General features: G+C 39.1%; 2 protein-coding genes and 1 long non-coding RNA gene across 3 annotated transcripts; 1 reads left to right on the top strand and 2 right to left on the bottom strand.

The window, feature by feature from the left end:
- Positions 1 to 23,959: 23,959 nt before the first annotated feature.
- Positions 23,960 to 40,985, bottom strand: CA2 (carbonic anhydrase 2). The gene is made up of 7 exons (XM_031014041.3): positions 40,823 to 40,985; positions 39,483 to 39,680; positions 31,112 to 31,230; positions 30,507 to 30,599; positions 29,071 to 29,133; positions 27,658 to 27,813; positions 23,960 to 24,245 (listed from the first exon to the last, which is right to left on the bottom strand). The coding sequence occupies exons 1-7, from the start codon at positions 40,854 to 40,856 to the stop codon at positions 24,126 to 24,128; spliced, it is 783 nt and encodes a 260-aa protein (XP_030869901.1). The 5' UTR covers positions 40,857 to 40,985; the 3' UTR covers positions 23,960 to 24,125.
- Positions 40,008 to 63,085, top strand: LOC109028029 (uncharacterized). The gene is made up of 3 exons (XR_002007083.3): positions 40,008 to 40,363; positions 42,126 to 42,191; positions 62,654 to 63,085. It is a non-coding gene; the product is annotated as an uncharacterized lncRNA (long non-coding RNA).
- CA3 (carbonic anhydrase 3) lies at positions 55,870 to 66,796 on the bottom strand. Its single transcript, XM_004047219.4, has 7 exons — positions 65,948 to 66,796; positions 64,981 to 65,178; positions 62,700 to 62,818; positions 60,766 to 60,858; positions 59,674 to 59,736; positions 58,607 to 58,762; positions 55,870 to 56,875 (listed from the first exon to the last, which is right to left on the bottom strand). Exons 1-7 carry the CDS (start codon positions 65,979 to 65,981, stop codon positions 56,756 to 56,758), a joined length of 783 nt encoding a protein of 260 aa, XP_004047267.1. The 5' UTR covers positions 65,982 to 66,796; the 3' UTR covers positions 55,870 to 56,755.
- Positions 66,797 to 72,089: the final 5,293 nt, after the last annotated feature.

Here is a 72,089-nt window from a genome sequence, read left to right as displayed (position 1 = left end):
ATAATATTAGCACCCCAGTTTATGTATTTCTATTCTCACTTCTTAAATGGATTTTCATTTGGGGAGGGGCACTCAGTGTAGCACAAGTTTGTGTAAGTTTTTATTTTAAGAATATATAATTAAAATTTCCATATTATTGCATAAATTTTGTAGCAATTTTTCCTACAGTTTTGTCATAATTTTAACTATTTTTAAGGAAATAGTTAACTATTTTTAATTAAATATTGTACTTAACTATTCCCTGTTGAGGTTGCTTTTAGATTTATACTCTTATAAATAAGTGAATATCTTTTTTGTTAAGTTTATTTTCTGAAAATATAGATTTTTTTGGATATTTATGAGTCAAAGGATATGAAAATTACTAAGGCCCTTCATAACAGGTTTAAAGTCTTGCTCCACAAAGCCCAGTTGCTTTCTAAGAGGATTTACATTTCTACCAGCAATGTATGAGACTGTCTATTTCACCATACCCAATTCAGCATTAAATAGCATTTACTGCTATCTAATGGATAGCTAATTTTCTAGAAGAAAATTTACATTTTAATAATTACGATGGCTAACATTTACAGAGTACCGCTCTATAAGTACAGTTAAATACTTTACAAACATTCATAAGATATGCCTTGCTACTGTCTGGATCTTACAGAGAATTAAAGCATCCAGTCAGCCAGCCAACAACTATAAATGAAAGAAGCTCCCGCTAAGTGCCAGACACTGTTCTGCATGCTGGTAATACAAGGATCTCACATAGCACAGGTCAGAGAAACAAGATAAACAAAACATATAAATAAGTACAATAATATCAAATAACAGTAGGTGCTTTGCAGAAAATAAAATAGAATGATACACAAGAAAGTGATGGAGGTAGGGCACTGGGGGAGCTATTTTTACTAGGATAGTAAAGGAAAATCTTAATTAAATGGCATCATTTCAGCTGAGACCTCAAATGAGAGGGAATAGCCATTTGAAAATCTCAGGGAAAATCATTCCAAGGAGAAGGAATAGCAAGTGTAAAGCCCTTGAGGCTCTGGAATGCAGGGAAAGAGAGAAGGTCAAAATGTTTAAAGAGGAAGGCAGGTCAGATCATGTAAGGCCTTGGAGGCAAGGGAGAGAGTTTGGATTTCCTTATTGATTCAATGGGAAGGCACTGAAAGCTATCATGGAGGGGAGTATATGATTTGATTAATGCTTGTTTGAGCTCTCTGCCTCCTGTGTAGAAAATAAACTTCAGAGTAGCCAGAGTAGAGGGAGAGAGACACGCTGAGATGTTATTGCAGTAGTTCGCGGAAGATATAATGATAGTTTGGATAGGGTTGCATGAAGAATGTTAGACAGAGAGAGGAATCAGATGTGAGTTGCAAGTGTTTGGCTTGAGAAACTGGATGGAAGATGATGCAATTTACTGACTTGGAGAACGCTGAGAATGAAGAAGATTGCACAGACAAGCTCAGTTGGTATTTTTGGTCATATTAAAGTCTAAGATGCCTCTTAGACATCCCAGTGGCAAAGCTGAATAGACAATTGGACATGAGAGGCTGTGGTTCAGTGGGGAGGAAGGACACAAATGTGATAGTCTTCAACACGCAGGTGGCATTTGAAATGGAAATCCTGGATCACTCAGGTGGACTGTGTAGCTAGAGGAGGAACAACAAAGAGTAGGTGCATAGGGAACTCCATCGGTAGGAGGTCTGGCAGAGAAAGAAAAGCCAGCAAAGTGGGTAGCAAACCAGAAACTAGACATTGAAGCCACTGAAAAAACATTTAAACACAGAAAAAGCAGGAGTGATGAGCTGTATCAGTTGCATCATGATGTCAAGTAAGATTAGGACACAGAAGGGAGAGTTTGCTTCATTTAGATCTTTGTGATTTTTGTGTGTAGGTCTTTGTGATCTTAAATTAGTGCTATTTCAATGGTCTAGTGGAGACAAAATGCTGATTGAAGTGAACCAGGGAAAGAAGAGAATGGGGAAGTTGAGACAGCAATTATGAACAACACTTTCGAGGAGATTTGCTGTGAACAATGACATGGATTTATAGGTGAATTGGTTGACATAACTTGTCCAGGTGTGCACAGAGAGCAAGCCTTCAGATCTTTACTTGGAAACAAAAATGTTCTGACAAGCTCTTAACCAAATATACTGTTTTGATTTGTATCTAAAGAGCACTTTCTAAAAGTATTTACTTAACTGTTTCTTTAATTTTTAGAAAACGATATTACTATAGTCATTGAGACAGTTGCCTGATGTTGAGATGCTGCCAATTCCTAGATAAGAAGTCTGGAAATACTAGATAGCTGGGAGGGGCCCAAAGAATGCCAGAGTGTGGTGCAGATTGTATCACTGAAGAGATCCATGTCTGTCACAGGAAGAATTAAGTGTATATTGTACACTATTGGCTTCCAATTTCCAAAAGAAAAATAATTCCCACTTCCCAACTGCATGCAATACTTTATTGTAGAAAGAGTAGAGCTAAAAATGATTTCATCATACTTTGTCTGAAAGCTTATGTATGACCAAGAAAATGATTGCTCTTCAGTTTGTATTTAAGGTCTGCCAGTTATACGTGACACAGGAAGTGAACATCACATGAAGTGGGACTGACTCAGAATAATAAAATATATGGCATCTAGGTTTGGGGATGTGATTCTTGATGTAAAACTTAAAAGGAGACTTTCAGACTGCATGTGGTTTTATTGATAACAAGAATTGAAAGGAGGAAGGGAAGGAGGGAGGGAGCAAAGGAAATTAACCAACAGTCATTGATTAGTCATGTGCCCCAGCACTATGCTAAGTACTTAAAAATGCATTATCCTTTTCAGTCCTCACAAAAGACCTTTTAAAGTTACTATCTACATTTTTCAATACGGTAAAATTGAGGGTCAGGGAGGTGAATTCCCTAAAACCACATAGGTGAATTAAAGAGCCAGTACATGGTCTAACTAAATTCTAGTTCTAGCAATTAAATATAATACCATCATACACTAGCAAAAACTTTGTCAATCATCTGTGACATATTATGTTATTTCTTGTTCAAGTTTATTTTGAAAAAGAAAAATAATGGCTGGAATTCTTAGAATGGTACTCAACAATGTTCCATTCAACCTTAGATGTAATTGCTTGTCATGTGCTATTCGTGGGAACATGTCACATAAGGGAAGAAATCCTTGCACCCCTGGCTCAAAATGGGCTTGTAATTCATTCACAAAATCTTTCTGGAACAGAGAAATAGAGACTGAGTACAGTTTTGCTAATAGAAGAGACATATTTAAGTGGTCTCTTGTATACATTTTTAAAAAATTAATTAAAAAATTTCTTCTGTGTACTCCCGGAATACTGGAAATCTCCAGCACAGAGCCCAGCACCTAATGGGTAGTGGCGATGGGAGGAAGGATCTCGGTAAATATGCATGGAAAAATGTGGTCTCTGATTATGCACATGTAGACACTTTGGATTATTTAAAGGAAATAATAAGTCAGGCCGCCTTAAGAGATGGGAGGCTAAGAATTTACATAAACAGACCAGACGGAAACAAAGAGCTGTCAGAGAGACCCAGACAGCTCTGAGGACTAGCTTCTTCATCCTCCCCTCTGAGTTTTGGGGGTTTTGTCTTGAAGGCTCCCTGTGCTGTGTTGTTTTCCGTTCTTTGTTACACAATCCTCTCTGTAGCCTTCAGGCTGTTTGTAAAGGAAGACTACCTGATAGGCTCACCTATTCATTGTTGTCTCTTCTGGGGAGAGATCTTGATTTCAAGTCACTTCTTGGTCCAAATTTGAGTTAGGTCTCTTCCACAATCCAATAAGTGGTCAACGGTGCTCAGAGAATAGCAGACCACTGCTTTCCTGAAATTACTGAGAAACAACTTTAGCTGGAAGGGGGCCTGGCAAGGTGATTATGACCAATTGTGGAGGCTAATGCAACTCCACCTTGGATGCTAATCTGCCGTGTTGGCTTCTGATCAACCTCTGTTCCTGGAGGGCCTCTAAGATTTCCAGATTATCCATTGCTTCTTGCGTAAGCAGAGGTATTTACTGTAAATCTTACCTTTAGGTCAAACAACCTAATATACTTCAGTTATCATACTTCAGATGTCCTACACATCCTTTTGGAATTAACCTTTCCCTGTGGTATGTAAGCCCTGTGTTGGTGGGGTAATAGCATGAGTTTCCACCATCTTGTCCCACCACTTCCCGAGATACAGACCAGACACAGCTTCTGATCGTAAGTTCCTATTAACTATTTCTTTCTAAGAAACTGATCTGTCACTCCTCCTTTGGCCTCTCAGCTTCCTCGAATTTTGGGGTTGGTTTGCACAGACCTGCTCAACATGGAACACCACAGCATTAGTTTCTATGATCTCTAACCTAATGATCTGATTTAATTTGCATCAACAGCAAGGAGTTTGCCTAACTCTCTGCCCAAAGCCTTTTCGATACAAGTCTAACTCATTTTTTTCCAGTCTTTGAAGAACAATGGAAAATTATATGAAGTGTTGCTTCAGAATTCTTTAAAAAAAAAAACATAGTATTTGAACTCCAGATGTGCCAGAGTATTAGTTACTGAAGAAAAAAGCTTGAAAGTGAATTGTTTCTCCTTATAGAATCAATGAGTTGACACAAAACCCAATTCATGCTTACTTTATACAAAAAGTACTTTTGTCACCTAACAAGACTGTGACAGCTTCATTTTACTAAAGATTAAAGAAATTTGATGCACTGATAACAATGTCATGTTCTGACATGTATAGAAATAGCTTTGCAGCCAGGCACTGTGGTTCATGCCTGTAATCCCAGCACTTTGGGAGACCGAGGTGGGTGAATCACCTGAGGTCAGGAGTTTGAGGCCAGCTTGGCCAACATGGTGAAACCTCGTCTCTACTAAAAATACAAAAATTAGCTGGGTGTGGTGGCAGGCACCTGCAATCCCAGCTACTTGGGAGGCAGAGATAGGAGAGTTGCTTGAACCCGGAAGGTGGAGGTTGCAGTGAGCAAAGATGGCGCCACTGCACTCCAGCCTGGGTGACAAGAGCGAAACTCCTCTCAAAAAAAAAAAAAAAAAAAAAAAAAAGAAGTAACTTTGCTCTCATTGTAAAATAACAAGTCTTATAACTATAACTTTATATGGATAACAAACATACAGGTGAAACACAGGACATGAACGAGACGCACATTGCTTCCTGAAAAATGAGGTTTGTAACAACATACATTTGAAGACATCAGGGACATGAGTGCAGCTTGATAAAGTGTTTAATATTTCTAACTTGGGACCTCCACAAATATTCTGTAAAAATTTTCGCCAATCGTGAAAGATTTACATATAATATAAACACATGGTACATTAAAATGTGCTTTCTTTCTCCTTTTAAAATTTATATTGAATCTGTCACAGTAATTAAAACATGCCATATATATTTTATGAAGTATTTTAACAGGAAGCAACAATGAAATAAAGTGTAGGCCCAATTAAGACACGTTTAGCAATTAGTGAAGAATAAAGTTTCCCTTTGTCATGTAACATAAATTTTTTGTGCGGAAAGATATTTTGAATGGTGTTAAGGGTTGAATTGTGTCTCACCCCCTCAAAATAATATAATGTTGGAGTCCTATTCATTGCTGATGGAATTAGTTAAGATGAGCTCATCTTAAGTAATGGAGTAGAGTGGGCATTCCATGGTATAATCCAATATGACTGGTGTCTATAAAAAGAGGATATTTGGACATAGATACACAGGGAGCATGCCCTGTGGAAATTGATGGTATGCTGCCACAAATCAAGTAACTGCCAGAAACTAGGAGACAAGTCTGGGACAGAGCCTTCTCTAGTACCTTCACAGTTCTGGCCAACACCTTCATCTTGGTCCCAGGGTCCAGAGTTGCAAGACAATAAACTATTGTTTAAGCCACTCAATTTGTGGTACATTGTTACAGACACTCTAGCAAACTAATACATGGTCAACCACAGTTGGTAAGTGGATATAGGAATCCCCTCTCACTCAGTGAATCCGTAAGAAGGTTAAGCTTATATGCTGAGGAGAAGCAGCGTTAGACAATAGCCCAAGTGTCTGTTAGAATGAATTAGTATATATAAGAGCTGAAAATCTACCTGCCTTTGAAAAATATACAAGAACACTGACCTCACTGAGATTCAACTCTGTAAAAATGCATAAACTAGGGTGATATGTGATTGAAACCAGATTGCATCATGAAAGGGAAAGCACCAACAGGGAAAATGATGCCTGGACCCCAAGCTGTCCTCAGTGTGAAGGCCAAATGGGGCCCGTGCTGTGGGAGCACTCGAGAGACAATGACGTGTGTGTGCGCGTGCGTGTGTGTGTGTGTGTGAAAGAATTATGCCTGCCAGCATTTAGGAGCACAGACAGTTCTAAGCCAATACATTATAATATAGATAATATAGAGAGAGACAAGAAGGGATTCTACTCACCTCTTTTTCTTTTTTTTTTTAATTTCTTGTGTCTTTAAAATATTTTTTTTTTATTTCTGTAGGTTTTTGAGAAACAGGTGGTATTTAGTTACATGAGTAAGTTCTTTAGTGGTGATCTGTGAGATTTTTGTGCACCCATCACCAGAACAGTATACACTGAACCTGATTTGTAGTCTTTTATTCCTCACCCTCTTCCCACCCTTTCCCCCTGAGTCCCTAAAGTCTATTGTGTCATTTGTATGCCTTTGCGTTCTTATAGCTTAGCTCCCACTTACGAGTGAAAACCATATGTTTGGTTTTCTATTCCTGAGATACTTCACTTAGAATAATAATCTCCTTTCCCATCCAGGTTGCTGCAAATGCCATTAATTCATTCCTTTGTACGGATGAGTAGTATTTTATCATATATATGTATTTATCATATATATATTTATCATACACACACACACACACACACACACACCTCAATTTCTTTATCCACTCATTGATTGATGGGCATTTGGGATGGTTCCACATTTTTGCAATTGTGAATTGTGCTCACCCCTCTTTCAAGAGCATCACAACTTGTGTGAGTTGAAGGAGGTATGCACTAAGGCCATGAGACTATAAGGCTCAGCTAGAAGCCCTGGCAATGGTGACAGTGCTACCAGAGATGTGAGTGGATCCCCAGCCCCAGGACAATGGCAGATCTCCCTTTCTCTCACTGGTAGCAGGAGTGATGGGAGGAGACAGAATCAGAGACCTTTCAGGGGACCATCACCTGTGGAATTTGCCCACAAGAAATGTCTGTGACTTCCTACTTTATCAGCAGGCAATAATAGTGAATTATGCCCAATGAATGTTTCTTGAAGAGATGTATATACCTCTCAGATCTGAAGAAATCTCTGGAGAGAAAGAATCTTTCACAGATCAGACTTTCTTGTGAGTCTATCAGGTAGGATCAGAGCATCAAAAATGTAAAACTCAATGTAAATGTTTTCTGATTTGTATGCAAATTTAGATATAGCAATCTCACTAGTCTACATGTAAAGTCAATATCTTGTCTTTTATACAAATATAAAATTAATGATTTCAAGGACAATGGCATTTTTAGAAAACATATATTATGTTCTCATGGCTATAGCCACCATTTTGTAGTTACTCAGTGAATTTACCTGAGAGGTAGGTAAATGAAAACTAAGCAAGACATTGAATTGCTTGCTACTAGCACAGTAGAAAAGGCTATGAAAATGCTTGGGAGTGTCCCAAGAAAAGTGCTTTTTGAACTCTAAAGGATCAGCTGAAAAAATAAATGGTGGAGCCTATCAGCCCCTGACAGCACTGTCTACCAAGGAAGGTATCAGATACTTGTGTCTTCACAAACTCATTCTAAAGACTGTCATTCCACAGGGACCATTACCTGCTAAATGACTTCCATTCTGGGGTGGGTGTTCCTTGAGCTATACCCAGAAGAATCAGGCATTCCACTAGGCTTGCAGCATGACCAAAGTTTGTTCTGAAGTAAAAGAAAGATTCAACGTGGTTGTTGGAAGCAGCCATATATTCACTTAGTTGGTTACACATTTCCAGAAGCCTGGAAAAAAACCCCAACTGCCACATCGTGAAGTGAATTTCTGCATGGTTGATTCAATGAACTTTTAATAACCTCAGATAGCATTTACTGGTGTTAAGTTTTACCTAAATTATCTTTTTTAAATCCTCAAAACAACCCTTAAGAAATAGGTACCTTTATCATTTCCATTGAATGGATGAGGAAACTGGAGCCCAGGAAAGTGATAGCTAAGCCAGTGTTTAATTGTCAGCGATCTGGCTGACCTCACATCTTACTGTACCTGAGTCAGCCAGAAAGAGGCTGATGTGATCCTTAAGTAAGACTGTTGTTTGATTGGAAAATATATCTTATTTTGAGTATATTTATAAGAATAACCATTTATTGAGCACTTACTATGAGCCAGACTACACTGGTGCTCTTTGTGCATAATTCCATTTACTTCTCACATTGACTCTCTGAAATGTATCACTCTCCTCATTTTATACATGAAGGAGCAGGTCTGAGTCACTGATTCATTAAGTAACACATTCAAGGTCACATAGTTAAAATACAGGCCTCTCAGTCGGATTCTAAAGACTACATTTCCCACTCTAACTTCCTTCTTTTACTAAAAAAATTCTCATTTAATCAGTTTCTGATATTTTACCTATTATCCCTGATTAATAATAATGCTGCATATGAAATATTTTTCCTCAAATATGATATTTGTCTTTTCATATTACATTAGACTAAGATAAGCTGAGAAATTGCTCTCAGTTCATTTCACCACAGTGGTCAGTAAGTAAAACAAGTTAAAATGCCAATCTGAAATAGATTAATCATCTCCCTTTCAAAAAATAGAAATTAAAGCAAAAGTGAGAGAAGGGGGAGAGGGAATCCTGGCAATATGGAGTTTGTATCCAATACCACCTTGCCCAGGAGCAGTGGAATAGTTCTACAGGTTCCACTGGGGGAAATCAAGTGTGGCTTACTTGATTCATACAAATTTTTAAAATATAATCTGTAATGTATTTGGGAAGGCAATGCAATAGGAAGCAATTGGATTTTATTTTCTGATTACATAAAAGCTTTCTACACTTTGAAATAAATGGAGAACATACTAGATATTTATCCATCTACAATTCACTCATTCCTATACTCAGCAATATTTCACAGAATGATCAGGAAAGGCATGCATTCTTGGGGCATTATTCAAGAGGGCAGCATAGAGAGACTTCTATACCTAGGTAAAAGAGAGGAAAGATGACACATCAAGTCACTCATAGCTGTTTACAAGCAGGAGCCTGGTTTGAGTTAGACTGATACTGAAGGCCCTTCATTTTTAGTCACTTTTGGAGCCTTACTAATCATAGTTGGGATTTTTTGAGAGCTTTCAAAGCATGACAGTTTGTCTCTTATCTGGATTAGTTCACAAAAATCTTATGTGTTAGGTAGTATTATAATCCTCATTTACAGATGAGAAAAAAAGAGGTTTAAAGAGATTAAATAACTGGCCCCAATTCGTACAGCTAAGAGACAAAAAGCCAGGCATTACACCTAGACAATCTGATTCCAGAACTCACTGTGGTCAACCACAACATTTGTCACCATTAAATCCAGGTCATCTCGATGCTACATCTTATTTAAGGTCTTATCCATCTTTTTAAGTTAGATTTGTATATATCTGTTTGTTTTGTGCAAAATATGACTACTTTCAAATGGCAGGGAACAAATGAATAATAAAATAGTTGATAATATAAATTACTTTATATGGCTTTTTATGACTCCAGTCGCCCCGTGCACATTTGACTTTTTCAAAATTTGTGATAAAATATATTTAACAAACAATTTACCATTTTAACCATTTTTAAACTTACAGTTTGGTGGTATTAAGTACATTCACATTGTTGTACAACCATCACCAACATCCATCTCCAACTTCTCATTACACTTGAATTTAAAACAAATTTATCTATTCATTCAGCAGTGCTATTGAAGTCCAGCTGAACCTCTGCTCTGAGCCAGGTGCTGGACAAAGTCTGGCCCAATTCACTTTCTCAAATTCCCCTTACAGGGCTGGCTGGCCCTGCCTGATGAGCCTTAATCCTTATAGTTTGGCCACCAAAACCAGTAGTTAATTGAAAGGGTGGGAATGGGGGGATGGTTTGATACAGTTAAAAAACAGGTCCTGGGCCATCAAGTGTCATCCTTCACGTGGTGCTGTAGAGAGGACGTGAACACTAAAGCTTGGGCTTGCATCTCCTTTTTGCCTCATTTCTTGTGGGATTTGGGCATATTTCCTATCCTCTTTGAGCCCCCAAGTCTCCGTTTGTAAAATGGGAATAATGTCAGACCGGTGCAGGGGCTCACGCCTATAATCCCAGCACTTTGGGAGGCCGAGGCGGGCGGATCAGCTGAAGTCAGAAGTTCGAGACCAGCCTGGCCAACATGGCAAAACCCTGTCTCTACTACAAATACAAAAAAAATAGCTGGGCGTGGTGGCACGTGCCTGTAATCCCAACTACTAGGGAGGCTGAGGCAGGAGAATCGCTTGAACCCGGGAGGCTGAGGTTGCAGTGAGCCGAGATTGTGCCATTGCACTCCAGCCTGGGCAACAAGAGCGAAACTCCATCTCAAAAAAAAAAAAAAAAAAAAGGAATAATGTTTATTTTGTTGAGAATATGACGGATAATACAAAAATGATTGCTGACAAGAAAAATAAATATTTGTAATTCTCCTGCCACCTTTATGGAGAGACCTTGAAACTGGAGGAAATTACCTTTGCTAGCCTTTAGCATGCTTAAGTGTGGTAACGTAACAAGAGACAGCTATGTGTATGTGCACGTGTGTGTGTGCATTCACATGTGCTTGAGTTTCTCGGTGTATGTGTGAGAGTGTGTAAATGTGTATTGGGAGCGAGGAGGAAGAGAAGGTGTAAGTAAATTGCTCTGTGTTAGAAATAGAGAAGAAAATGAGCCCCAAGGGAGGCTCCAGGGACAGGCAACTGCAGCCAGGGGAGATTCCAAGTCCTTGAAGGGGAAGGAGAGAGGATGGTGAATGGGGATTTGGGCCATGAAACGCTGCACACTGCGTGATATAAAACCTCATTCCTTTTTCATGGCAACTGTAGTCTACATTGTTCTGCAATACTTACATTTTCTATTTTGGGGGCTATATGGTTAGAAGGTGATGTTGGAAGAGATGAATCAGTAAATCCTGCTTCAACATTGGCTCCTGAAGGAACCAGGTGGCTCATCAAGGTAGCCATGTATAAAATATCTTACATATCATAAACACACATATTGCCAGCCTTCATCTCACTCTGTCGCCAGGCTGGAGTGCAGTGGCGATATCTCGGCTCACTGCAACCTCCGATTCCCTGGTTCAAGCGATTCTTCTGCCTCAGCCTCCTGAGTAGCTGGGATTACAGGCACGCGCCATCACGTCCAGCTAGTTTTTTTGTATTTGCAGTAGAGATGGGGTTTCGCCATGTTGGCCAGGCTGGTCTCAAACTCCTGACTTCAGGTGATGCGCCTGCCTCGGCCTCCCAGAGTGCTGGGATTACAGGTTTGAGGCACCACGCCCGTCCCCCGTGCACATTTCTATAGGCTGAAAGGCATCACTGTACCTGCCAGAACTTTCCAAGCATGCAGACATGAATTCTTCAGAAAGTAGAAACACAGGTGGAGTGAAGAGAGGAAATAAATGACCGTCCAGTGACTGAGCAGTAGACGGACCCCTTCTGGGAGGGCAGGTTGACCTCTGCCAAACATGTCCGAATCATTCTTCTAAGAAAAGGTGAAAATACTTCTCTAAAAACATCAGGGACAATCTTTCTTCCAAAGACCAAAGATATCTGGGAGAAATCTTCAATGTCTGGGTCCTGGTTTGGAGTATGCAGGGTGCCCAGGACCGTGCTGGACTCACTCTCTCCACTTGCACCTGCAGGCGCCTGTTAGCTGAGGACTCCTTCTGTTCCTAAACCTCTTTCCGGGCATCTCTACTTGAAAAACAGATCCTTGGTGGTGGGGGGCCATGCTGTTCTACAGAATGTAACTCCATCAGGGGTGCTGCGTCCAGTCGCAAGCCAACAGTTGAGATTCTCCCACAAGTCCCACAGAGGGACCATCTCTGCCCCATCTCTGTTTCCTACACAAGGAAATTGTGCACTGTTCTATTTGTGGAACATGAACCTTTCAGTATCAGAGCCTTCAGAGTTCTTTTTTTTTCATTCCATAAAACAAATTGTTAAAGATACCAGATGAAAAGTAATAATGTATTTTTTGGATTAAGTTGGTGGATAGGAGGCAGGACTAGCTTGCAGCTCCTGCTCAGAAGGACAGAGCAGCGTGTGGAGACTCACACTGCAGCAGGATGAGCCGCAGACAAAACTCCTCAGACACCAGATTAAAGAAGGAAGAGGTTTTTATTCAGCCGGGAGCGTCGGCAGACTCGCGTCTTAAGAGCTCAGCTCCCCAAAAAAGAAATTCTTGGCCTTTTTAAAGGCTTACAACTTTAAGGGGTCCACGCAAAATGGTCGCGATACATCAAGCAAGCGTGGGAAACGTGACTGGGGGCTACATGCAACAGCTAACAGAAAAAAAGTTTTACAATGCTTTTTTCATACAGTGTCTGGAATTTACAGATAACACAAGTAGTTTAGGTCAGGGGTTGATGTTATTATTATTACTTTTTTTAACTCCTAGGGCCAGGTGGTGGCACCCAGGTTGTCTGGCTATTTATCTTACTTTTGTTTTTTTCCAACTTTTTGCTTTTTCTCTCCTCCTGTCTTGTGAACTAGGCAAGGTAGGGGGAGGAGGGCAGCAGGAGTAGTAGTTGTCTCCTTCCTTAACATCATGAACTTTTGCTCCAAGAGCTACCACAGGAACATGCCAGGAAACCTGAGAGAATCCACAGACCCTTTGAAGGAACTGGATCACTGCTGCAGGCTCCCTGAGATGCCGAAAAACTATGAGTCTGCTTTCTTTCTCAACAGGGAGGCCTGTGGCCTGGGGCAAGTTCTCAGCCCTGGTCACTGGCTGCCTGGAAATAGACTCGGTGCTGCTGGGGGTCACAGTGGGGGTGAGACTGGCCTTTAGGACTGTGGTCTGTGTGGGAGTGGAGTGAGGCCTTTGACTGACAGCTCTCCCCCATTTTGCCTGCTGAATTGTATGACTCAGCAGTGGCAGCCATAATCCTTCTGGGAATATAACTCCATTGGCCTGGGAACCACACCCCCATTTCCCATAGCCGCCACAGCAAGCCCCACCCAAGAAAAGTCTGTGCTCAGACATGCCTATCCCTGCCCCCACCTGGTGGTCTTTCTCTACCCACCCTGTTAACTGAAGACAAAGGTCATAATCTCTTGGGAGTGCTATGGCCCTGCCCGTTGCCTAAGAAGCCTGAATACTTAACCACATGTCCCCAGGGCGAGTTTGCATCATCCCTATAGGATTGCAGCTGATGCACTCTTGAAAGTGCCACCTTTTGGCTGAAGGCCAACCAACACAAAACCAGTACACTAAACAAAAACACAACCAGGGACCCTGGCAGAGTCCTCTGCACTCCCCTGCTACCTCCACTGGAACAGGTGCTGGTATCCATGGCTGCAAGACCTGAAGACAGATCACATCACAGGACTCTTTGCAGACACTCCTCAGTGCCAGCCCAGAACCAGGTAGCTCTGTTGGGTGGCTAGACCCAGAAGAGCAAAAACAATCACTGCAGTTCGGCTCACAAGAAGCCCCATTCCTAGGGAAACAGGGAGAACACCACATCAAGGAAGCACCCCATGAGACAAAAGAATCTGAACAGCAGCCCTTGAATCCCAGATCTTCCCTCTGATATAGTCTACCCAAATGAGAAGGAACCAGAAAAACAATTCTGGTAATAGAACAAAAGAACAAAACAAGGACTTTTAACACCCCCAAAATATCATAGCAGATCCAAATCGAGACAAAATCTCCAAATTGCCAGAAAGAGAATTCAGAAGGTTGATTACTAAGTTAATCAAGAACACCAGAGAAAGGTGAAGTCCAACTTAAAGAAATCAAAAACATGATACAGGATATGAAAAGAAAATTCTTCAGTGAAATAGATAGCATAATTAAAAAACAGTCACAACCTCTGGAAATCAAGGGCACACTTAGAGAAATGCAAAATGCACTGAAAAGTCTCAGCAATAGAATCGAACAAGCAGAAGAAAGAACGCCAGAGCTTGAAGACAAGGCTTTCCAATAAACCCAGTCCATCAAAGACAAAAATTTTTTTAATGAACAAAGCCTCCAAGAAGTTTGAGACTATGTTAAACATCCAAAACTAAGAATAATTGGTGTTCCCCAGGAAGAAGAGAAATCTAAAAGTTTGGAAAACATATTTGAGGGAAAAATTAAGGAAACCTTCCCCAGCCTTGCTAGAGATCTAGACATCCAAATACAAGAAGCTCAAAGAACACCTGGGAAATGTATCACAAAAAGATCATCACCTAGGCTCATAATCATCAGGTTACCTAAAGTCAAGACAAAGGAAGGAAACTTGAGAGCTGTGAGATAAAAGCATCAGGTAACCTATAAAGGAAAATGTCTCACGTGTCCGTGTGAAGAGACCACCAAACAGGCTTTGCGTGAGCAACATGACTGTTTATTTCACCTGGGTGCAGGCAGGCTGAGTCCAAAAAAGGAGTCAGCAAATGGTGGTGGATTATCGTTAGTTCTCATAGGTTTTGGGATAGATGGTGGTTAGGAACAATGTTTTGAAGGCCGGGGATGGATCTCACAAAGTACATTCTCAAGGGTGGGGAGAATTACAAAGAACTTTCTTAAGCGTGGGGGAGATTACAAAGTACACTGATCAGTTAGGTTGGGGCAGAAATAAATCACAGTGGTGGAATGTCATCAGTTAAGGCTATTTTCACTTCTTTTGTGGATCTTCAGTTGCTTCAGGCCATCTAGATGTATATGTGTAGGTCACTGGGGATATGATGGCCTAGCTTGGGCTTAGAGGCCTAACAGAAAACCTTTCAGATTAACAGCAGATCTCTCAGCAGAAACCCTACAAACTAGAAGGGATTGGGTGCTATCTTTAGCCTCCTTAAACAAAACAATTATCGGTCAAGAATTTTGTATCCAGCAAAACTAATCTTCATTAACGAAGGAAAGATACGGTCTTTTCCAGACAAACAAATGCTGACAGAATTTGCCACTACCAAGCCAGCACTACAAGAACTGCTAAAAGGAGCTCTAAGTCATGAAACAAATCCTTAAAAATACACAAAAATAGAATCTCCTTAAAGCATAAATCACAAAAGACCTATATATCAATAACACCGTGAAAAAAAACCAATGAGGGCAACAAATAGCATGATGACTAGAATAGGACCTCACAACTCAATGCTAACATTGAATGTAAATGTCCTAAATGCTCCACTTAAAAGATACGGAATGGTAGAATGGATGAGAAATCACCAACCAAGTTTCTCCTGTCTTCAGGAGACTTACCTAACACATAAGGAGTTACATAAACTTAAGGTAAAGGGGTGGAAAAAGATATTCCATGTAAATGAATACCAAAAGCAAGCAGGAGTAGCTATTCTTATATCAGATAAAACAAACTTTAAAGCAACAGAGATAAAAAAGACAAAGAAGGACATAATATAATGATAAAAGGACTAGTCCAACAGGAAAACATCACAATTCTAAATATATAGGCACCTAACACTGGAGCTCCGAAATTTATAAAGCAATTACTACTAGACCTAAGGAATGAGTTAGATGGCAATACAATAATAGTGGGGGACTCCACTGACAGCACTAGATAGGTCATCAAGATAGAAAGTCAACAAAGAAATGGTGGACTTAAATTATATCCTATACAAAATGGACTTATCAGATATTTAAAGAACATTCTACCCAGCAACTGCAGAATATACATTCTATCCATCAGCACATGGAATATTCTGCAAGATAGACCATATGATAGGCCACAAAACAAGTCTCAGTAAATTTAAGAAAATTGAAATTCTATCAAGTACTCTCTCAGACCACAGTGGAATAACAATGGAAATCAACTCCAAAAAGAACCATCAAAACCACGCAAATACACGGAAATTAAATAACCTGCTCCTGAATGATCGTTCAGTCAACAATGAAATCAAGAAACTACAAAATTCCTTGAACTCAACGATAATAGCGACACAACCTATCAAAATCTCTGGGATGCAGCCAAAGCAGTGCTAAAAGGAAAGTTCATAGCATTAAATGCCCACATCAAAAAGTCTGAAAGAGCACAAATAGACAATCTAAAGTCACACCTCATGGAACTGGAGAAAAAATCCAAACCCAAACCCAGCAGAGAAAAGAAATAACCAAGATCAGAGCAGAACAAAATGAAATTGAAACAAACAAACAAACAAAATAAAATAACACAAAACGTAGATGAAACAAAAAGCTGGTTCTTTGAAATGATAAATAAAATTGATAGACCATTAGTGAGATTAACTAAGAAAAGAAGAGAGCAAATCCAAATAAGCTCAATTACAAACAAAATGACAGATATTACAACTGATACCAAAGAAATACAAAAGATTATTATTCAAGGCTACTATGAACAACTAACTTTGCATGCATAAACTAGAAAACCTAGAGGAGATGGATAAACAACGCTCCTAGATTAAACCAGGAAGAGATGCAAACTTTGACCAGACCAATAACAAGCAGCAAGATTGTAATGGTAATAAAAAAATTGCCAACAAAAAAAATCCAGGACCAGATGGATTTACAGCTGAATTCTACCAGACATTCATAGAAGAATTGGTACCAATCCTATTGACACTATTCCAAAAGAAGAGAAAGAGGGAATCCTCCTTAAATCATTCTATGAAGCAAGTATCATCCTAATATCAAAACCAGGGAAGAACATAACAAAAAAAGAAAACTACAGACCAATATCCCAGATGAACATAGATGCAAAAATCCTCCACAGAATACTAACAAACCAAATCCAACAGCATATCAAAAAGATAATCCACCATGATCAAGTGGGTTTCATAACAGAGATGCAAGGATGGCTTAAGATACATAAGTCAATAAATGTGATACACCACATAAACAGAATTAAAAACAAAAATCACATGATCATCTCAATAGATGCAGAAAAAGCATTTGACAAAATCCAGCATTGCTTTATTATTAAAACCCTCAGCAACATCAGAATAGAAGGGACATACCTTTAGGTAATAAAAACCATCTATGATACACCCACAGCCAACATTATACTGAATGAGGAAAAGTTGAAAGCTTTCCCCCTGAGAACTGGAACAAGATAAGGATGCCCACTTTCACCACTTCTGTTAAACTTGGTACTGGAAGTCCTCGCCAGAGCAATCAGACAAGAGAAAGAAATAAAGGGCATCCTAATCGGTGAAGGGGAAGTCAAACTGTCACTGTTTGCTGATGATATGATCGTATACCTAAAAATCCCTAAAGACACCTCCAAAAAGCTGCTAGAACTGATAAAAGAATTCAGGAAAGTTTCAGGATGCAAGATTAATATACACAGATCAGTAACTCTGCTATACACCAACAGCGACCAAGCTGAGAATCAAATTGAGATATCTCAACCTCTTCACAATAGCTACAAAACAAACAAATAAAAAAAAAAACTTAGGAATATACCTAACCAAGGACATGAAAGACCTCTACAAAGAAAACTACAAAACACTGCTGAAAGAAATCATAGATAACGCAAACAAATGGAAATACAGCCCATGCTCATGGATGGGTAGAATCAATAGTGTGAAAATGACCATACTGCCAAAAGCAATCTACAAATTCAATGCAATTCCCATCAAAATACCACCATCACTCTTCACAAAACTAGAAAAAAAAAAGACCTAAAATTCATATGGAACCAAAAAAGAGCCCACATAGCCAAAGCAAGACTAAGCAAAAAGAATAAATCTGGAGGCATCACATTACCTGACTTCAAACTATGCTATAAGGCCATAGTCACCAAAATAGCTTGGTACTGATATAAAAATAGGCCCATAGACCAATGGAACTGGATAGAGAACCTAGAAATAAAGCCAAATACTTACAGCCAACTGATCTTTGACAAAGCAAACAAAAACATAAAGTAGGGAAAGGACACCCTATTCAACAAATGGTGCTGGGATAATTGGCAAGCCACATGTAAAAGAATGAAATGGGAACCTCATCTCTCACCCTATAAAAAATCAACTCATGATGGATCAAATACCTAATCTAATACCTGAAACCATAAAGATTCTAGAAGATAACATGAAAAACCCTGCTAGACATTGGCTTAGGCAAAGACTTCATGACCAAGAACCCAAAAGCAAATGCAATAAAAACAAAGATAAATAGTTAGGACTCAATTAAACTAAAAAGCTTTTGCACAGCAAAAGAAATAATCAGCAGAGTTAACAGACAACCCACAGAGTGGGAGAAAATCTTCAGAATCTATACATCTGACAAAGGACTAATATCCAGAATCTACAAAGAACTCAAACAAATCAACAAGAAAAAAGCAAATAATCCCATCAAAAAGTGGGCTAAGGACATGAATAGACAATTCTTAAAAGAGGAATTACAAATGGCCAGTAAGCATATGGAAAAATGCTCAGCATCACTAATTATCAGGGAATACAAATCAAAACCACAATGTAATACCATCTCACTCCCGCAAGAATGGCCATAATCAAAAGATCAAAAAATAATAGATGTTGGCATGGATGCAGTGTAAAGAGGACACTTTTATACTGTCGGTGGGAATGTAAAGTAGTACAATTACTATGGAAAACAGTATGGAGATTCCTTAAAGAACTAAAAGTAGATCTACCATTTGATCTTGCAATCACACTACTAATTATCTACCCAGAGAAAAGTCATTATATGAAAAAGATATTTGCACATGCATGTTTATAGCAGCACAATTTGCAATTGCAAAAATATGAAACCAGCCCAAATGCCCATCAATCAACAAGTGGATAAAGACAATGTGATATATATATATTCCATGGTATGTGTGTCACAGAGGTATGTATGGGTATGTGTGTCACAGAGGTACATATGGGTATATATATATATAAATATATATATATATGTAGTATTACATGGTATGTGTGTCACAGAGGTATGTATGGGTGTATATATATATGAGCTGTAGCAAATAAAGCTATATATATGCATACATACCTCTGTGACACACATACCATGGAATACTACTCAGCCAAAAAAATGAATGAAATAATGGCATTTGCAGCAAACTGGATGGAATTGGAGACTATCATTCTAGGTGAAGTAACTCAGAAATAGAAAACCAAACATCATATGTTCTCACTCTTATGTGGGAGCTAAGCTATGAGGACACAAAGGCATAAGAATGATACACTGGACTTCGTAGACTCAGGGAAAAGGGCAGGTCAGTGGTGAGGGATAAAATACTAAACATTGGGTACAGTGTACACTGCTCAGGTGATGGATGCACCAAAATCTCAGAAATCACCACTAAAGAACTTATTCATGTCACCACCTGTTCCCCAAAAATCTATTGAAATTAAAAATTAAAAATTAAAAAAATAAAATAAAAGTAGTGATGCTACCTTTGTTAAACATATGGAAGCACTATAGATTACTTATAGTAGAAGCAGAGGTCAGGGGCAGAGAGGAGATGGAGAAAGGAGAAACAGAAGTTGAACTTCTAGATTTTACCAAGTGAGCTAAAGAAATCTCACTGAGTCTTTGGCAGCAGCATATTGCTAAGTGTAACATGGGTCTTAATTTTGAAATATTTTCCGATGGCCCTTCTCCTATTGTAAAACCAATTTTCTTTCTGTGCATTTTGTCTGCTATTATGACTCTGGGGAAGGCGCCAGGTGAATGCTGCTTTCAGAAAGAAACAGGGTACAAGAGAATATGCCTCCACCCAGGGAAGAATTACACAAGGACAAACTAACCTTTTCTGACCCTGTGTGAAGAAGGAGAGAGAAGAATTAAGCAAAGATGTCAGGTACCAGTGTCCTTTTTGCCCTCATTCTTTAAGGGTGCAATCTGGGTGATGAGGAAAAGCAAGGAAACTGGTTCTTCTTCAGAAGATAGGTTGCCTCTGTGTGATTCTTCCTGTGTGACAGAAGCTTCCCTTTTACTGTTTCTTTCTGGAAACAAGATTCACCTGGACCCCTCCCCAGGGTCATAAATGAAGAGCACTAGACTTTGCAACTAGAGGCAATGGTGGGGATAAGCCTTCAGCTATTAGTTCCTCCAAAGATCAGATGGAACAGACCGAACACCAGCAGACACAGATGGAGCCAGGGCCAGCCTAGGCCACCCCACAACAGAGGCTAGCAAGGATCTAGGGGGCATTATACATATCCTGGGCCCTCTCCTCTGTCACCCAGACACCATCTGTGTGGGCTGGTATGAGTGGGGAATGAAAAGCTAAAAAAAAAAATGCTGAAACCTGAACAGACTGAAATGCCTTTACTGACAGGTTTTAATTGCCAGCCACCCTGCCACCACTGAGTGGGGACTGGAGACGAGGGTGGTCCCAAGGAGGATGAGATAAGCTGTAGCAAATAAAGCGCAACAATCCAGCCTGGGCAACATAGTGAGACCCTGCCTCTACTAAAAATACAAAAAAATAGCCAGGTGTAATGCTGCACACCTGTGGTCTCAGGTACCAGGGAGGCTGAGGTAGGAGGATCACTTGAGCCCTGGAGGAAGAGGTTGCAGCAAGCTGAGATCAAGCCATTGTGCTATTGTAGTCCAGCCTGGGCCACAGAGTGAGATCATACCTCAAAGAAAAAAATAAAAGCAACAATCCTGGGTGTCACTCTCTATATATACCCAGGACCAGAGAGGTTGAGAAGAGCTGGGATTCAAAACAAATAATCAAACTAAGCATAATTCTTTAGAAAAACAGGTGGGAATGTAAGTTGTTTTGGTTACTTGATCTGCAAAGATACCAAAACAATTCATTGGGGAAAGGATAGTCTTTTCTACAAATGTTGCCAGGAAAGTTGGATCCTCAGGCCAAAAATCTGAACTTAAATCCTTACCTCACACCATATACAAAAGTTAACTCAAATTGGCTCTTAGACCTATGATCTGCTAGAAAACACAGAATAAAATCTTTGTAAGCTTGGGTTAGGTAAAGATCTAAGGTGAGTTTAGGAAATTTTCTATCTGAAGCAACAAGGAGTTTTTATTCCCTGACATGTAGAACCAGAGTTATGTGTTCTATTTGGTTTTCCAAAATAACTCATCAGCCAAAGACTCCATGGTCAAGGCACAGAGCTAAATCCAGAAAAGCATAATAGTAAGAGATTTTTATTTCGTTTATTCACTCTTTCCTATCTGTAATAGTTGTATAATTCATCTTTTATTTGTTTGTTTGTTTGTTTAGAGACAGGGTCTCACTCTATCACTGAGACTGGAGTACAGTGATGCAATCATAGCTTACTACAGCCTTGAATGCCTGGGCTTATGTGATCCTTCTGCCCGAGACATCCAAGTAGCTACAACTACAGGTATGCAACACCACACTCAAATAATTTTTACATTTTTTGTAGAGATGAAGCCTCACTATGTTGCCTAGGCTGGTCTCAAACTCCCAGCCTAAGGCAATCATCCTGCCTCAGCCTCCCAAAGTACTGGGAATACAGGAGTGAGCCACCATGCTCAGCTTAATTTCTCTCTTTAAAATTCAAATTATTCTGGGTATCACTAGAATTCCCTTTTTGAATAAAATGAACTTTTATTTATTTTTTCCCCAAGGGGCTTATATTGATTCAGTGTGCACACTCTTCCCCTTTCTCTACCTTGCTACTTTTAATGTAATCATTTCTCTTGCAGGATTAATCTTCATAGGATTGTCAGGAAGATCACATGAATGCTCAGACAGCACTTAAAACAGTACTTGGCATAATAAGTAAATGACTTCCAGAGTTTTTCCTTTTCTGGAGACTTTTTCAATTATCAGTAAGCCAATTAAGATGGCTCATTATTAATAAGGAATTATTGTGAATTGTAAAAGTAGACATTTGTTCTTCCATTACTGTATTACCCACCACTCAGTACAAAATAAAATAACCCAGAACATTTTGACAAACCCGACAAAAACAAGAAATGGGGAAAGGATTCCCTATTTCATAAATGGTGCTGGGAAAACTGACTAGCCACATGTAGAGAGCTGAAACTGGATCCCTTCCTTACATCTTTTACAAAAATTAATTCAAGATGGATTAAAGACTTAAATGTTAGGCCTAAAACCATAAAAACCATAGAAGAAAACCTAGGCAATACCATTCAAGACATAGGCATGGGCAAGGACTTCATGTCTAAAACACCAAAAGCAATGGCAACAAAAGCCAAAATGGACAAATGGGATCTAATTAAACTAAAGAGCTTCTGCACAGCAAAAGAAACTACCATCAGAGTGAACAGGCAACCTACAAAATGGGAGAAAATTTTCGCAACCTACAAATTGGGAGAAAATTTTTGCAACCTACTCTTCTGACAAAGGGCTAATATCCGGAATCTGCAATGAACTCAGACAAATTTCAAGAAAAAAACAAACAACCCTATCAAAAAGTGGGCAAAGGATATGAACAGACACTTCTCAAAAGAAGATATATATGCAGCCAAAAGACACATGAAAAAATGCTTATCATCACTGGCCATCAGAGAAATGCAAATCAAAACCACAATGAGATATCATCTCACACCAGTTAGAATGGCAATCATTAAAAAGTCAGGAAACAACAGGTGCTGGAGAGGATGTGAAGAAATAGGAACACTTTTACACTGTTGGTCAGACTGTAAACTAGTTCAATCATTGTGGAAGTCAGTGTGGCGATTCCTCAGGGATCTAGAACTAGAAATACCATTTGACCCAGCCATCCCATTACTGGGTATATACCCAAAGGATTATAAATCATGCTGCTATAAAGACACATGCACACGTATGTTTACTGTGGCACTATTCACAATAGCAAAGACTTGGAACCAACCCAAATGTCCAACAATGATAGACTGGATAAAGAAAATGTGGCACATATACACCATGGAATACTATGCAGCCATAAAAAAGGATGAGTTCATGTCCTTTGTAGGGACACGGATGAAACTGGGAACCATTATTCTCAGCAAACTATCACAAGGACAAAAAACCAAACACCGCATGTTCTCACTCATAGGTGGGAATTGAACAATGAGAACACATGGACACAGGAAGGGGAATATCACACACTGGGGCCTGTCGTGGGGTCGGGGGAGTGGGGAGGGATAGCATTAGGAGATACACCTAATGCTAAATGACAAGTTAATGGGTGCAGCACACCAGCATGGCACATGTATACATATGTGACAAACCTGCACGTTGTGCACATGTACCCTAAAACTTAAAGTATAATAAAAATAAATAATTAACCGAGAATAGAATTCTGAATTTTATTAGAGAATATATCTAAAATACAATATTTATTAAGTTATGATATATTGTCTGAATGGAAATATACTCTGTATCACAACTCTAATTATAACAATTTTTACAGATAATACTTCATTTATATCTCTGTAATTCAAAAGTCATTAAATTACAACAGAATTCATATTTAAGATAACTTTGCTATAAATATATAATAATTTTTAAAGTTTTTCTTTAATATAACATCTTGAAATCATGAACATTTATTTTTTCTGGTTTACATTACATAGAATCATGACTATTTTACCTGATTTGCCTTAACTAGCTCAATTTATCTTGTGCTATGGATTTGCACTCAACCATTCTACTTTCCTATGTTTTAAAAGCAGTATTTTAGTGAACAATTGTGAGTGCTCATCACCCTACATGCTGTGAACAAAGTCAAGGTACTTTATTCTTATTTCTTATCCTATATTCTGTGTTACAGAAAAACTACTACCATAAACAAAGCACCAACCAGCCACAGCAGTTGTGTCAAGCATGACAATTGGTCTAGTCTTCACATTTTATTAGTAAGTCCATCAAGTAAGAGATGAAGGGTCTAGAAAACTAGACACAAAGCAACCAGGGTCCAAATCACCAAGGTAGATCTGTGCTTAGCTAAAGGGAAACACCCGAAGATTCATTATTTGGATATAGACTATGGGACCATCTTATTTGAAGGAAGCTTTGATTTGCCTGTTCTTCAGTGGCTGAGCTGGGCGCCAGTTGTCCACCATCAGTTCTTCGGGTTCACCCTCCCCATTGAAGTTAAGTTTACGGAATTTCAACATCTAAAAGACACAATAAAACATTGATAATTAATGTTTCACAATAGTATTCAGTTATATACTTGTGTTATATCTTTAAATACATTCCCCGGCCAGGCGCAGTGGCTCATGCCTGTAATCCCAGCACTTTGTAAGGCTGAGGCATGAGGCAGGTGGATCACTTGAGGTAAGCAATTCGAGACCAGCCTGGCCAACATGGCGAAACCCTGTCTCTACCAAAAAAAAAAAAAAAAAAAAAAAAACACACACACACACACAAATTAGACAGGCGTGGTAGAGCACCTGTAATCTCAGCTACTCAGGAGGCTAAGGCACGAGAATCATTTAAACCCTGGAGGCAGAGATTGCAATGAGCTGAGATTGCGCCACTGCACTCCAGCCTAGGCGACAGAGCAAGGCTCTGCCTCAAAAAACAGAAACAAAAACAAACAAAAATTACATTCCCCAACATTCAGTGCTGTGCATCAATGGCCAAAATTCAGTTTGATTCCTAATGAATACATAATCACATATAGATTATGTATGTATGCTTTAATATAACAAACCAATTTATACAAAATACACAAATTCGTTGGGGTCATTTTTAAGGGAAATTTTCAGTGACTTTCTAATTTAAAAATCTAACATCAAAAGTCTATAAACTCATACCTTTAGATGCAAAATAATAACAATTTTAGTTCCAAATTAAAGCTTTGTTTTCTGCCCCAGGGAAGACAAACTACCACATCTATACAATTAGATCAAGTGATCAGGACCTGTAAGCTCTATGGGCTGAGTGACGAGCTGGCATCTCCAATCACACAAAAACACGGAAATGAATTTGCCTAGGCTGATTTGCCTTAAGAAGCTCAATTTATCTCATGCTATGGATTTGCACTCAACCATTCTACTTTCTTGTTTTAAAAACAGCATTTTAGTGAACAATTGTGAGTGCTCACCACCCTACATAGCCCTACTGGCATTTTGCCAATATATGCATTTAACATTAGAACCCCTTGTCACTGGTTGATTTTTATTCCCTTATAAACTTGTTTCAGTTTACTGGCCACCACTGAGATACAGGCAGCCGTTGAACAGTCTCCCACTTCTTCAAGGTTCTCAAAAAGTGCTACTTTCCCCCCTCTAACCAAGACTTGATCCAAATGAAAAAGGGTGGTTTGGACAGTAATATAGCAGCCCATGAATCAACAGCCTTTAACCTGATCTCTTTTGTCCAGTAATAGTCCTTCAACCACTCCCGTAGAGCCACCTTCCATGTACATACATTATAACATGCACAGCTATGGTTACTGAATGCAAGGGAGCATTCTAAGGATATATATGGTTGATTCATTACAACAGAATTCCAGCAATCTGAAAGAGAGTCTGTTCATAAAGTGTAAACAGGTCAAACTTTTGATCAAACCAGTATAACCGATTTCTGCTACTCACTGCACCAATTAAACTACACTGTCACATTAGTCAACTTGACTCATTGTTTTAGCATCACAGAGACAGAGCCTGGGTATAGAAAATAAAGGTAGCAGAATTAGCAGACCCATTTATACTGCTTACCTAAAATCCACGCCCCCCCCATACTTCCTCATTAACAGACATCCGCCCTCTCCCTGTAAGCCTCAGTGGGGTAAACCTGCAGGTCTTAACTGACTGTGATGATCACATTCCCGGGCTAGGGACTGAGCAAGAAACACAATTCTAGCCAGTGAGAAGTGAAAGGTTTGCTAGGGGCCTTCAGGAAAAAGCTTCTCTGCTCTTAGGAAGCCAATGGAAGAGGTATTCATTTCCTCCTCAAGAAGTGGTTGTATCTAGATGTGATGCTCAAAATGCTATTACAACCACCTTGAGGATGAAGTCACCAATTGGCAAGGCCAAGTTAAGGGACTCAGATAGAGGAGGACCTGCAGCCCTAGCTTCCTGAGCTGAGCATGATCCTCCCTCCAGATTCCATGTTATAGGACAAAAAAAAGAGCCCTATTGGTATTTTGCCAATATATGCAATTAACATCATTAGTTTAATACCACTTTCAACTTTAAAGAGCAAACTCAGGGTACAGGGATTAATGCAGTAGGTTCAACTGCCCTTATCTATATGTGTATTTCTGCCTGTGGGTGTGTATACACCATAAATCCATCTGTTATAATGGCTCTAAATGTCAGACTATCGCTTTAAAGTTGGATTGCTCTCAGTGAAAAAAGAAAATAAAAATTCATGTTTTAAATGATAATGTAAACACTGCATCTACAAAAAGAAGGGCATTATAATCTTTCCTTACGCTACACTTCAAGAAGCTTACTCAAATACGTTATTACTACAAGGTCAATCTTCAAGTGACATACCAAGCATACTATTTTTTAGGCCCACTTTGATATGCTACAAGTAATTTTCCAGTCAGATACATATTTCCTTTAAAGAAAGATATGAAGTATCTTCAGCATTCATAAGTTCATATTCTAAGGGAGGACACAGGAATAGAATCCTTGCTCCCAGACCTGATTCTGTCACAAGGTAGCTGAGTGGAAAACACTTCAATTTTCCTGCATCTCAGACTGTTGATCAATGTGATTCAAGCCAGTGAAATGAGGAAGTTGGACAACATGATCTCTATTGCACATTGCAGCTCTAAACCTCTATTATTCAGCATTTTTGTAGATTTAAATCACACTACCACTACTCACATAGTTACCGTTTTCAAGACTGTTGGCTCCTAAAGCTATCCTTAAATTATTCAGGATCCATCCTCTTGTGAATCCTGAGGAATGTTCACTTTCTGCATTTCAACTGTGTGCTAAGAGGTAAGTCTAGGAAAAACTCATTTGTATCCACTTTTGTGGCTGCTCATCAGTGACTTAGAAGCTGCACTAATCACTTGAACATCACACACTATATTGTATTGGAAATGTAAGAATACCTGCTCTAAGCCTCTAAAGCAACCTGGAGTGAGTTTTAATAGATACATGTTCTCCAAGGGATGACTCTCATCTGTCAGGATTCAGAAATGCATTCTGATATAAATAAAATGGCAGAAAGCCCTTATGTGAGTGAGTAGTAGGCTGGTAACTCACTGATACCTGCGGAACCTTGAACATGAACTCTCACTTTTCTAAGGCTTAGTTTCCTCATAACTGGCAAAAAAAAAAAAAAAAAAGACATTTATTAGGTGACAGACATCTTTCTCATTGAATCTTTACAATGACTATTCAATTTTACAGACTAAACGAACTAAGTTTACAGTTAATAACAACAAAGATTTACTGAATGCTGTTTATTTGCTAGGCACCATCAAAGGCACTATTTCCATAGCAAGAAGTAGCAGGAGAAGGATTAAATCTCAGGTCTCTCTCAGTCTGGAGGCCAAGGTCTTCTGCCTTGACTAAATGCTCCACCCGTGAACAGACCTGTCATTAGAAAACAAACCTGCTCGCTGCTGACGCTGATGGGTTCCTTGAGCACAATCCAGGTCACACATTCCAGAAGAGGAGGGGTGGTCAGTGAGCCTGGGTAGGTCCAGTAATCCAAGGATTCAGGAAGGAGGCCACGAGGATCGAAGTTAGTGAAGTCAGCACTCTTGCCCTAGAACAAGGCAAATACGCAGCTTCAAACTATCACATTGACAGAGTAGGAGGAAGGTAGGAGAGCAGCAGACATAAATAGGTATACTCCCCTCTGATGGTCAAAAACACTTTTTAAAAAAGAGGTTCTATATTCACTGGCAAACAAAATAAAAAGGAATTAACAGAAGACATTCAACTTGAAAATATGTGGCAAGTCTTAGTAAAAAAAAAAAAACTATTTTCACATGTCCATTTTTCATCTTGGCCTTTTATCTAAAATGATCCCTTACATTCTCCATTAAGTCATTAGCTGATCACACCCAGTATTTAAAGTGAGACTGCTGCCACTAAAATGAGGTGACTTCAAGTTGCAATAACAGAAATATGGTATCCTGATGAGGAGGTGATTTTCTTGCTCTAGGTCAGAATCAAATAACTACATTCTGTTTTGGACACTACACTTTTCAAGCAAACAGGAACGATTTACTGGAAGAATGACAAGGTGGTGGCAAAGAGAGAAAACTATATCATATGAGAATAGTTAAAGGAAACTAAAGATAATTAGCTTGGGGTAGGTGAAAAAACAAAGCAGAGACAGAGTAGAGTTATTTGGAAGAGAGATCAGGTTTATTCTGTGAATTCAAGGGGCTCAAGCCAGTGAGTGAGCATTTCAGAGGATAGATGCTGCTTCAATGTGAAGATCAGCTTTATAAAGCCACGGCTGCCCCTGGTGATAAGTTCCCCATCACCGGAAGTGACTGTAGTGTTTAAACAGATGCTCAACGACCTCAACACAACTATGCTGTAGAGAGGATTTAAATGCAGGATGGATGAATGCAAAGAGGTCATAGAATAGAAATCTCCATGAAACAGGGCCTTGTTTATCTTGTTCACCATTGTGTCTACTAGTTTGCAAAGCGACTGGCACATAGTACATACTTAACAAACATCTGCTGTATGAATGAGTGAATAATTTGACTAGAGGACCTTTGAACCTCCTTGCAGGCATAAGATTCTCTGACTCTTACATATGGATGTTCAAATGATGGGGGAGCAATATTAAATAAATACAAGTCTTAGAATTATGCTAGCATTAGGATCAACTTTGTTGAAAGAAACATTAATTAAATATTTAAGTAATATTCTACCTTTACTAACTGCTCATCCAAACACCACATGTCATTGAGACTGTGCAATTTGATCAAAAGAAACTTCTAAAACCAATGGAGTATTGAAAATTGGTACCCTAAGGAGGTGGCAGAAAATTCAAATTTACCTTTGTTTTAATGGAATCCAGCACATCAACAACTTTCTGAAGGCCCGGTTTAGTGCTGCCAACCTAAAGAAAAACATAAAGGGCAAGATACTATCACCCAGTTGGTACTGTACCAGTTTTTATTTTTATTCGGGTAGCTCTATTAGAAAACATCCAAATAGTGAGCCCAAATTCTCCACTTCATACATGACACCCATCAGTACTGGCTTGATGACGCTGACACCATAGACTTGCCTACTTTCACTGAATCTTCAACCCGCTTCTAATTCCACTCAGATAGTAGTCCTGAAACCACCAGCTCAATTGTCCCCAGTGACCTCTAACTGCCAAAGGATACTCCTCAAGGGCTTGCCTTGATTTCCTTGTAGGACTTTACACTATGGTCTTCCCTTCTTTTTAAAAATTATTTTCTTCTTTGGCTTTCCCCATGCCTTCCAGCACCCCAAATCTCTCTTGACTCTTGCTTTTTTTTTTTTTTTTTTTTTAAGAGTCAGGGTCTTGCTCTGTCATCCAGCTTGTAGTGCAGTGGCATGATCATAGCTCACTGCAACCTCAAACCCCTAGGCTCCAGTGATTTTCCTGCCCTGGCCTCCCAAGTAGCTGAGACTACAGGTGTACACCATCACGCCCAGCTAATTTTGTGTTTTTGTTTTTGTTTTGTTTTTTGTTTGTTAGTTTGTTTTTTATGCCCAGCTAATTTTTAAAAAAATTTTGTAGAGATGGAAATGCGCTATGTTGCCCAGGCTGGTCTTGAGCTCCTGGCCTCAAACTATCCTCCTGCCTTGGTGTCCCAAGGTGCTGGGATTACAGGCTTAAGCCACCACACCTGGCCCCTTTTAAGTCGTTTAATTTGCATCTCTCCCCTTGTAAAGGCCTTACATTTTGCAGTTTCTCAGGATTGCTCCCTGGGCAGATTTCTCATCTCCCTCTTCGTGCTGTACTTGGATGATTTCATACACACCTGTAGCTTCCACCTCAACATATGAATCAGAGCTCATAAATCTCCAGCCCAGACCTTTCTCCATTCCCCTTTACCACTGTTTAGAGGGCAGCTCAACCGGTTCTGTCCCACTGTTGCCTGAAATTCACTGTCCTTCCCCTCTTCAGTATCTGATCTTACTTTATCATAATATAGTACTGTCTAGCCTCAGGTTAAATGAAAACAAACAAACACCTAGCAGTCACCCAAGTTGATCTCTTTATGTTCTTCACATTTACATCCAAAAGGTACCAAATAAATATCTCTCCTATTGTCTTTCTGCCCTCCATCTCCACTGCAACTAGCAGATATGAAAGGAGGAGATAAACTTGAAAACATTTCAGGGACAAAGGCATTTCCTAAGCTCTTTTGTAGAATGTCCTGTATGTTACAAATATTCTGTCTGGTCATTCTTTATTAAAAATAGGGAAAAAAAAGAATTGGGTCATCAACTAACCTTCAAAAAAATACCTAGAACGGCCAGTCCGTCAGGTTGCTGCACAGCTTTCCCAAAATCCCCATATTTGGTGTTCCAGTGAACCAAGTGAAGCTAAGGCCGAAGAGACAAAGCCACAGTGAGTGATTTACATAATCAAAGCTGACAGATTTTATTCAACAGTTTTTTTCTCACAATAAAGGTTACTCAGGAAATTGAAAATATGGATAATTTTAAATCAAAATTTTCCTTTCATTTTAATTCTAATCATCCACACGGTACTTGGTATAACAGCAAGTGTCTTCATCAATAACTCTAAGACAAAGAAATGTACAGTTTTGACAGAAGGCACACATTTTATTTCTAAATTTCTGTTAAAATAGGATCCTCCAGTTTGAGTCCATTTACTTTTTGTAAATGGTGGAGTTGGAGACAGTAGAGAAAGTTTTGCAGCGTTAAGTATGATGTCACAATTAAAGGTTATAAAAAGCAAATGTGAAGGTCCTTTGTAAAAGAAGTGGTTCACTGGGCGTGAGTTGAATTTACAAATTAAGCTTTTGAAATTAATGCTAAATATCAACTTATAAACATTTTTCCCTGGAAAGAAAAAAAAAAGTATATCTTACCTCTGCAGCATATTTCTTTTTATCCACAGTATGCTCTGAACCTTGTCCATCAAGTGAACCCCAGTGAAAGTGAAACTGAATCAATCTGTAAGTGCCCTCCAGGGGTCCTCCCTTGAGCACTAAAATTAAAAACATATATATATATATGTAACATATATGTATGTATCTGCATACACATATATACATAGGTATACACACATACACTCATACATACACACGAAACACATGCCTAAATATTACAATCTTAATTCTGTTTTACAGTACTAAATGTTTGCCTTTAATCACATTTTACTCTGAAAATTCAATCCAGAGTCAAGTTTAGTCTACGGTGCTGAACAAAATCACTTCACCTGTTTTTATTCCTCACATGCGTTGTCTGGAGAATGGATGCTTTTCACATCTTTCTTTCTGAGCATACTGATTCCTTTTTCTGGGTTTGTTTTAGAATCATAGATTCAGGTCCAGAGAGAGAAAATTTTAAGTGAAACTAATAATCTGTGAAACATTTAGGAAGTGCCCATGCAGCTACTGGCCAATAAATTGGTCTGCTACACACACTTGCAAACGTGAGACCCTCTCTTCTACCAAGGCCCGATTGCTGCCATACAGCCTGCTTTGCTAACCTCTGATACCAGTTCTTACACACCCAAATTTGTGAAATCAGTATTCCATTGATCTTAACATTGCAAAATCCAATTATCCTTATATAGGCTTCCCAAATTCTTTAGAATTTGGACTCTCATTGCTGCTGGCTAGCTTCGTTCCCTTAATTTTTTTATTATTTATTTATTTATTATTATTATTATTATTATTTTGAAACAGAGCCTTGCTCTGTTGCCCAGGCTGGGGTGTGGTGGTGCGATCTCGGCTCACTGCAACCTCAGCTCACTGCAACCTCCGCCTCAAGCAGAGTTCAAGCGATTCTCGTGCCTCAGCCTCCCGAGTAGCTGGGATTACAGGTGTGCACCACCATGTCCAGTTAATTTTTGTATTTTTAGTAGAGGCAAAGTCTTGCCTTGTTTCCCAGGCTGGTCTGGAACTCCTGAGCTTGAGTAGTCCATCCACCTCGGCCTCCTGAAGTGCCGGGATTACAGGCATGAGCCACCGTGCCCGGCCAAAAATTTTTAATAAACCTCTTTGACCTTAATTTACTCATCTGTGAAGTGGACACACTAAATCATTTACTATTTCACTAATAATTTATGGATCATCTTCTATATGCAGTGTAATGTGCTCTATTATCTCCAAGAACTTAAAATTCTAACTTGATAACTATTCCACGATTCTACTATTCTGGCATTAATGTAACTTTATTAAGCAAAATCAGTACCAAAAATCACATCCTTGGGCTACAAACTATCTGTATATAATTAATAAGTTGCGTCTTGACAGAGGATTAAAATAGTGTGAAATCACTCTTTCTTCCATCCACCAAGAAACTCTGTACCTAACTTTATATGTATTAATGGGATTTAACCAATATATTCAAAAGCTTTTAAAAGTAGTTTAGTTCTACAATTTAAATTTTATTTTTCTAGTACTGGGAATTAAACATCTGTTGCTATAAGTGTATTTTATGAGCTTTACTTTATAATTCCATAAAATAATGAGCCCAAATTTACTTTGGCATTGCAGAACAAAGGGATAACTTCTGTACAACAAGATTTGTTCATGAGCTTCACCTAAATATCCTTACATGGTAGCAATATCCATTCATCTATTCAAAGTAAAAGACTGCTTTGAAGATATTTAAGCAGTGGGGTCTTTCTGTGGTTCCTGATACAACCTCTGGCTGCCAGATCTGCTTTACAATAGGCCAGGAGAAAAAAGGAAGAATGAAAACAGAAAGAATTATAAATGGTGTTATGTTAAAGATCTGCTAAGAAATATGAATGTGGATGTATTCTGACAAAGTCACATCTCTTGGAACACAAAAACAACTTATTACAACAGTTTGTTTCCTGACAATTCTATAAGGAAATATTAGCCTCTAATTCTAGACTTTTTTTAAAAGAATGAAAGAATTCCCTTTTTTCATAATAATATATAAAAATTAAATATATGTTTATGAAATAAATTAATACTGAAAAAAATCCTTTATAATAACTCTTTAAAGCTAGCAACCAACTGGCTGATAATAAGAAGCAAATGTCATTTGTCAAATCATTAATTCTACCAAGTGGTAAAACTAAGAATCTAACTAACTTAGTATGGTAAAACCATACTAAGAATCTGAGATAACCAATTTTCTAAATGTATCTTCTTTCCCCCCAGTGAAGAATCATAGCAGGATCTTACATTTTAAGGAGAATAAAGTTTATTGCTGTTTCTTATTCTTTCTCTAACAAATCTTAAAGTTTCATCTTAATTTGTTTCTAAAAACATTTAGAATTAGGCAAGAGGGTGTGCAAACCTTTAGTAAACAATACTTGCTAACAGCTAACACTGAAAAAAAAAAAAGATAAAGTGCTCTGGGCTCAATGATTAAACACATTCAGTGCTAATCTGTTATCACCAGATACCTGTTTTAGCCCCTGTTAAAATAAAACTTGTTCCTATGAAGATTAGAAACCCACTGTAACTAGAAAAAGTTATTAAATCCTTAAAGTTTACTTGCTACAGAAGGCAGCATTTCTAGCAAACTCTTAGCATGGAGTTTAGTCAATGAAGTCCTTCAAAAACATTGTTATAATAAATTGCCATAAACTCAAACTTTTTATTTGAGAAACATAAAACATAATATCTTGGTTTAAGTTAGGGACTTTATGCTATATTCTGGATCTACTTATTTATTTAAATGACTACACGCCATTTTCTAAACTGTTGCAGTTTAAAATGAAATCTATTTTCTAATGTAAAAATACTTTTTAAAAATAGCAGAAATTGCTAACTGCCTATTTTTTCTCTGTAAAATCCAGCCATGGCAGTGGTGCTTTAAAGAGTCAATGATTCATTGTGCCCCAGAAATGCGTTCTGTGAGGGATGGAGACATAAATACAGTTTTCTACTCTAATGTTTTTTTCAAGACCCCCCCCAATTTAATTTAAATTCAAATCTCAACACCAAGAGCTCCAGCCAATTTTAATTTTCACGACTGTCATCAATTATACGTACTCTGTATATAACACAAAACAAGCACTAAGTATAATGTTATAGAATAATCTTTCTTCCTATACATATTATTTGAGGAAATTATATAAATTACTTTTTGAGAAAAATAAGAGATCCAGTAATATTGAAATGAATCACATTACTTATACAAATTAAAAGCTGAACATTTAATATTTTTTAATTTTTTCTCCCTAATCACTTAAACTACACTAAGATGCACTGGAGTAACAGACTAAAGACCGTAATGAATGTCAACAGTTTCTCCTAAGTCCAAAATATAAATAAACTAGTCCCAGTAATCTTTAGTTTAAAAATAAAATTTAAATGATTTCCTACTAATAAAGCAAAAGATTAATTCTACAGAAAACATGTCATTTTTGGTACCATCTTTTCTATAAATAACCTGAAAAATTTTAAATCATGCATTCCTGTTTTGCCTGTTGGCAGCAGCCAATAATCCTAGGGCTACGTGCCAATATAGACAAATCTGGGGGGGAAAAATACACGTATTCCATTTGTTTTAAAGCAATAAGATGTTTAGCTGTCACTTTCGCTAGAGTAAACACAGTTGAAATTCAACAGAAGTCGTGGTTTAAACTATGTGGCAATTATATAGGAGTAAAAAAAGAAGCTGTTTTGATGTGAATATAGTAACTACAGTGTTTAGAATATGTTGGTTCATTTTCTAGACATTTAAGGTTCGGCTGACACCATTACTGTGTGCATGACAAGCCCTTTCATTTGTTGTTATGCTTTCTTTTAACTTAGGACTGCTGTGGAAGAAAACTTTTAGAGCTTCACAAGCAAGTCCCTGAAAGTCAAGCAGGATCCATGTATGAAGATCCATTACGTCATACAGACAATGGGTCACTTAAAAAGAGCACAGGTAAACTCATCCAGCTTCCTTTACTCTTTTCTTGAAATAACAAACAGATTTAAAAAATTCCAATTTCTGAAAAACAGAAATGATGTAAGACTTGGATAAGGGTTGGCCCAATAATTCTGGCATTGACTTTCAATATTTGTCCCTAACTTTGCAATAAAGCAGGAGAGTATTAAACTCATTAATAAAAGTTAATAAGTTAGCAGGAGTTAATAATTTGACTACTATTATTTTCTCCCAGATAAGGCCATTAATAAAACATCTCAAGCAGGGTGAGTTATTTTTTAATAAGTTTTTTAAGAACCTAAAGGGATTAGCAATTTTTCATTAACTTAAGGTGAATTTAAGGTGGCTTATTTTCAAAGGAATTTAGAAGATTGATGAAAGCTCTAACCCAAGCTTCTAGTTAAATCCTATTAACTCCATAGTTTAAAAAATTCTCTCAAGCTTAAATCAGCAATAAAGTCAAGCCGCTCAGTTCCTGATACCCAAGTTCTTAAGTTTGGATATAAGACAACATTTAAAGCATATTGGAAAACCTCAATCTATGAGAAGTTCTAGAAGGCTGAAATCTCATTGAGGCAAAGAAGACAGGTAAATGAACTGCATTTAAATGCAGGAAATAAGAGGTATAGGAAATCTAAAAATGTTACCACCACAAAAATGACTCCTAATAAAAAGAGATGTTAAACTGTCGATTTTTTAAAATTAAGTGACTAAAATAAATAACTTTTTGACTTAAGTGTACAGAAAAAAATGCCAGCTTTTAAAAAACATGGTATGTACAAACTAAATGTCAAATAAGGTTATCCTTCAAATATTTTTATTCAAATTCTATTTTTAAGTGATTGCTACTTAGTCCCTCCAGCAAACTAGCAAGGAGACGACTTAGCAAGTTATTTAAACTCTTCGGCTTCTGTTTCTTCATGTTTATTAAGGTGAGTTTAACTAGAGTATCTCTACTCTTTGTTTTGGCTTTGAGAGCCTAGGATTGTTTTATTTAAAAAAAAAAAAAAAAGAAAGAAAGAAAAGTCTAAGGGGAGTTTTTCCACATGGTTTTGTGTGTGTGTGTGTGTGGTTTTTTGTTTGTTTGTTTGTTTTGAGATGGAGTCTCGTTCTGTCACCAGGCTGGATTGCAGTGGCGCGGTCTTGGCTCACTGCGACCTCCGCCTCCCGGGATCCAGCGATTCTCCTGCCTCAGTCTCCTGAGTAGCTCGGATTACAGGCGCATGCCACAACACCTAGCTCATTTTTTGTATTTTTAGTACAGACAGGGTTTCACCCTGTTGGCCAGGCTGGTCTTGAACTTCTGACCTCAAGTGATCCACCCACCTCAGTCTTCCAAAGTGCTGGGACTACAGGCGTGAGCCACCGTGCCTGGCCCCCACATGGTATGATTTTTAAAAATTTATTCTGTAGATGTCTTTTCTCTTAATATTGACATTTTAATATATTCTGCATTCTTGTTTAACCAAAGTAACTGAAAATGTGGAAAAGAGAGGCAAAATTACAAAGGAATCTTTCATATGCAAAGGAGGGCAAGTCCTTTCTGACCTTGCTTTTAGTATACCTTCTTGCCTTTCTGGAGCACATGCTGTGCTCTCTTAAGTCTCCTGGTATTTCCTATCTCCCTTTGCCTGGACTCTCGTCCAAGACATCAAAATCCTTCAAGCCTCCACATAAGCCTTATTTACCCTGGAAAGTCTTTCCTGTCTTATCAGTTAAACTGCCAAGCCTCCTTAACGTTTCCATAGTTCCTTGGAGTATTTCCTTTCTGCACTTATCAAAGTGGCAGTCAGGGTCTACTATTTCTATGTCTTTCTACTTTAGATATTTCCAGCATGGGCTCCGGGGAACAGGAGAGGGACCAGGCCTCCACCCTGCTTTCATGATGCTTAGCTTCCCATGCATTTAAGTGGTGTTAATAATGACTTTTTTGTAGAACTAGGTGGATAATACACGTGTCTCTAAAGGCATGGGTGGGAGCTCCTACCTAAACCCTGTGGTTTTCATCTGTTTCACAATCTAAACATGGCCAACTTCTTTAAAAATGTATGCATTGCTCTCCAGAAGAAATAGCTGTGAAAAATGTAGCTAGATCTAATTAGTTACTGCTTATGGAGAAATCTGTCAAAGTTTAACAGATTCATGGTAAAATATGTAACTATATAATAACTTCATACATAAAATAAGTACATATTCAGTATGATAAACAGTATGCTTCATAAAATATAAAAATAAAAATTTAAAATACATCAAATGATGGGAACTAATCTTAAAGCTGTTAAAGAAAAAGTTTATTCAGAAATCTTATCTCAGGTGCAACATCTACAGCAATGGTCTAACAGAGGTGGTCGAAGGGTTCAAGTTGTGACAACAACAGAGGCCATTTATTGAGGAACTTCTATGCGCCAGGCACTGGGCTAGGGGCTTTACATATACTGTCCCATTTCATCCTTCCACTGTGGCAGACACTATTGTTACTCCAACTTTACAGATAAAAACAATTAAAACCTAGACCGTATTACTCCCAAAGTCTCTGAGCTAGTTGTCGGCAGCTCTAGAACTCAAATCCAGGTCTCTCTGACCCCAGTCTATGCTGATAGCCACCAGACCATGTGTTCAAATCCACTTTCCAGTAATATATATTACTGGAATAATTTATTTCACTATCCATTTTTTAAGGACTATTAGGAACCTCATCTGCTTTCATTTGTTGGAGATTTGTTTCTTCAGTGTTCCAGAAAAGACTTAAACTATCCGATTTCTATGTAGCATCCAATGAGATACATAATTTGGCAGACATTACATCCATTGAAAACAATGACATCATTGTGGCTCTTTAAAAAAGTACAGCTACAGACTAAAGTAGCTCAGTTCTTTTGGTTTGTAAATGAGTAGACATGAAATGTTATAGTATTCTTTCTGTATGTGTAATACCTTGAGACCTTTGGCCTTGTCATGTTATAAATATACAGTATTCTTTATAAGAAAAAAATTGTTTAATTTAATTATATGAGCACTGTTCCTTTGGAGTGAGAGGAATGCTTGGGAAAGCAATGTAGCAGAATCACTGAACTGTCTTCAATGTACAACCTTTACTTGATTCTAATAAATCATCATACTATGCCAGAATGTGTGAGTATGATTGTGAGTGTGTGTGTGTGTATGTATGTATGTATGTATGTGTGTACTGGGGAGGGGTGCACACAGGCAGGCACAGGTAGGTTGAAAACATTTCTCAGATGATCTCCACATTATCCCCCATCAAATTGTCTTCCAGAATCACCATTTCAGAAAGCCAGGTGTTTGCAAATTTTTTTAAAGTTGAAAGGAGGGAAGAATTCTTTTTTTAAAACCAAGTTGACTATATAGGATAGCTGCTGACAAAGAATAGTCTACCTGACTAAATGGTTATAATTACATGTTATATAATATATTAGTACCGTAGGTCACTACTCCAAAACTTTCTCATTTTGTTCCACCACTCTCCTCACTCCCACACCACCACCAAACAAAATGTGTTTGCAGCACCATTTCATTCTATGACCTTCAGAGGAAAGCACTCAGGAAAATAGGGCACTGGCAATTAAGTTAACTGCTTAGCAAAGAAGGCAGCTACTATGTGTGAATGGGATTGTTCTCTTGTTTCAAAAGAGAGAGAGATAAAAAAAAAGCAGCATTTTTTTCTTTCTCTCTTTTTTTTTTTTTTTTTTTTTACAGTGAGCATCCTGTAAACAGCTCTATTACAAATAAATACGGTAATTGGTTTTGTCAGTAATGGGCCAGGTATGTTCACCAACTCTAAAACATCTTCGTTTGTGAAATGAATTTCTGAGTAGATATCAAAACATGCTGCCATCTTTATCACACTAGCCCAATACTAAGAAATACTCATAAGTAAAACATTTTCCCAGAATTTCAGTATTTTAAATTGGCACGTTTTTGTTACTCTTCTCGCTGCTAACTTGAAGATAAGGCTCACTAAGATATACTTCTTAATGGATATGCATCAGCTCTGCAAGACAAAATATTTTACAATCTTAAAAGTTCAATTGGTGCAAATCTCATCGTGACTGATCTTTATTGCGAGGGAACTTTGCACCTTTTGTGATTTTTCACAGGCATATCGCAGTTATTCAATGGCCTTCATAGAAGCCAAGGATTTTACAGGGGAGAAACGGCCCCGGGACACTTCAAACTAATTAGCCTACTTCTCAGAATCTGAGACCTAATGAAAATGATCAGGGTGGCATCCTTGAGTCCTGAGACAAACTGTACTATTAAGAGGGTTCCTGCCACTGTTCCTGGCTCCTTCCATTAAGCTCGGAAAACAGCTACTGGCTAAAAGACACAAGTTATTTTCTAAACACTGACCTGCTTTGTCCTGAGAGTCATCAAACTCCACGTTGAAAGAATGACCATTATTGAGGATCCTCAGGGAAGCTGCTTGATCATACGAAACAGACAGGGGCTTCAGGGAAGGGTCATACTTGGCTGTATGAGTGTCGATGTCAACAGGGGACTGGCGCTCTCCCTTGGCAATGGGGAAGTCCTTATGCCAGTGCTCAGGTCCTGGGGGAAAGAAGACGTGTGAATCCCCCATTGTGGGGAAAGGTACACCCAGACCCCTAGAGAAGAGCAATCATTCCGGAGCCAATCTGCTCAGTTCCAATTTTAGAAGCACCACTTAACAATGGGCTAAATTTTGGGAAAACACGTAATCTGTGCCTCAGTTTCCACATTTGTAATACGGGATAATTAGAAATCTACCTCATAGATGTCGCTGTAAGAATTAGAATCGATATATGTAAAGCTCTTAGATCACTGAGTGCTATATAAATATTAGCTATTTTAAGGTCGTTTTACTGAAATTCAGCAACTGAAATCGGGCAGACACTAATGTCAGGGCTTGTGGTTGCGATTTTGGGATATCACTTAAGACATTCAAGGAGGTCTGGATCCTTTCCTCACTGCCCAGGCCCGTGCCCACCCCACCTTTAACCGTCAGGGTTCCCCGCTACCTGGGAAGCCCCACACCCTCCAAAGATGCGCTAGGTGCGCCAGACGCATGCTCCTCTGCTCCGCTGGCTCCGAAGAACCAGATCTGAGGCCAAGATAAAACCCGATTCCTGATGTCCGACCCCCTAACATTAGAAGTCGAGAGATGAAGGGAAAACTCGGAAATCAGAGCCATGGATTCAAACCAGCACTGGAAAATGCCCCGGGACAGTTCGTGCTGAGCGCCTTAGCCACAGGTGGTGCTGAAGCTGGAGGGGTGGGGTGGGGGTGGAAGGTGGGGGAGGGGGGAGGGGAGTCTCTTAATTTCTCTGCGATCAACAACTAGAATTTTCCGTTACAACCCTTTCCCGCCTCCTCCTAGGTCCGGTTAAAATGATCCCCAGGTCGGGACCCGGGAAGGACTGTCCTCGGGTCCCGCGGCCAGGGCTGCGCCTCCCCTCCCTCGGGCCCTACGCGCCTCGGGCGGACGCGGGGATTCCTCGACAGTGGCCTCGCAGCTGGGGCAAGGGGGGCATCCCCGGCGCCGGGGAGCCGCGAGCGGAGCGAGAGCCCGGGGCGCACCTGAGCCTCCAGCACTCCCCGCGGCCGCGGTAAACAGCATGTGCGGGCGCTGCGGGCCCCGGGCCGGCATCCGGACTCGGGGATCTGGGATCGGGGATCGGGGCGCCCCCGCGCCGGCCGTCGCCGGCACTCACCGTTGTGTTTGCCGTACCCCCAGTGATGGGACATGGTCGCGCTGGCGGTCGGGGCAGGGCAGGAATCGGCACCGATCTAGCGGCGGCGGCTCGGGCGCCTGCACTGTGTGTCCGCGGGTCGCGCCGGCACCAGCTTTTATAGGCTCCCGCCAACTTCCGTGCTCGGGGGCGGCCCGGGGGAGGGGGCTCGGGTGGACCTGGGCGACAAGGGGAGGAGGTGACGGGCGGAGGTGATCTCCTCGCGCTCGGGGCGGGCCGGGCGGGCGACGCTCCGGGGGCGGGGAAAACGCCCTCTCGGCTGGCGCCCGGCGGGACTCCGGGGCTCCGGGGCTCCTCTCCCGCCGCCCGGCTCCCCTCGGCCCACGGCAGGGCCCCGGTGTCCTGGGCTGGCAGCGAAGCTCGGAGCTCTGGGCGTGCGGCGGCTGCGGTGGCTCCCGGGCTCCTCCGTCCAACCCGGGCCGCGGAGCGTCTACGCGCACCCCATCCCCCTCCCGGCTGCGGAGTCTGGCGGCGGCGGGGACTGCTCGGGACCCGGACCCCCGGCGCCTTTCGTCCCCTGTCCCCATTGTGACCTGTCTCTTGGTCCCGGAGCCCTCCCGCCCCACCCGCGCCGAGGTCTCCAGCGCGAAGGGCTCAGTCTCTGGTGTCCCCGGCCTGGGGATGGCAAGCTGGGTTAGGAGCTGTGACCTTGGGGCAAATAGGGATACGATCCTTGAGGCGTAGGGGAGCGCGCAGCACTGAGTGCTGAGAGGCACGCGCCCTCTGCTGCACGGCCGTGGAATAAAACGAGACAGCGGCGCCACAGTCCCCTGCCCGCAGCCCACGCTCGGGCGAGCCTGGAGGATTGCATTTCCTCGTAGGCCGGCAGAGCCTTACATGAAGCGCTCATCTTCTCCTACTTTCCTCCTCTTTAAAAAATTAACGTGGGTGAGGAGACGTCCTAGTTGAGTACATATTGATTTGAAATAACCAGAACTTTTAACAAATCACTTTTCTCAGAAGAATCTAATAAGAGAAAGATAATTTCTTCCAAAGACATGAGAAGTTCCCTGGCTGGCCAAGAAAAATTGGCATCTGGCATACCTAGGAATCATTCAAAATAGTTTAATAGGAAGGACATTTTGAGGCCAGCCAGCATTATGATATTTGTGGGTCCTACGGCATTTCACCTTGGTGGGTCCCTTTTTCATAAACACGCATTTATACCCACACTGACATAAAGATAAATATCTTAATATTATATATTTAAACATTTTCCTTAACCAAAACCTAAATTTTTTCTTTTTTGTTCTTATTTTAAAAGGAAGCATTTTCCTGGGCATCTAAAAGTATTGTGGACCTGAGGCACTGTGCTTACAGGGCCTACTGGGTAAGTGAGGCTGTTTTGAGATATAGACAGAATTCATTTCCTGCAAGGGACTTTGCCACAGAAAAATCCGGGGGTTTGTGGGAAGGAGTTCGGTTCTGTGGTCTCTGCAATCTCTGAGGGCAATAGTATTAGAGTTACAGTTGGGGAAGCAGGACACAGTTTAATGTGATTGTGTCGGCCTTGACATCACATTACTTACATTTGAAAATATACAGATAAATAAAAGGATAAGTTATTAGTGAACATTTTTGCAATATGTATCTCAAAATCACTCTTTACTATTTATTTCAGTCAATTTCACCCAAACAAATATGATTCATGTTTAGACTTACTTGTTCTAAGATTCTGGAAAATTGTGTACTTCTGCTCATGTGGGTTTTGGGTTGATGTCACAGGGAATTCTTAGGCAAGAAAGCAGCAATAAACTTTTTAAAGTTTTAGGACCATTACAAAATGGAGTTTGTAGCAAAGAAGAAGCTTTTATTTGTGCCTCTGTAGGTGCATTGTATCTGTTGGGGCCCATTGATGTAATTTTGTTTCTTTACATAATTTTCAAATATTAACTTAGTTGCTATGAGACTCTTCACTTGGCCCTGGAGATATGGCGTTGATAGGTGCCAAGAATTGAGTGCAAAGTTTATGAATGTAGAGTGGCTTCCCGGGATTCTGTGGAGGGAGCCAGGCGATTTGATCAGCAGGAATCCTTGTCTTTCATTTTCCGTGAAACTGGATTGTGGCTTTCCTAACAGGGATGAAGTAAGAGCATGTTTGATTCTTAAATATGCGTAAAACTTCAAACACCACCAAACTGCAGTTCACCAAATGGATTATTGTCATGGGAATTTTTCCTTATCTCTCACTTCTGGAAAGTGAATTAATTCTCAGTGGGAGCAAGCCCTCCCCACAGAGCTGCTGTTAGGGAGAGTGTCACATGTTCACCACAGGGTGGAGAGTGGTTCACCTTTGGTTACTCAGAAGCAATCTAAATTTTTTAGCAGCGTTTTTGGTATTACGGTGGTTGGCTTAGCATTGTTTTATTTTCCTGGTCAATTTTTTTTAATGGGGTTAACTTTATGCATTCATGTCGGTCAGTCCCAATCTAACTTTATTTTACTGAAGGCATTCTTCTTAGCAGGCTGTCATGATTCACTGGCTGCAAAAGACTAATACTGGATTTGTTCAAATAAAAAAAGTGCTTATCTTATTACGTACCTATCTTTCCATTAGAGGGAAGGATGGGTTCATTTCAGAATAATCTTAAGTAAAGGAACTGACAGTAGCTTAAGAAAAGTACTTTTCTTTGCCCCAGAAAAAAAAAAAATTCAGGCAGTATATCAGAAAAATGTAATATAAAAAAACTTAAAGTCTGTGTTCCAATTATTGTAATAAAAAAGCTTCTAACATATTATTCTTAGTAAAAATGTGAAAGTATTTGCTTTTTCTCAAAAAATGTAAAGATATTGTTAAAATATTTTACAAAGTGAGATATACATTATTTATTAAATATTTAATTAAAAAGCTAATAAAAAGCCAGATATTCTCATATTTGTTACCATTATAGTGTTTAAGTAGATATCTGGGGCTGGACTCAGTGGCTCACGCCTGTAATCCCAGCACTTTGGGAGGCCAAGGCAGGCGGATCGCTTGAGGTCAGGAGCTCAAGACCAGCCTGGGCAACATGGCAAAACCCCATCTTTACAAAAAATAAGAAGTTAGCCAGGCATGGTGGTGTGCCCCTGTAATCCCAGCTGCTTAGGAGGCTAAGGTGGGCAGATCGGAACCCAGGAGGTCAAGGCTGCAGTGAGCCATGATCATGCGACTACTCTCCAGACTGGGAAACAGAGTAAGACACTGTCTCAAACAAAATAAAAATAAATAAATATCTATGAAGGCCAAGAGCCATTTGTTTCTTGGGGTTCCCATAGGTCTTTGCATACACATCCTTCTATCCTAATATTGGCAATTCTGCATTGTAATCAGACACTCTATTGTAATCATTGGGTTATAATCCAATGCCCCAATAAGCTGTTGACTGCTCATTTGTAAAGCAGGAATAATGACACTCACCTCATTGTTGTAAGAATTCAGTCAGTGAGCATAGATAAATCACCTGTCACGTGTAGGCACTCAGTAAATGATGGCTATTCAGTCCCTCCTAGACAGTGCTAAACAGAATATAAGGAATGCAAAATTAAACACCTGGGCCAGGTTCATGGGAAACATTTAAGAGGAATGAGTCTCCACAGCAGGAGGTGTTTTTTTGTTTGTTTTTTTGTTTTGTTTTTTTTTGTGAGAGGACAGAGGAGTGTTTGGGTCATGGAGATGTCCATTCTACCACGCTTATGTTTTTCTTCTTAAACTGTGCCCCCTGAAGTTGAGTACTGTGTCACATTATTTATCTCTGTATCTTAGGCACCTAGCACCCTTTACCTTTAGCCTGAGTCCCAAGATACATATAGTAGTTACTCACATAGTACTCCTTGAAATTATAAACTTTGAAAAATCCAGATGGAGATAATGGCAGTTTCACTTTGCAGAAGTTAGTAAATAATTTTGTTACAGATTATAGTTAGCAAATAACATTGTGCTGAAATTAGGTTGGTTTTGAATCTGGGTTAATTTGCTAGCTTTGTGACTTCGGGCAAATTTCTTGATTGTGCTAAGATTCAGTTTCCTCACCTATAAAACTAGGATAATAATAATACCTACCTCACAGAGTTGTGGCGAGAACTAAGATGATACAGTGTGTGAAGGATTTAACCTAGTGCCAATAATTAGAGCTTGATCAATGTCAGTTATCATTACTACTGTTACATGTTTCTCAGCTCCTATTTTGTGCTTAATATTTTCTATGTGCTAGGTGAGCTACACAAGATAACTTGTCTCATCATCCATTCACTCAATGAATCATTCTGAATGCTATTATGTGTCAGGCATCAGCACAGAGGCTATAGCCATAAACCAGATCAACATGACTCCTGCCCTCACAGAGTTTACATGGGGATGGATGGGGGTACTGTACAATAAATGACTCAAAATAAAAAACACAAGTAAATTTCCAATACTGAAAATTAGTATGAGGAAAGTAAAACAGGAATGAGGTAAAGAATAATGAGTGAGGAAATCCTACTTTAGATGCGGTGGTTATAGAAAACCTATTGAAGGAAGTGCATTTGAGGAACCACTAAAAAAAGATCTGGGGGAGGGCATTTCAGGCAGAGGAAACGGCAAGTATAAAGGCCCTGAGAAAGGAAGTTTCTAGAACAGAAAAGCTTGTGACTGAAGCATGGTGACTGAGGAAGAAAAGACAAGTAGTGGAGTCAGAGACAGTCAGGGGCTACAGCCTGCGGAGCCTTGCAGACAATGATAGCAGAAAAGGATTTTATACTAGTTGCGCAGGGAAGCCACTAGGGAGTGGCTTATGCAGAGGTGTATTATGTGCTGGGAGGGTATAATACAAACCACAACAATATATCATTGTAGAATTAAAAGAAGTTTGGAGGTTACCTGGTCCAACTATTTATTTTATAGATGAGGAGACTTGTAGAAGTCCCCAGATACAACACGCTGTTGCCTAGCTCCTTGCTTTTATTCATCTGACAACTTCCTTTACAGAAAAATCCAAACTTCTTCTTCTGACTATAAAACCATTTAATCCTGTCTCTGGCTTCCCTCTTGGACTCTGAGTCTCTCAGTATCCTTCTTTGGTAAGATGGGAGGCAGCATCACACGTGGCCAAGAGCCCAGGTTTTATAGTTTGGATTCAGCTTCGAGGGCTTCTTCACTACATGATCTTATATACTTATTTCACCTCCTCAAAGCTCAGTTTCCAAAGGTGAAATGTAGTAAGAGTACCCAGGGCTGCTGATCATGGTAAATGGACTAGTTTGTGTGAATTGGTCCTGTGAATGAACATGATTCCTGGTATGTTGTTAGCTGCTCCATTAGGATTATTGTTATTGTAGTCAAGAACCATAGAATTGTGAAATGGGAATCGACTTTGTAATAAGACAGACCTGAGTTCATACTCTGACTCGAACACTTACTTGCTGCATCACCTTGAGCAAACTAAGCAATCCCTCTGAACTTCACGTGCTTTATTTTTAAATGGGGACTGGGCGGAACGGGGCGAAGGGAATTCTAGCTCCACAACGTGATGAGAATGAATGTCTGGAAGATGCTAGATACAATCCTGGCATATTTTCTTTGTTGAATAAATGGTATGATTGTCATTACATATAATATTTTCCATTGTCAAATAACAGGTTGACTTTCCTAGTTCTCTAACTTGGATGAAAATTCACATGTATTTAATTGACATTATTTGAGTTCCTGATCTATAAAAATAGCTAACACTTATTGAAAACTGATTACGCACCAACACAGTTCTGAATGCTTCACATAGTCCTACTCTACAGCTGTTGTCATTGAGGCATAGAGGTAGGTCAGATTACCCCAGGTAACTCAGCTAGGAAGTGATGCGGCCAGGTATGAAACCAAACAGTTTGAACTGTTAGCAATCTGCTATGTGGTCTCCCCGAGGGCCAGCAAAATACCTTCAAGGAGCTTTTGAAGGCAACTGCCTCGTGGTGATGTAATAGCAATGCATTAAGATTATGTGAGCAGTACTCCTCTATAAAATAGAATGTTCTATCAAAATGCTGGCCATTTTTAGGGTTTCCTGCGAAGCTCCTTTTAACTATTTGAGGTAGCAGGGGATAACAATAACTTTACATATAATAAACAGTTGAATTCAACTTCCCTTAGTAAATAGCTTTTCAGACTTTTAAAAATTTAGTTTCTGAATGTGTCTTTGTTTTTTCATAATAACTAGTAACAATTAACTCTTCTATAAGTAATAGAATCTATTTAGTTTTGAAGAGTAGTGGATAAATTCCAAGCTCATTACCTAGTTTCACTTTCAACCAGAACTGGAAGAAATATTAAGTGGGACAATTACACTAAAAATATGCAAAGTATACATTTTAAGTATTTTATGTTCCAGAACAGCTGCCACATGTGATACTATAATCAATCTAATAGAAATAAAAGTCCACCTCTTCTTAGAACATAGGTTCTCCACTGGAGACAGTTTTGCTCCCCAGGAGGATGTTGACAATGTCTGGACACATTTTTGGTTTTCACAGCTGGGGGAGAGAGGGACTGTGTGCCTGTCATTGGCCTCTAGTGGATAGAGGCCGGGGATGTTGCTAAACATCCTACAATGCAGAGAATCACCCACTGACAACAGTGAATTTTTCTGTCCAAAACATTAACAGTACCAAGATTTTGGAACCCTACCTTAAGAGTATACATAAGGTAATGCTTTTCTAAAAGGTCTGTGTTAGAGTTGCATATGTATCCAGCAACATGTGAGCCCTAGGACAGGGCTTTGCCCATGATACTCCCTCACTCATCTTTTGTTTATTGGATTGAGTAGAAAAGAACAAAATCCAGCCTCTACACCTTAAGATTATTGTCTATTCACTTTGCTTCAACACATTTCCAATGATGGCTTTGCACCTAAATCATAGTGGTTTGGTTAAGTTAATATTAGCTTCGCCACATGATTAAACTTCTCTTTTGCTTATAAATCACCATTTTGTATAGGGGAATTTCTGACTTCCCTTTAGTTATAAGAACAATTTAACATTTTCCATGCCAGGGGAATAGTAGGCATTACAAATATGTTTTTTCCTCCTGTTCAAGGGCAGGAGTCCTCATTCACCGGTGTCAGTAACTGACAACAGTCTTAAGAGTATACAAGCGGAAAATCAGCACTTTATAATCCTATAACATATGTAGATAGGCTATAGGAAACAAAGATAATTACATTTTATAACTCTGTAGTTTTCTCATTTGTGTTTATCCAAGTTGATTCTAAAGAAGAAAGAAAATCCGTATGCATGAAAAGATGTCTTAAAAAGTTTTGAACTACTGAAAGTTAAGATTTGGGGAAATAGAAATAGTATATAACTTAAGAAAATTGCCACTGGCTGTGAACCCCCATGGCATTTTCTTTGCACTTTTTTGCTTCTCGTTAGATTTTATGTGTTTTCACCATTTCACACAAACTTTTAAAGATTATTCCACGCCGTTAGCTCTGTGCTTCTATTAGTGTCTCTATCTCTCTTTCTCTCTCTCTTCCATCTGAGTACAATGGCTAGAAAATAATACACACTTGAATGAATAAATGTCATTTAAATATTTTAATAAACAGAAGGAATAGCACAATATATTTCCTTGACCAATGTATTGTGATTGCTTTTTTCTTTCTTTTTTTATAATCTTTTGCTGTCTTTGACCAAGCCGAAAGAGTTACAACCAAATTCAAAAAGCCACCCAACCCAAGATCAAAACTGATGAGTCAAAAATGTGTGCTGTTCCTCCAAGAACTCATTGACATGCCAGTCTCTGACCTTCCTAGGATGAGGCCACAGCTCCCAGTAGCTCATGAACCTAGACTGGCATTCAGTATTTTAGGAGTTTCATTGCACCATCTGTCCATCCATCCATCCCTCCATTCCTTCAACTATGAAACAATTCACAGCAGTCGTAATGGCTTTTTTTTTAAAAGATTTGTTATAGAATTATCTCCTTCTACTTCCACTCTCAGTTAATCCCCACTCAGTGAGTCAGTGAATAAGATAGTGAGCCGGCATGGCTGGTGAGAAACCACAGGACAGAACAAAGTGGACCAGTTGGCAGGAGACTCTGTAGCCTGTTTTGTTAGCATTCAACTCTGCACCAGCTGCCCCCCACATGACCCTGCACACACTTCAGGGATGCACATGATGACTGCTCCATGACAGGAAGGAAATATGAGAAATTCTACTTATAGTTAACTTTTTAGCCTCTAAAATTTTCTACTGTTTATATTTTATAATATATAAAATAATAAAATACTGTGAATATATACTTTATTTTTTAAAAATGCAGTGTTGTAGGAACATGTGGAAGAACTGTGTCCCAGGGGCCTTACATCATTCAAAAAGAGTCTGGAGTCCATTGCTGACCCAAAGACCCAGGTGACCCAGAGCCGTGTTTTGCAGGTCGCCTGTACCCTCAGTCCTGCTATCTGTTCCTTCTTTCCTATGGCACTGATATCACTGTTCGACATGTATTTCATGCCCAGTGTGTTGGGCACTGTGCTTGTGCCCGATAAGCCCTTTCCTTCAGTATTCACAGCCATGTCTAGTATCATTTCTCTTGAGCAATGTTTGGAAGTCGACTTTATCTTTCAATTTTTTTCTTCTCCTTGATGCTTCTAGGTAGTTCCTTAACCTGCTTTTATCTCTGCCGTGTTTGACACATAAACACTTTTGAAAAGCATGAAACCTTTTCAAAAAGAGCCTTTCTTATGGCCGGGCATGGTGGCTCACACCTGTAATCCCAGCACTCTGGGAGGCCAAGGTGTGCAGATTACTTGAGGTCAGAAGTTTGAGACCAGCCTGGCCAACCTGCTGAAACCTCATCTCTACTAAAAATACAAAAATTAGCCAGGCGTGGTGGCACGTGTCTGTAATCCCAGCCAAAACCCTGCCATTGATTGCACTCCAGCCTGGGTGACAGCAGAGTGATACTGTGTTTCTAAAAAAAAAAAAAAAAAAAAAAAGCCTTTCTTCAGTCATCTGTGTATACTTTTAAAATTATATACCAAATAGTGAATACTTTTGCCCAGCTGAAAGCATTATCCTGAAGCTATAAACTTTCTTCTTTGTGCCTTGTGGTTATTTCATAATTCCTCTGCAACTCTCCACTCCTCTTGGGGCCTAATCAATGTTTCATATCAATTAAGCTCCCAAGAATGAGAGACTTAGTACACCTCACAATCTTGACAACAGGCCCTTTGTTAGAGAAAACAAATTAAAAGGAATGAATTAGACCTTCTCAGATAAGGTGTCATTAAAATACTCTTTTAATTGAGAAATATTTATAATAGGCTCTTTGAAATTTACATATCAAGTTACAAGTTAAGCCGCAAAGTACTTACTATTCCACCCTGCCACTCCCCAACCCACCACCATCATAATTGACCATGACTTCTAGTAATTTACTGTCTGAGGTAAAGCTTTTTTTAAAAAAATTCTCAGCTATCCTATAAAGCTCAAGGTAGTAATTATCAGTACCTGAACATACATGGGGTGTATATGCCTATATTGTTTGTGGAGGAAATTTACCTGAATTTACCATCTATTTGGCTGGTGTGGAGTGGAATATGTCAGTTGGAAATGCTTTTTGGATTTTCAAAAGTTATCATACTTTGCTAATCATGACTGTGAAACAAAGATTTGTGTTAGGAAGAGGTATCTTTATTATGTATGTGAACTTGCCATAAGCATCTCTACACAAAACTGAATGAAATGGAGAACTAAAGTCGCTAATGAGAAAATTAAGGCAAACTTAGAGAAAAGAGAGAGTGGGTAAGTTCAAGTACCAGCATGAATCATGCCAATTAGTGTCATCAGAGTCTAATGCCACAGACTCATTGCTAATCTACCTCTTCAACTTGCACTTTAGAAGCATGAGTGCTAAAAGAGATAAATATGCGGGGAGAGACTCTGCTGTTATATCTCCTAAAACATGTCTCTTTTATACTAAGTTAAATTAGTTATTAAAATTAAAATTTGCAAATGATAAGCTTTGGATATAAGTAAAGCTGCTTCTCTTCTTCCATGCACACTCTTTTTACAGAGAAGCCTGTGTTGCAGCAACAGACATCTGTATATTTCTGCAAGAACTCTTTGAGAAGCCAGTCTCTGGCCTTCCTAAGATGAGGCCACAGCTCCCAGTAGCTCATGGACCTAGACTGGCATTCAGTATTTTAGGAATTTCATTGCACCATCTGTCTGTTCATTCATCCATCCCTCTATCAATTTATCCATCCACCTATTCATTCCTTCAACCATGCAACAAATATCTTTGAGCTCCATTCTAGGTTCCAGATACTGTGTTAAGTGCTGGGGCTTCAATAGTGTAATGAAACCAATAAAGTCTTTACCTTCATAAAACCTCCCTGTCACCACTACTTATCACACACACACACACACCCCAAATTTTATATTACAAACATAATTTAAAAGTGTTGTTGTTACTCCTAAAGTTCCCAGTGTGAGAATCTGAGCTCCTATATATTCACTGATGTGCAGCCTTCTCAGTTCTTAGTTCTTCCCAGCACTTGGCCTTGCCCTTACATCTGCTGTGCTTGGCTTGTACAATTTTCCTACCCTTAATAGGCCCCCTTCTTTGGGGTCCTGATCCATCCAAGTGCCCCTTGTGATGCCTTACTTAGATCTTGCTGTAAACTGATCTCACAAGAGCAGAAGTGTAAATTCTGTGAGCGCAGTATTTTCAAACACTTCCATTTGTATTATAGTTCCATGGGAGCCAGGTTCCTTTTAGGGTAAGAATTACCTTGAACAAATGCGTTTGGAACCATCCAAATTTCAAATGAGCTGAGTACATATTATAGAAATGTATGGACATGTTGGAACAGAGAATATGTACACTTAATGGCCGAAATATTTCCCTGGAATTCCAGTCTCCTCTACCTGAGAAAGATTTAAATACAAGGGAGGATCTGATTCCTGTTTACTGCGCAGAGTCAATTCTAACCTGGCTAAAATTAGCTTTTAAATCACTGGGTTTTATGCTGCTGCAGCACACATGGTCCCGTGATTACACCATTAGATTCGCTCTTAACTCCTGCTGATTACCTGTGATTACTTACGCGGTCAAGTTGTCAAGTGGCAGCGCCTACTAAACACCTTCACATCTAAAGTAGTTCTTTAACTCTCTACTTAATTCCTTTATGCTGCATTTTATGCCTAGACTGTTTTATCTCCTTTTTTGTAGTCGAATCACCCCAAAGTACAAGCTCTTCCCTCAGGTGTGACTTGTGCATCTCATTTAGGATTCTGACTTTATGGCATGCTCAGACAAGTCCAAAATTAATTTCATGGCAGGAGACTTTCTGTATTTACTATTAAGATAGATTTTTCCACTTCGCGCTGCACTCCAAGGGATTCTATCTTGCCAACATTTGAAAATCAATATTGAATTAAATGAATGCTATGGTTCTTCCAACTCTCCTCTTTGGTTTATTTTCTGGATGTTTTGCTAACTCTGTATGCTTCTCAGGAAAGGGGCAGAATTCTTGGAGCAGAAGCTTCCTCAGGAAAAGTTATTTGGTCCTCCTCTGAATCGCTGCTTCTAGTGATGTGCTGGTTTCCAATGTGACCACATCTTGTTTTGCCTCCTATATATATGGGACAAAAGTTATTGTTATTTAAAATACCATTTCCCCAATAACAAGCAGAGGTGAGCCTGTTATAGAAACTCTTTTAATATTACCTGTTGATGAGGTGTGGATTCACGATGTTACTAATGGATACCTAAAGAAAGAAACATGATTTTAGGTATTGAATAAGGCATCCGATTTTTTCTTGGTTGATGTAAAATTAATTAATAAAAGATCATCGTTAACTCTTATTGTGAGTTATGTCAGAAGGACTATTCTAAGTGGTTTACAAGTAATTCTTAAAATCTCCCTGGAGGCAGGTATTACTCTCATTCCTGTTTACAGATGAGGAAACTGAGGCATAGAGAAATTAACTTGCCTGATGCCACACATTCAGCAAGTGTTGTGTGACTTCAATCTAGTCCTCCTGAAAACTGAAGAGGGCTTTAAAATGTTAATTTCCCATTATTTAGGTTTCAGTTCAATTCCTACTATTCTTTTATCCCTCAGGCCTTATTTTTAGCTATAAAGACTCAAAAATATGTAAGAATCCTTCACTCTCTTTTCTTTTGCATAGATATTAATGGCTAATAGTAAACATTTGAAAAACAGAAATAGGCTGTCAAAAACAATTTTTAAACCTTATTGCTCTGCAATTAGTGTGAATAAAGAACAGCATGGCTTTTAATGTCATAGTCATTTTTGTAATTATTTTGCTGCCATCTAGTGACTCACATGAAATTTTTAAATGTTTTGCTGCCATCTAATGACCTAAGTGAAAATAACATTCAAACATGATTTTGCTTTCCATTTGCATTTTAAGACTTTAAGAACTACTTTAGGGGTAGGTTTTAAAAAAATCATTAAATTTCTATACGTCAAATATGAAATTTTAAAAATATGACATTCACAGTTATCATTCATTTTTCTTACCTCTTCTCACTTATTCTTCTTCTGCTAAAATAATATATTTTGCTCATAACTGGAGATCGTCTTTAATATCAGATAAGAAGGCATTAGAAAAGAACCTAGAATCTAATTAATTTTCTTTACGTGTGGTCTTTGATGTGGGTTTAGACCACATGTATTTCTCTTAGGCCAATTTTATTTGTGCCAATTCTCATCTTAATAACTGTCATATTAATTTTTCCACATGTATCCAAGCTTGTTAATAGCCGATCAATTTCAACTATATTTAATTACATAAATCATTATGGTTAAACAGTGAGAGCTCCAGTTTTGCATGTTCTATGTAGAATACTTCTCACTCATCTACATAAATACTCACTGACTGTACAGTTTAAAGAATTTTGGATCAATATTCCTGAAATTATTTGCCGTTTCATAAATATATCCTGTCTGCTCATTTAAAAGGCAGATTACATTAACAATATATTTGCACCCTTAGTCTTGGCCGGGCGCGGTGGCTCGTGCCTGTAATCCTAGCACTTTGGGAGGCCGAGGTAAGCAGATCACCTGAGGTCAGGAGTTTGAGGCCAGCTTGGACAACATGGTGAAACCCCATCTGTACTAAAAATACAAAAATTAGCATGTCATTGTGGTGCATGCCTGTAAGCCCAGCTACTTGGAAGGCTGAGGAACAAGAATCACTTGAACCCAGGAGGCGGAAGTGTCAGTGAGCCAAGATCACACCACTGCACTCCAACCTGGGCAATAGAGTGAGACTCCATCTCAAAAAAAAAAGTTGTGTGTATATATATATATATATATATATATATATATGTGAATATATATGTAAATATATATATATTTGCATACTTCTAAGAATACCCTATGTTAGATAAATTCTTGTTAATTCTGCTCTATCCATAGGCTTTTAATGATATGATCATCGGAATATTATGAAACAGAAATTCAAATTAGTTTCTGCCCTATTTTGAAATTTTAAAATACCTACAATGATTATAACCTGAAGAACAAAAGTTGGCAGATGCTGAAATCTTTTTACCACAGCAGTTCTTGGCCATGCCCCTTTGTAAGGCTGTGTGTATCTGAAATGCAATTGTTTGAGGGCCTGTTTATGATCAGGAAAATGATCCCCCTGCTGAATAAGGACACAGTATGTCTTTAATATTCTAATGGACATCTATAATATCACATATCACAGAACTCTGAGTTCAGCACTTTGAGAAGCTGTGAGGAAATTTTAAGATGGGTGATAACTGTGAGCATTGACAATGACTCAGACTGGAGGGAGGGGGAGAAGTATGTTCTACCAGAAAGCTCCCACCTGAAGCTAGTGAGATCATTTTCCAAGGAGATTTAAACTAAGATAAACAAAAACAATATTCCTATTAACAATGTGATGTGTTGTTCAAGAAGGTAAGTATTTTACCTGGATTCATCTATATTCATGACATCACTTATTCAACAAATATTAATTGAGTAATTATTATGTGCCGGACACAGTATCAGACAACAAGGTGAACGTCAGCATGCAAGACGCATATTTGTGCCCTCATAGACCATATGGTCTATGAAGATAGCCTCTTTTGATGGGGCATTTTCCCTCAAAACAGTTCTAACCTTGTTCAGCTTGTATACTGGAATAAGGACCATTTGTAGCTGGCATTAAGTCATATGTTCCTCCCCCACATAGAGTCAATACTGGATACATCTTTTACAGTGCATAAGCATTACTAAGTAAGTACCTTGAGAGAATCAGCTTGTGTATTTTCACTAATGATCAAAGCTCCACACCTCCTAATTTCGAGGGATTTAATTAACACTTCCAGTTCACACTGACCAACCTGGCTTGACTTCACCTGGGTGGTAATCTACTAAATAACTTTGGCCTCATAGGACTCTGTCACGTGATTTGACTTCTGGCATCTCAGGACTCTCCTGACCCAATATTATTTCATTCCTTAGGGTAATGAACTTATTCCTGTCACTTTCTAAAGTAAAGTTAACATATTGGCCAGTGAGGTGATGAAAGACGTATCAAAGCCACTAACTGCAAAATTAGACTTTATGTCTAAAGATATTATATTAAATGGTTTAAAGGTCTAAATATATGGATTTTTGCAGTGTTAGGCCAGCATCATCCTAAAGGCACAATTTTTAAAAATATGGATGTAAAAGCTACAGTCTGACTTGATTTCACGCCCCTAAAACCCATTGCACTAGTCTGAACCCCAGAATCCTAAACCAATTTTGAGGCCTCTGGAAAGTATTTCCCACTATCAGATATATGGCCATACATTCCTCTTCTGGTCTGCAGTTTCCTCAGAAGGCCTTCACTAATTGCTTTTTAATTTTTTTTTCTGGCCCTCCTTGAGGAATGTAGCATCCAAACTCAGAATTTCAGCCCTTCGTGCCATCCTTCAGCTATAAAAACAAAGTTTGTTGCTCTTAGTTAAACTCCATTTTTGTCATTTATGATGCCTTTCCATTTAAAAAACACAACACTCAACGTTTTCCATTCATGTCTTTATTGGTTCTGGTGATCAGTACAACTGCTTTGACTTCAAGTGTCATCATTCACTCTTTTGTGTTCTAGTGATCATTCATTCCAGCCTCCAGTGAGAAACACAACAGAGGCAGTTTTTATTTTAATAATCATGCAAAGAAAAATGTAGTGAAATTAAAAATAAATGGCCCTCCTTCAGGTAAAGAAAAATACTAGGATAAATTCAACTACATTTATGAAGAAGAAATTCAAATACTGAATCAAAAATTTGAAAACTCCTGATTGTATTGTGTTTTCTTTTCACTGGTAATCAAAACCAAGTAATCTTAGTAGCTAAAACTTCAATAAATGACTGACTTCTTGCTGGTGTTAAGAGTTAAAACATATTATTAGCTCAATTCTTGCTGTCCATAGTCATTTTAATTTCTGGCTTATGTTTAATTGTTATATGATCTTCATACACCTCTACTACACGTAGAATTACTCATATTTCTTTAAGATGGACAACTCATAATATAAAAATAAAAACAATGAAGTTCTGTGAAATTTTAGATAACAGAAAAACTGGTGCCCAATAGCTAGCCATTTTAAAAATATCTTTACTCTTCCATCTCTGTTTCCTCTTCTTTGAAACTTTACTAAAAATGCTACTTTTATAGGAAAGATGATTATTACAGAGGTCAAATGTGAAATCTATGCTTTCATATTAGATCTTGTCGAAAGTAACTTTCTTTCAACAAGTAACTTAGATCTTGGTGACCACATCTCTCACATTCATTGCTCAGTGTGGAAAAATGAAATAGACTTGGAGTAAGGAGCACCAGAAGGAGGCAAGGAACCAAGCTCTCCAATGGCAGTTTCCTTTCCTGAAGAGGGCAAGATCCAGCAGCCTCATTTGAAGGAAGCTCTCACCACCCTGTTATTGATAGGCTGTGGAGGTCGCCAGTTGCTCACAAGAGGCACTGGGGGCTCGTTCTCAGCACTGGAGAGCAGGCTCCGTAGCTTGGCCATCTGCAATGGGCAGGGGCAGACTGTTAACAAGACATTCAGATCAACTGGACACACTACGTGACAAACAGGTATAAATACTGGTGGGGTTTTTTTTGTTGTTGGTCTTTTTGTTTGTTTGTTTGTTTGTTTTTGAGACAGAGTCTCGCTCTGTAGCCAGGCTGGAGTGCAGTGGTGTGATCTTGGCTCACTGCAACCTCCACCTCACAGAACTCAAGCGATACTCCTGCCTCAGCCTCCGGAATAGCTGGGATTACAGGTGTTCACCACCTTGCCCGGCTAATTTTTTGTGTTTTTAGTAGAGATGGGGTTTCACCATGTTGGCCAGGCTGGTCTGGAACTCCTGACCTCAGGTCATCCACCCACCTTGGACCCCCAAAATACTGGGATTACAGGCGTAAGCTACCGCGCCTGGCCAATACTGGTGTTTTAAACATGACAAACAAACCACACAACCTGTCCCCAGTGTCCAGTCCAGAGCTATTTAGCTAGCAGCTCTAGAGTGACACACATTTTTTCTTTATTTGTAAAGCCCTTTTCTTCATTCTATACAGGATCACTATGCCCTCTGGTCACAACCTTTTCCTGTTGAATCTGAAACATTTATTTTTTATTTGAGGGGTCAGTATGAACTACATACTTTGTTGGAGAGGATGACCACATCCATATATCAGTGTAAATAAAATGTAGTAGACCTTTATTGTATAAGTTTATGGAGTCAATTATTTTAAGAGCAAAAAGAAATCAAACTCATGCTACATATTCAATTTTAAATTGACTTTTCTTTCTTAAAGGATAAGAAAATAAGAAATTCTCATTAATAACACTATGATTCTATATTAAAATATTTTTAGATTTCTCCTTGAAAAAATTTCATTCTTTCAAAATAGTTATATCACTGAACAAGGTTGTTATATCTGATCTTTTAATAAAAATGTCTTTATAAACTTGAGTTTACAACTGACATAAATATGAAAGCTGTTGCCTTATGCAAGAGACACACACTGGGAAACTGATTTTACTATTAGAGTACATGCATGCTCTAGGTTGTGAGTCCCTGTGTTCTTTACTTGCTTCAATCTGTTTTTCTCCATGTTCTTGCCCACTTATTTTCTCCTACACAGCTTTTCCTTGATAGTGTCTTTAATGAATGTTACTAGGACACTCTTTAGATCGAACAGTAAGAAGGGAACCTTGAGAAGAGATGCCAAAAAGTACTGGAAACAGTTTGGAGGTGGGATTAGAATCCTGCACTTGGCTGTGTGATCATGGACAAATTACTGAACTTTTGAGCCTTGAATTATGTATCTGTAAAACTGCAGAAATAATATATAGCATACAAAATTGTTAAATCCTTTCCATTAGCACCCTTCTCTTCTCCAGGTCTGTATTTATCATCCCATCTCCTTACCAGTGCTCAGTATTTGGCAACATCCAAATTAACAAAGACTCATATTAATCTAAACCCTTTAAAGTGTTTATAGAGCATAAACTCAGTCATGTTCGGTATCAAAACTACTTTTAAATGAGTTGCATTTATCCTGGTACCCTTTGGGGGCCAAGTTTTAGAAAGCTGAACAGGCTGGTTGTAATTAACCAGGGCAGACCATGAAATTGCTGGCCATAGAGCTGTTCAGTGAGTATCCAGTTAGTAGCTATGTATTTTTGATTTAGCATCTGTATCTTACATAGGCAGACAGCAACATAAGCCCACGTGTTCACAAGGCTGCTCACCTGGTCAGAGCTCACAGTCATGGGCTCCTTCAGCAGCAGCCACACAATGCATTCCTCGCAAGGCGGCGTGGTGAATGAGCCCTGGTAGGTCCAGTAGTCCCGGCATGCCGGGAACAGGCAGGATGGGTCAAACTTTGTGAAGGGCGCTTCCTTGCCCTGGGTAAGAGCAGGTTGCAGGTGCAGTGAGTGCATGCATGCACATGCCCACCCACCCCAATGCCCTCACCACTTTATTTGTGAGAATGAATTTCAAATGCAATAGAGAAAATAGAACTTCTAAGCAAAGTATAAGCCTTTCAGAAATAAAGATTAAAGCAGGGAAGCTGGTTTGCACATTATTACTTGATCTGACACAATCACTGTCATACTGTGTTCCTTAGTGTTTTAGGTGTGAGTAGAACTATAATTCTATCACTCAAGAAAAAGGAGAAACTGATATCTCAAGTGTAATTGAATTATTTAATATAAGTTAATGTTTTGTTCTTGATGATACCAAAAAATATCAGGCTTGTATTTTTATTGAATGATCTACTTGGAATACTTACTTTCTCTGTTAATGAAACTCAATAATATTTGATTAGAACGGTCACAAAAAAAATAATTAAAATGTTTCTGTTACTTACATGAGTCTATTGTGAAGATTTTAAATTTTAATTTAAGTCATCACCAAGACTCAAAAGACCAGCACTGGCTGACATTTAGTAGCTCTGTGATGGTATGCATGCATATATGCAGTGTGTGTGTGTGTGTGTGTGTGTGTGTGTGTGTGTGTGTGTGTGTGTTGGGCGAGGATGCGGTGACCACTCAACTTCTCTGACTCTCACCTACTCCAGTGAGAAAGTGATTATCTGACAGGATGACTATGACCATTAAAAAAACTGATATATGTGAAATTGCTCTAAAAACTGTATGCCATACAAATATAATAGCATTTATTTTTGTATGTATGCTTAGCATATCCATCAAACTTAGTAACAGATTTTAGGTGAAAAAAATACTTGAAAATATGTAAAGAAAATCTGCATAATCTGCTTTATGTTTTAGGAGGGAAAATGATTTTTGTTTACCTTTGTCTTAATCTTGTCCAATGCATCAAGGAAAATCTGGAACTCACCATTCTCACGTCCTATCTGTAAGAAAACAGAAATCCAAGTTTAGTTCTTTTACTTCTCCATAGTTTAGGATTGTCTTCAAAGCTGATTTTGATCCATCCATCTGCAACTAGTGTTTATAAATCTGCCAGAATATCTCGTACTAAGCAAAAACATAAGTTTATTTTTCCTCAAGATTTTAGAGTATATATTTTCTGATCTAAATTTGGACTCCAGGCTTCTGAAGTACAGGACCACAAAATTACACGTTCATCTAGTTCTGTGTCTTTGACCTTCTCTGCAAAGTCATTCCACTTTTCTAAAAAACAGATTTAGAACCAAAATGGACCCTATGTATCCCAAACTAAACTCATTGTCTTTCTTTTCAGACCTACTCCACCTCCTGCTGTTCTGTGCTCAGGTACCAAAAATGACCCAATGAATTAAGAACCGAAAACAAATTAGGTCATTCAAAGAGAAAGAAGCCAGATTTTCACCTCTGGCTTGAAATCTAGATTATGTTACCTCTAACCTCATGTGTTAATGACACTAAGTCCTCTTTAAAGCAAGGCTGGCTCAACAACACACACATTCCATGTGCTATCTTAGCCTGGGATCATGTGAGTGGTGACCACCTCAAGCCGAGGGGATGTCCAGCCAGGGACTTGGAATCGTATGGTTCCCAACACTGACTCTTCTGGTTTCCAGTGCAATTGAAGTTGAGCAGTGAGAAAGGAAAATGAATATATGCCACCTTTGCCCTTACCACCACCGTAATAAGCTCACTCTAAGGCTCTGTCCCCAACACCTACACACACACACACACATCCCACATCTGGGGAAAATTTAGAATTGCTAGGGGTCCTGGAGTGTGGTAAAAGATACACTTTTAGAGAAAAGCAAGACATTTTGAGCTGATCTTAGCAGAAATATCTTGATTAGTTGAATGAATAATAAAATGCATATGGAAGGAGGAAGGTAAAAATGAGGAAATGAAACTCAAACTATGCTAAGCATTGGTAGGGAAATACATTTTGGAAGAAAATATATAGTCAATTTTTACTTTACCTTCAGAAAAATGCCAATCACAGCGATCCCATCGCGCTGCTTCAGGGCTTCTTTAAAAGTGTTATACTTCGGGTTCCAGTGAACCAAATGAAGCTGAAACCGTAGAAGACAGATTAGAAGGTAAATTCCTGGAATATGGAAATAAGTACAACATTGTCCACAATAAACCCAATCATTGTACAGGCTAAGGTTGCTGAGCACTCTCATAAAAGCTGAGAAAATTTGAAAGAGTAGCATGTAATATTTTGGTAACATTTCTAGTGGCTCAAATAAAAAGCATATAAAATTATTTATTTATCTCCTTTTATCAACCAGAGCTCTGAAATCTGGTGGCAACCTGACCTTAATTTAGAACATGAGCACCAGTTAGGTTAATCAAACTTTCTATGCTGAGTTACAGAGAATGGCAAGAGGATACAATCATTTGCAGCAGTTAAAAGATGTTTTATTCAAGACCAAAAGTATGAAATAATCCCATGTGCAAAGGTCAGACTGAAAGCCTTGCCTGCATCTGTAAGAAATATACTCAACTTTCCCCATTTGGTTGGGGAAGATGTCTAGAAGGCATTCTCAATACTTAATTTATCTTGCCATGGCTCTCTAGATTGGCTATAAAGAAACAGAAAGATCACAGTGAAGTACTTTGGGTTTCGCAGAATTTAATTTAACCAAGAACTAAGGTGCCTAATGATTCTGCTTAAGAACATGTTCATAGTGTGTTTCTGAGCTTCTGTCACAGGCCCTATGTTAACCAGAGCCTATCTTTGGAAAAGAGTAAAGCAGGAAAAATGAATTGGTCCTCACCTCCAAGGCAATTGCCACCATTTATTGGTTTGGCTTTATAAGGAGAACATGTCAGAGGCCTGTCTTAAACCCTTGTAATTTGATGCGTTGATCTGAGTTAAAATTCATGTTTTTCTTTAATGAGTTAACTGAGACAGAGAGTAGTATGTGCTCAGATTAAATGGTATGTGTGTACACATATCTCTATGTGTGTGTAAATATGTATGCATGTGTATATATATATATACACACACACATATATATGCACACGGTTCATTAAGAGATTGGAACATAAGCATTATTCAGAATTTCTAAATGCTATTTTTAGAGCACTATATTCTTATAAAATAGGCAGTATAGGGCACTGGATAAGATGATGAATTCTGAAGCCAGTCTGTATCAGGTAGAGCACTAGCACTCACCAGCCGTGTGACTTTATTATGTGTCTTTTCTATGCCTTCTGTTTCCTCATCTGTAACCTGTCTCATAAGGTAGCTAAGAGGATCTAATGAGTTAATACATGTAAGCATTTAATAAGTATTAGCTATCCTTTTTCCAGTTCCATTGAGGACCCTGGGCTTTCTTATTAAGTAGCTATCCAATTTCTAACTTTTAGGGTTTTTTTTTTTCGAGACAGGGTCTTACTCTGTTGCTCAGGCTGGAGTGAAGTGGCGCAATCAGGGCTCACTGCAGCCTCGACCTCCCAGGCTCAAGTGATCCTCCCACCTCAGCCTCCTGAGTAGCTAGGACCACAGGTGCATGCCACCATACCAGGCTAATTTTTGTATTTTTTGTAGAGACAGGGTTTCACCATATTGCCCAGGCTGGTCTCGAACTCCTGGGCTCAAGCAATCCACCTGCCTCAGCCTCCCAAAGTGTTGAGATTACAGGTGTGAGCCACTGCACTCGCCCCAGTTTCTTAACGTAACCTTGGAAATCTTCATGTTTGATGCCAACTCACCTATACCCTTTTACCTGTCTAGCCTAGAATGTTCAGCAGCTTCAGTTCAGCTAAAACTAGTACAGCTCTTTTCATAACTATAGACTTGAAACAAAAGCAGTGGATGATGCTTTGTTGCTGTGGTTCTTATTTTTAATTTTGCAGTTTTCACTGTATGAGACCGAGAATGGATTATGGCAGTTCCTCTTACCTCCGCTGCGTACTTGACTCCATCCACGGTGTGCTCAGAGCCGTGATCATCCGAAGAGCCCCAGTGAAGATGAAACTGGCGAAGTCGGTAGGGTCCAGGGAGAGGACCCCCTCTCAGCACTGTGATTCAGATAAGCTTGGTCAACAGTGAATTCATCCTTCTTTTACAGAGCTCTACTTTAACCAAGTGCTCTTAGAGCCAAGGCTTAATGGACAAAATGTGGTCAGTTTGCTGGGTGGATGGTGCCACTCCCAGGACACTGGACTCCTCACAAAATGAAGTCTGGGGATATGTCAAGATAAATGATTGTTCTTTTCTGTCTTTCTTATTTTGTTTGCTTGTTTCATTATTATTGAAACATCACTTTAACATTTAGGAAAGTAAAATTAAAACAGCAGATAGACAATGAGGATGCATACACCCAAAGAACAGGTCAGTAGTGTGGTGCAGTGGGAAGAACTGGACAGTTGAGAACCAGGTGGATGTAGGTTTCCAATGCTGGCTTCACCCCTTGCTAGTTCTGTGATCTCAGGCAAGTTGCTAAACTTCTCTGAAACCACTTTCACATCTCTAAGAAGGTGATAATAATACCAAACTTTCAGAGCTGCTGTGAAGATTAACTGAGATTAAGCACCTTAAAGTACTCATCATAGTGCCTGCACGATGATCACTGAGCAAATGTGAATTCCTTCTCCACGTGTTGCTTCCAACTGCACTTTTCTTTAAGACAATGAGCAAAAACTTTCATCTACGTCTAATTTAGACTGTGTCTATTCAAATGAGATGACATGGAAAATTCAGAAATTTCCCAGAAAACCAATCAATGTGGATGATTAAACTAGATAATTCTCAGCAGCATTAATTTGGGCTTGTTGATAAACATCTCAACCCATTGCAGAGTGATTTAGAGGTTCAAATGTCTTCCAAAGTATATTGGAAACTATGCAGAAACCCTAAGATCAAGATTTGGCAATATAAGCTAGATCAAAATAGAATTCAGAGCATAGCTATTTTAGAAGAGGTTGCCCACACTAAGTGGCCCAGGGAAAGCCACAAACATAGACCTCAAACAATGAGGCTAGGCCTATATGAGTTTGTTCAGGTAGAAATGGAGTGGTTCAATTCATTGCATTTCTCCTGTCCAACCACTCAGAACATTATTATAGGGACATGTGAGTCCAATTTATTAGAAGAAACTATATGAAATTGACAATATTCAACTATTTTTGCACACGAAAATGGCATTTTCATATGGTTCAACCTAATAGATATGTTTAATTTTGTTATGTTGCTTTCAAAATGGTACTTGATATATAAGGAGAAGGGGAAAAAAGGAAACAATAGCAATACGAAACCACTGTTTAAGAAAATTTAAATTTCTGTAACTTGGAACCTCCTGGTAGGTAGGAATTATGAATATCATTCTTCATTACAACATCATTAAGAATATTCATTTATGTATATCAATAAATATAACTTTATTAGAAATGGGGCTATAAGGAATTATTTTGCTGTATATCAAGCACCAAAATATTAAAAGAAGATTCTTTCTTACCTCATTTATCGTGAAATAAAGTATTTCTGACTAGCCTTCTTTTATTTTACTGATTTGCTTACTAGTGTAGGTGAAATAAAGAGATTTGTTTTTTCTAAACATGTATTTTTCAGTCGCTGTCTCACACACAAACTACTACTCAAGAAGAAATTGTCAGATATTTCAAAAATACTCACCCAAATGATTAATCAGATGAACCCCACTGAAGGCTTGAAGGCAAGTCATCTTGACACCTTCAGTGGCCCTATTCTCTCCCCTAGATTGGTCACCTCCCAGGCACCAAGGGAAGAAAGTGCCTATTTAGGCTTTCTGTTGTATATCTGGCTTTGTAGAATGGAATCTATGCAATTGAGAGTGGAAGCCTGGCTCTCCAGACCATGGACAAGAAGCACAAGAACCCTCAGGTATAGGCCATCGGAGTCTGAAGAATACTCATTTGAGTTTATTGTCATCTCTGTCCTATCGTGTTCCATTTCAGGAATGCATTGCCAACTTTTAGCTTGGACATGGGGCCGTTTTCACAGAGACCAAGTTTGGAGGGTGGGACATTCCTCTTCAATACATAAATATAATTATTCATGACTAAAGCAAAGTCAAATGTCATCTGCATTTTAAGAGATAAAGTGCTCCCTCTCCCCATTAATTCTGGTACTGTGTCGTAAACCACATTTTGTCAATATGGACATTGAAAACATCCATGTGATTCTACCTCATTGTCATACTTACTTGACCTATCATAAGTATCATCAAATACAACTCGGCAGGTCTTCCCATTATTCAGGATGGTCTTGGCAGAGCCGCCATCATAAGACACAGACCATGGCTGCAGAGAAGGGTCATGCCTGATGTCTTTAGTATGCAGCTCAACGGGCGACTGGTTTTCCCCTTTGGCATTTGGGAAAAGTTCATGCCAGTGGTCAGGACCTAGGAAATAAAGTCGAGGAGATGTATTTATTTGGTGGCACAACCCAAGGCCTCTTTCTAATTGACGAAACCAGCAAAACACAGAGAGGCTAGACAGTGATTTCAAAAAGGTCTTAGGTTTCAGACTGGGCAATAAGAGACTTAGCATTCATTTCAGGCCTGTTGGTAGTTTTGTGAATAGCACACATGGAGACTATTTAACTCAGTGTGTTCACTCTGCTTGCTCAAAGGCTTATTTTTCAGAAAAACTTTATCACATTTTTTTTTTAACCAATGACACCTTCCACCATACAGTTGGAATAAAATAATATTGACCACCTACATTTGAGCATTATGTTGTGGGTTTCAGAGCACGCCCATATTCCTTTGCCTTGGATTAGGGAGAAGCTTAGGCAGAGCAGAGATTCTCACACCGGCACCAAGCTCAGGTTAGGTGCTTGTCCAGTAAAACAGAATAAGGGCCAGTCACACCTGACCTCGGGCTGTCTGACTTCTCAGAGGCAATGGGATCTTAGGCAAGTGATCCAACTTCTCTGCACTTCAGTTTTCTCCAAGGGAAATAAAAACTCCATACTAGGGAGAACTAAACGAGATGAAGGAAAAAAAGCAGCAGCAGCATTTGGCAGTTGAAAAGCCTCAGTAAATGTTAGGTCTTATCCTACTCCTACATTTTCCACTGCAGTCTCTAAAGTTGCCCATTTCTGTGCAATGGCAGGGCTCTCCTGGACTGGCATCCCTTCCTGGCCGGGTCGCGGCTGCCTGCACTCACCGTTGTGACTGGCGTAGCCCCACTCCTTGGCCATGGTCGCCTTCCTCCGTGCTGGACGGCTCCTGCTTTCTCTTCCCCTGCGTGGTGCAGAGTCTCCGCGAGCCCGCGCTTTTATGTAGCTCCCCCGCACACTGCATGGCCTTATTAGGTCAGCGAGGGTGGGGCGGGGGGCTAAACTAGATTGGGGTGGTATTTGGGAGGCCGGGTAGAGGAAGCCAATGAATTCCAAGAGCCGGACAGCTGTCGAGGTGACGGGGGCGGAGGTGGGCGAAGGGGCACCCACGCCCCTCCCTGCGCTCTCCCGGGAGTCGTGGCTCCTGGCCCCTCCATCTCCTCTTCTTCTCTCTCAAAACTGCAGGGCTTTCTAACCGGCGCCGACGTGCAGAAATGCAGGCGGCCCTCACCTCGTCCTCTCTCCTTCCTCCATGCATTCTTGGGGATGGGGTGGGGGCAGGGACAGGGTGTCGTAGTTGTGCTTGGCCACGAACTAAAATCTACATCCCGGCGGCTCTTGCAGCCTCACTTAAAAGTTGCGTCAAGCGCAGGCTGGCGGTCTGGCTACGATCTCTGGACACTTGTGCGAGTTTATTTCGCTCTAGCGATCCGGTTACAGAGGCTGGAAAGAACTCGTTTGTTTGCCTGCCCCCTAAGTTTGACTCCCTTTGCAGGCAACATGTAAAATCCTAGGAGCAAAGGATGGGAAGAAAGAGTCCGGAGCAGGGTGAGAGGGTGAAGAGGCCCTCCAAGTCCGTTATCCTTAAAGAGATGGCCCTCTCTGGAATCGCACCAGGCGGCATTTCCCAACCTAGCGGATCCTTTTGGTTTGCAGGAAACCGAGGGCTGGATCTCAGAGAGCGCCAGATATCCAGGCGATATCTGGATCCCAGGTTCACGCGGAGCTGGGGACTGGGACTGATTTAGCCACACTCCCTGAGCTGTACCTCTGTTCATGAAAAATCAAGAATATTCTGAAGTATTGGAAGGCCACTAACATAAAATGAGTCATATTTCTTAAAACCTGTGGTCTTGCACTCCAAGATACAATGAGAGATTGCAAGAAAAGAAAGAGGGAAAGATTTACAGAATGGCTTTTAATTTTTTTCTCCCCCTACTAAGTTGTTTTCTTATACATTGAACCATGCAAAGGAGAATAAAAGTGGCATATCTAGTGTGTCTACATGACAAAAGTATATTTTTAAATGTCTGGTTATGGTTCATATCAAAGAAGTCAGTAGTAGATATTTACAATTTTAAGAGTATATTGTAAAATTTCTCCTGTTTTAATTCAGTAATAATTTTTTAAGACAATGAGGAAAGATAAACCTAATTTCAGTGCTATCTTGAACAATATTTTGATATACATTTCCTTAATTAACTTTTATTGATAATAGTATTTAGTATTTGGGGATTACAAAACTCGAAAAGGAAATCGCTCGTCATGGCAAAGATAGCTCATCCCTAAGGCATGTGGAATGACTGACCATACTCATAACCTGGACGCCAGGGGAGTCATTCCCCAGGGTATTTTTGTGACAAGGGATTATTTGATCCACACAATAGCAGTGTGGAATCAGGAACTAAGGCAGTTCGGAAAATCCAAGCAAACATAGTAAACAAATGCCCTTAAACTCTGAGCTCCTATCTGTCACTGTTTGATCAGAAAGCCTGCAGTGGTTAATGGAGATGTTTCGTAGTTCTTATAAAATGTATAATTATTTGTATGAGTAAACCAATCCACTCAATCATTACAATATTCTTTTTCTGGTATGAGTGGTTAGAAGATTGGCAAATAAATTTCATGTTATTTGATATAGTAGTCATACAGAGAAGACAATAACATTTATACCAAGAACGATCTAGAAATTCATCATGTTGTTATTATTTATGCATAGAAGGATACCTTTTTTAAAAAAAGTGCTATTTATGATTAATTTTAAACGTGCACAATAGCACATAATTTCAAATAAATGCTAGGTAAACTTTGCAAAGTGAAATATTTAATAGCTTTAGATGTGCGGCCTTTAAAATTACGATTTGTATTGCATTATACTTTCTCATAAGAAGTTAATAGAAATTGGAATTTCAAGACAATTTATATTAAGTCATGTAATTTTAGGCCATAGTAAGTTTTTCAGAAACTCTATCTAAATTTTTCTGCAAATACATTTTTCAAAAACCTCATCGGCAAATTTACTATCTGCATCTTAGTTGATTTATTCCAGCATGTTTGCCTATACATTTCAAAATTCTCTGTCAATAAACAGATAATTCTAAACCGTGTGTTCAAGACTTTGAGATTTCTGGAGTTCACTTGAAAAAGAAAACTGTTAGATATACACTGAGATAAATAATGCCAGAAAAAAAAAGAGTGAGCAATGATTAACTACAAATTATCTCCTAGCATATTGGCAGCATTTCTCACAGTGCCATTACTGAAAAGTTGATATATTGGGCAATTTGTAGGAAATGACTGTACACATATAGAGAAAGAGAGAAAGAGAGAGTAAGAGAGAGGAAAATATTTAAATAAACAAAAGTTATTGGTGGGGAAATAGTGTCCAATATAGAAGTTTCATCTAGGATTGTACGTTAACATTATAAACTTGAAAGAGCTAAGGATATAAAATTTAACTATATTTTACTCATGACTTGGCATTTTGTTTTGCCAGATATCAGGTAGTATAACTAACTCAAATCTTCTACAAGTTACCATTTGGCATTTGTATTGCACTACAAAAAGAAAAAAAAAAAAGAGTGAGAAATTGCCCACAAAGTAATTGCAAAATTTTGCCTAGATATTTTACATATTATAGAGGCATGCACTTTCTATTACATTTTCATTTTTATGAAACAAGTTCTGGCATAGGAAGGTGAAAATGGCTGATAAAAATTAAAATTGTTGATTACTCTGCTGAACTGTCACAAATAACGTAACTTTTACGTTCCTCCCTGACAATGTTATTTTCCAAAGCTTGACTCACTAGGTTGTATAAGAACATGATAGGCCCAGCCCCTGAGTGTGTCACCAGTGACAGCTGGGCCACTTGAATCAGGTCTTAGAGTTTGGCTCCTGCTCATGGCAAATTTGTAGGAGAGCAGCCTAGGCCTTGTCCCAACTGGTCTCCCTCCCTGGAATGTATCAACCTAAGGTCGTCACTTTATTTGAGAGTAGGAGCATGAATCCAAAGACGAAGCCCTCCCAAATCTGTGCAGCAAGATTTCATCATCAGGGTCAGCAAATGCAAACTATTTTCTTCCAAAAACAAATTCTTCTCTTAAAACATAGTAATAACACCTTAAATGGAGGAAAGTTCCTTAAACTTTATGATTTTTTTAGGATCAAATTTAAATGCTCAAGTTTAGTTTTCAATAACTTGATGGCATTTGCTTATAGAAATAACAGGTGAAATTTTGCTTTGACATTTCAGAAGCATTTAGGTGGCCATTTGCTTAAATTTTTCTTTGACCCCAGTCACCTCATCTTTGAAACGGAGAAAATAACGCCCCTTGCAGGGTTCTCGTGAGGCTTAAACGAGATGCTATATGTAAGGCAACTGACTAGGCCAATGTAGTTAGCACTCAGCAAAGTTAGTGCCCTTCTCTGGCCTTATTCATTTCATCTAATTTCTCTCTGGGCAACCAGCTACCCTAAATAATCCTTGTTCCTTGTTGGCCATAAACAGTGCCTCTTTGCATGTCATAAAGCATAGGTGCTAACCTGCAGACATCACTTAAATGAAGGACACATCCTGCTTATGTAGGATAAAAATTAGTGCTCACAGCATTCACCCTTTTCTTCAGCTGTTTGAGCTGTGTAATCTAATCACCGTTTACTCTTCCCATAGTGGGAGTGAAAGTAAACCTTTTCAACCATATGTGACCAGTTATGCACAAAATGCATTCATCTAACATAATTAATGGAAACTAATAGAATCTAAACAATAAAAATCATATAATTCCGACAAAGCTTAAAACTCCTTTGACATATTATTTGAATAACAAGTTTTTTAAGGTGAAATTCAGACTCCTCTAAATGGCATTCAGGAGTTTTCAGAAGCCTCGGTGCCTACTTACTTTTCAGCCTTATCCCAGCCTTTCTTCCCAAATTTGCCCACCTTCTGCTTCAGCTACAGAGCATCCTTTACTCTTCCCATAGCACACTTTATTCTTTCCCGCCTCTGTGCCTTCTCACACATTATTCCCTTTGGCTCAGTTGTCCTTTCCTTCATTTATACCTGACAAATTTCAGCTGTTTATACCTATAGTTATTCAGACTGTGTAGGTAGTGAGTATTTATGTAATATTTTATGTGAAAAAAGTTATTGTCTTTTTAAAATATGCATACTTTATAAAATTTCTCATAGATTCAGAGGGTACATATGCAGATTTGCTACATGAATATATTATGTAGTGGTGAAGTTTGGGCTTCTAGTATATGCATCACCTGACTAATGAACACAGTGCCCAGTAGGTAACTTTTCAACCCTCACTGCCCCTCTCACCCTCCCCTCTTTTGGAGTCCCTGTTACCTATTGTTTTCCTCTGTATGTCCATGTGTACCCATTGTTTAGTTCCCACTTATAAGTGAGAACATGTGGCATTTGATTTTGCTTCTGGGTTGTTTCATTCAGGATAATGGCCTTCAGCTCCATCCATGTTCCTCTGAAAGATATGATTTCTTTTTTTTATGACTGCATAGTATTCCGTGATATATATATATGCCACGTTTTCTTCATCAAATCCACCATTGATGAACACCTGGGTTCATTCCATGTCTTTGCTAATGTAAATAGTGCTGCAATAAACATACAAATGCAGATGTCTTTTTGATGTAACATTTTTTTTTCCTTTGGGTAGATACCTAGTGGCAGGTATTGCTGGGTCCAGTTGTAATTCTGGTTTTATGTCTTTGAGAAATGTCTATATTATTCTCCATAGAGGTTGTACTAATTTACATTCCCACCAGCAGTGTATAAGCATTCCCTTTTCTCTATAACCTCACTAACATCTGTTTTTTGACTTTTTAGTGATAGCCATTCTTACTGGTGTGAAACAGTATCTTTCTTTTTTCTTTTCTTTTTTATTTTACTTTAAGTTCTGGGATACATGTGCTGAATGTGCAGGTTTGTTACATAAGTATACATGTGCCATGGTGGTTTGTTGCACCTATCAACCCGTCATCTAGGTTTTAAGCCCCACATGCATCAAGTATTTGTCCTAATGCTATCCCTCCACTTTCTCCCCACTCCCTGGTAGGCCCCAGTGTGTGATGTTCACCTCCCTGTGTCCATGTGTGTGAGACGGTATCTTATTGTTGTTTTAATTTGCATTTCTCTAATGATTGGTGACGTTGCGCTTTTCTTGTGTTTGTTGGCCACTTGTGTATTTTCTTCTGACAAATGTCTGCTCATGTTCTTTGCTCACTTTTTAATGGGGTTATTTGTTTTTCTAGACCCTATCTCTCACTATATACAAAAATTAACTCGAGATGAATTAAAAGACTTATATCTAAGACCTGAAACTATAAAAATCCTAGAAGAAAACCTAGGAAAAACTCTTCAGGACATTGGCCTACGTAAAGAATTTACGATTAAGACCTCAAAAGCAAATGCAACAAAAACAAAAATAAACAAATGAGACTTAATTAAACTAAAAAGCTTCTAGACAGCAAAATAAATAATCGATAAAGAGACAACCTACAGAATGGGAGAAAATGTTTACACACTATGCATCTGCCAAAGAACTAATATCCAGAATGTATAAGGATCTCAAACAACTCAACATGAAAAGTTATTGTCTTCAACCTGCTTTCCTTGGCTCCCTGCAGCCATACTAATTCAAGGCCAAGCCACTGTTGGAGTTGCATTGACTCATATTTGGAGGGTGGAGGTGGGAGGGTTCTATTTTCACTGTAATATAAATTATTTTGCTTCCTTGGAAAAAATCAAGCATCTACCTCATGTCTATAGCAGCTAGGAAAACAAAACAAAACAAACAAATAAACTACAAAAAAACTTCGATTTTACATCTGGAGCTTCCTTTAAAGTATTGTTACCCTAGGCTGGTTGGCTAACTTCTCAGAATAATAATTGCCCTGGATACTTCACTTGGTTTTTAACACTAAATGAAGAAATACATGTCA

The sequence above is a fragment of the Gorilla gorilla genome, chromosome 7 (assembly GCF_029281585.2).
Source record: "Gorilla gorilla gorilla isolate KB3781 chromosome 7, NHGRI_mGorGor1-v2.1_pri, whole genome shotgun sequence".
NCBI classification, from domain to species: Eukaryota; Metazoa; Chordata; class Mammalia; order Primates; family Hominidae; genus Gorilla; species Gorilla gorilla.
This window is presented reverse-complemented; position numbering and strand designations above follow the sequence as displayed.

What these genes read in the sequence shown, in the direction of transcription:
- CA2 (XM_031014041.3), bottom strand. Translation starts at nt 40,856, where the DNA reads ATGTCCCATCACTGGGGGTACGGCAAACACAACG. An exon ending in TGACTCTCAGGACAAAGCAG is followed by an intron (nt 31,231 to 39,482) that starts GTCAGTGTTTAG and finishes TTTTAATTTTAG; the next exon opens with TGCTCAAGGGAGGACCCCTG. An exon ending in AAAAGAAATATGCTGCAGAG is followed by an intron (nt 30,600 to 31,111) that starts GTAAGATATACT and finishes CTTCGGCCTTAG; the next exon opens with CTTCACTTGGTTCACTGGAA.
- CA3 (XM_004047219.4), bottom strand. Translation starts at nt 65,981, where the DNA reads ATGGCCAAGGAGTGGGGCTACGCCAGTCACAACG. An exon ending in GGGCTACGCCAGTCACAACG is followed by an intron (nt 65,179 to 65,947) that starts GTGAGTGCAGGC and finishes TTTATTTCCTAG; the next exon opens with GTCCTGACCACTGGCATGAA. An exon ending in TGATTGGCATTTTTCTGAAG is followed by an intron (nt 59,737 to 60,765) that starts GTAAAGTAAAAA and finishes GTTTTCTTACAG; the next exon opens with ATAGGACGTGAGAATGGTGA.